Source organism: Sorghum bicolor, chromosome 6, assembly GCF_000003195.3.
Source record: "Sorghum bicolor cultivar BTx623 chromosome 6, Sorghum_bicolor_NCBIv3, whole genome shotgun sequence".
NCBI lineage: Eukaryota > Viridiplantae > Streptophyta > Magnoliopsida > Poales > Poaceae > Sorghum > Sorghum bicolor.
In genome coordinates, this window is record NC_012875.2 from 10,972,711 (window position 1) to 11,044,799 (window position 72,089).

Sequence of the window (72,089 nt, forward strand, 5' to 3'; positions counted from 1 at the left end):
TTTGAGTTATCATTCGCATCACTAACATGATTGAGCTTATCAATTCTCTCATACAGTTTTACCCCGATATTTTTCTATTTTATCTTATGCAGGGTAATGTATGAATAGAAGACATCTTCAAAGAAATTTTGTTGACAATCCCGAAGCGTTATTCAGAAAAACAAGAGCCAAGCACAAGAAGAGATCATCAACACTACAGCAAGAAGCTTCATCCAATCAAGAAGATCACCGAAACTTGTCTTTTGAGTTCGAAGCCATGGCGAACAAATCGATCCATGAGTTCTCAGCTCCCACTACAGACAACATCCGCACTGGACCTGCTGCAGAGATCGATCGCAACTTTGAGCTCAAGCCTGGATTATCAACATGGTGCAATCCAACCAGTTCTGTGGGAAGGCACACGAAGATGCTAGTTGTCACACCCATATTTTATGAACAAAATAGGATGCATAAAAGACTCATATGTGCCCCAGGAATAGTCGCACACATAAGTAGACAAATCTCAAATGTACCATTGCAGTGTTTATTACATAGCGAAACATAATAAATCACATAGTCTCATACAAAGATGATAGCATAAAGTAAACAACGCTCTCGACGAAAGCTCCACACAGGGACAGCATTGAATGGTTGACTCCAAACCTAGTACTCATAATGGTAGTCCTCAATCCAATCATCATCATTAGCATAACCTGGGGTGTTGGGAAATTGCAAGAGTGAGCACATATCGTACTCAACAAGTATAACCAAGGGTTCATGAGGCTCAAAAAGCTGACACTGGTTTGACTGCATTTAGCTTTTAATAGTTGATAGCATGTTTAATCATTGGATAGCAAATATCAAGGTAGCATAATAAATCCCATAACCACATGATCAATGTATACAAGAATTAAGAATAACACATATAAACAACAAAATAAAGCATCAGTTATTATCATTATTCACGTTCATCAGTGTCCATCTATTCCGTCAGTTTTCCGGGCCGCCCGTATCCGTGGGCACGGCTAGTATACCAGATTTAACACTCTGCAGAGGTTGTACATCTTTACCCATGAGTCGTGATTTACCCTTTCGCCCGAGGTTGCAAGTCTCTTAACCCCCTTCCTAGGAAGGTCGGCAGGGATCACTATGAAGCCTTTCAAAGGTTTCGTCTAACAAGTTAGGGCCATTAGATTCACTCGGCAGGCAGATATAGAGCCCCCCTTCCATGGCACATAACCCGCAGCCTATACACATAGACAGAGGCCACACTATACCCAACGTGTCTAGCCATTCTTACGCCATTTAAGGTAACCGCTAACAAGCTAGAAAAAGGTCCTCATACTGAGCTAAAACCAGAGCCATGTAGCCCTCATGGTTGTACGAAATGTCCCAGCTTTTGCCAAGGGATAAGTCCTTATGGAGGGTCAAGATCAATCTAGCAAAAGCCAGAGTTCTTTCCACCCTTTATGTTCAAGTTGCTAGAAAGCTTATTTTATTGTTTATTGCATATCCAAATATTCATGTTACAAGATCATGGATTATAATCAAGCACTAGCAAGAACTACCCAAATGCATATCCAAATAGGTAACAAGGAATTTAGGATAACAATCATCTATGATTTTGCTAAGGTCATCAAGGTGGACACATGCATATGATAAATATTGTATTAATTGTGTATAGGTAACAAGGATGATCCCCAGTTATACTTGCCTTGATCAAAGCTCTCCTGAGCCTGCTGGTCTTCAAAGGCTTGATCTTGATCGCCAACGTATCACTCACCGTCTATAATCCGATCATCAATCAACAACACGCAATCCAATGTAGACAATCATACATAAAGCAAACAAGCTATAATTAGAACAATACACCAAACAGTGGTAAAACAAATATAAAAGTTTATAAAGATATTCTACGCAGCGCCACGATCACACAAACGTAAAGATCACGAAAATCGGAATTAAAACGGAGAAGTTATGAATTTTCTAAGATTTTATATCGAAAAGAAATTAATTAATTAGGGTCACGAAATTAAAAGGTTTCAAACTGGTGAATTAAGTTTTCTAACATGTAAAGCTCATTACTACGAATCCAACGCAATTTGAATGGACCAAAACGGAGTTAAGATGAGCATTTTATGACCAAAACCATTTTAGTGGCAAACCTGTAAATAACCGAAAGCGTACTCTACTTAAACCGAGGGGAAATACGCTTTTGAAAAGAGAAAACGTACTCTGTGAAACCCGTTTTTGGACTGCGGGTTTAAACCTGAAAAGAGCAGGGGCTCTTTAGCGAAATTCACCCCGAAGGGGTAAGTTCTATTTGCGGCCGTTGATTTTCAATCCGACGATGGAGATTGATCCTGGACGCTGGGCGGTGGCCGACGGCGACCTCCGACGGCGGTGCGCCATGGCCGGGGCTCTGAGCTCGCCGGCATTCGCGTAGAGAGCGACTCCGAACACCCAACTCCGAAAGAAAAACGCCAGGAGGATGGGAAGCTCACCGCGGTCTCGACTAGGGGCTCTGCTCGGGCCGAGATCTAGCAGAGGGGCGTGTCCACGCGCGGCGGCGAAAAGGGCTCCCGGCGAGATCCAGAACTCGCGAAACAAGGCACGGGGACTCGGTTTTGGCGACCTAGATGCGAAAACATGACGAGGGAGCCATGCTAGAAGCTTTATAGTGGTCGGTTTGCGCGCTTGGCAAGGAAATCGCGGGATCCGCGGATCCGATTCGGCGAGGAAACGTTTCCTGCTCGAGCACGGCAGGGAGGAAGGAGGAGGGCTGACTAGTGGGGCCAGTGTGGCAGAGAGAGAAGGGGTGGGGCCTGCTCGCCAGCCAGAGAAAGAGAAGGGGAAGGGAGGGGAGGCGCGCGCCTGGGCCGCGGGGTGCTGGGCCTCGGCCAGGGAGCTGGGGAAGAGTGGGGCTGGGCCGCGCGAAAAGAACTGGGCCGGTTGGGGTTCTTCCCCCTTTTCTTTTTTTTTCAAAAGCATTTTCACAAATTGAATTTTGTGCACAAATTATTTCTAACAAAAAGAAATCAAGCAACACATAAAATATGCTCCAGCATGAATGCACCATCAAGGTTACTAAACCTATGATAAATTTTATTTTCCTAAAAATTATTTATTCTCTAAATTAAATGCCCACAAAAATACTTAATAAAATCAAATTAATCCCTATTAATTCAAAAGAAATTTTTGGGTGTTACAAACTCTACCCCCCTTAAAATAATCTCGTCCTCGAGATTAAAAGGTGCTTACTCAAACAAATAGGAGTATGACTTCCTCAGATCATCCTCTCTTTCCCAAGTTGCCTCTGCTTCTGAATACCGATTCCACTGCACCTTGCACATCCTAATGACCCGACTTCTGGTGACTCTCTCAGCTGTCTCCAATATTCTGACCGGATACTCTTCATAAGTGAGATCACCTTTAACCGAAAGCTCTTCCAATGGTATTTGCTCCTCGGGTACACGCAAACACTTCCTAAGTTGTGACACATGGAACACATCATGCACACCAGATAAACTTTCAGGCAACTCCAACTGATAAGCTACTTCTCCACACCTTCGCAAAACTTTAAACGGGCCAACATACCTTGGAGCTAGCTTTCCTTTCATATTAAACCTCTTCACACTCCGCATAGGTGACACTTTCAGATAAACATAATCAACTTCCTCGAAAGCTAGTTCTCTCCTACGTGTATCTGCATAACTTTTCTGACGAGACTGAGCAACTCTCAGATTATCTCGGATAGTCCGCACCTGTTGTTCTGCATGTCTAAGCACATCTGTACCAAACACCTGAGTCTCTCCTGTCTGATTCCAAAACAAAGGTGTTCTACACTTACGACCATATAATGCTTCAAACGGTGCCATTTTAAGACTTTGCTGATAACTGTTGTCGTAGGAAAACTCTGCATATGGCAAACTCTTATCCCAACTGGTTCCATACTGCAATGCACAAGCTCTCAACATATCCTCTAGTATCTGATTGATCCGCTCAGTCTGCCCATCTGTCTGTGGATGATATGCTGTACTAAAATTCAACTTTGTTCCCAAGGAATCATGTACTGCCTTCCAAAAAGTAGAGGTAAACTGAGTGCCTCTATCAGATACAATCTTCTTAGGCACTCCATGCAAACAAACTATCCGCTCCATATACAACTCTGCTAGTCGAGCTCCTGAATCAGTGGTTTTGACTGGCAAGAAGTGAGCGACTTTAGTCAATCGATCCACTATTACCCATATTGAATCATATCCTCTCTGTGTACGAGGTAAACCCACTATGAAATCCATGCCTACTTCTTCCCACTTCCATTCAGGAATCTTCATTGGTTGCAACAGTCCAGCTGGCCTCTGGTGTTCAGCCTTCACTCGCTGACAAGTATCACACAAAGCCACATACTCAGCTACATCTCTCTTTAATCCATACCACCAATACTTCTGTTTAAGATCTAGATACATCTTTGTACTACCAGGGTGAATGGAATATGCTGACTCATGAGCCTCTCTCAGAATCATATCACGAATAGCCTTCACTTCAGGAACACATATCCTTTTTCCAAACCATAGTACACCATTGTCATCTATTCTGAATCCTGGTGCTTTGCCTAGTACCACATTGTGGGCTATCTCCTTCAGTTTGTCATCTTCCAACTGTCCTTTCAATATCTCTTCCTCTAGAGTAGGAGTGACCTCAATCTCCATAGCATTTACTACGATTCCCAAGTTCAAATATGCAAATTCAGCACACAACTCTTCAGATTCAGGTGTCGCCCGAAGCTCATTAGCATGTTTCTTTCTGCTAAGTGCATCGGCTACGACGTTCGCCTTCCCAGGATGATAATGCACTTCCAAATCATAATCCTTTATCAGTTCCAACCATCTTCGTTGCCTCAAGTTCAAGTCGGTCTGGGTGAAGATATACTTCAAACTCTTATGATCAGTATATATGTCACTTTTATGCCCAATCAAATAGTGTCTCCAAATCTTGAGTGCATGAACCACAGCTGCTAACTCCAAATCATGAGTAGGATAATTCAGTTCATGTTTCCTCAACTGTCTGGATGCATAAGCAACAACTCTACCTTCTTGCATAAGAACACAACCCAAACCCAGACGAGAAGCATCACAATAGATAGAGAAACTCTTACTCAGATCTGGCAATACCAACACAGGTGCAGTAGTCAATCTCTTCTTAAACTCCTCAAAACTAGCTTGACACTTATCAGACCATACAAACTTAGCATTCTTCTCCAATAGAGCAGTCATAGGCTTTGCAAGTTTTGAGAACCCTTCAATGAATCTACGATAGTAACCAGCTAAACCAAGAAAACTGCGAATTTCACTTACATCTGTAGGTGGTTTCCAATTCAGCACATCTTTCACCTTACTAGGATCCACTGCAATACCACCATTAGAGACAACATGACCAAGAAAAGACACTTCCTCCAACCAAAACTCACATTTACTACGCTTAGCATACAGCTTATGTTCTCTAAGTTTCTGTAAGACCAATCTCAAATGCTCAGCATGTTCTTCCTTGGTTTTAGAGAATACCAGAATATCATCAATAAAGACCACCACAAACTTATCAAGATACTCCATAAATACTTTATTCATCATGTACATAAAGTAAGCTGGTGCATTGGTCAAACCAAAAGACATAACTGTATACTCATACAACCCATACCTTGTTGTGAAGGCTGTCTTTGGTATATCTGAATTCCGAATCTTCAATTGATGATAACCAGAACGCAAATCAATCTTAGAGAACACACAAGCACCTCTTAGCTGATCAAATAAGTCATCAATCCTAGGCAATGGATACTTATTCTTGATAGTAACCTCATTGAGTGATCGATAATCAACACACATCCTCTGACTACCATCTTTCTTATCAACAAAGATAACTGGAGCACCCCATGGTGAAGAACTAGGACGAATGAACCCTTTATCTTGCAATTCCTTTATTTGTTTCTTAAGTTCTTCTAGCTCATTAACCCCCATTCTATATGGTCTTTTAGCGATAGGTGCAGTACCAGGTAGTAATTCAATTATAAACTCGATGTCACGGTCAGGTGGCATACCCGGCAACTCATCTGGAAATACATCTGGGAATTCATTCACAACGCGATCCTGAGGATTAGCATCATCATCCAACTGGTTCACTATGGCTGTCTTTTGTTTCTGCACTTCGACCTTGAGTCGGTCTCCAGTTGGTGTTGTTAGTTCCATTACCTTGCCTTCACACTTAATCTTTGCATCTTGTTGCATCATCCAATCTGTACCCAAAGTAAGATCAACTCCAGCTGTCCTCAGCACTATGGGGCTCACTTTAAAGTCTACCCCCCTTAGAGTCAAATTAGTTGGAAAGCAACAATGTGTAGCTGGTATAGTTCCTTCTGGTGAATTTACAGTTATAGCGCTTTTCATGACACGAGCAGGTATATTATGTGTCTTAATGAAAACTTGTGAAATGAATGTATGCGAAGCTCCAGAATCAAAAAGAATGGTAGCGGGAGTGGAATGGACATCAAATATACCAATCATAACTTTAGATTCCCCCATAGCTGTCCCTGCAGACACATGATTCACTCTTCCAGTGTTGGGTGTTCGGCTGTTCTCCTGGTTGCTATTTTGCCCTTGGGAGTTCTGTGGGTTGAAGTTCTCTGGACAATCATAAGACATATGTCCCTCTTTTCCACAGCGGAAACACCTGTTAGGAGTCTGGGGAGCACTGTTCTTCCTAGGGGTGGCATTAGGATTCCTTGATCGAGGTGTCTGTCGACCATCCTGCTGCTGATGAGAGTTACGCTGCTGAAAATGAAAGCGTGGATTCCCACTCTGCTGTTGATTCTGGTATTGCTGCGGATACTGATCATGGTTCCACTGATAACTCTGATGGAAACCTTGTTGAGAGCCCAAGCACAGGCGGTTATTACTACCCGAACTTTGTCTTTGCATTCTCCTCTTCCGATCCTGACTCTTGCGCATATCATCCAGCACAGTGGCACGGTTCACTAGAGCTTGGAAAGTAGGGTAAGTGTTTCCAGCCAACTGCAATCTGAGATCATAGTAAAGGCCTTTCATAAATAGACGCTGCTTATCAACATCTTCCTTGACCTCATTCGGAGCATAGCGAGCTAGCTGCTGAAAGGCATCATGATACTCTGCAACGGTCATAGAGCCCATTCTGAGTGATCTAAACTCCTCTTGCTTTATCTCTATCATCCCTTCATTTATGTGACGTGCCTTAAAATCTCTACAGAATTCTTGCCAAGTGACGGCGGGAGCATTATCAGGACGAGTAGCTTGGTATGATTCCCACCAAGTTTGAGCTGCTCCCTGCAGCTGTCCAGAAGCATATAACACCTTCTCCAGATCATTACACTGAGCTATGTTTAACTGTCTTTCCACAGCACGCAACCAATCATATGCTTCCATAGGGTCAGCAGAATGAGTGAACACTGGAGGTCGTCCTTTCATAAACTCACCGCGTTTATCCCTCACATAGACAGGTGGTGGTGGAGCTGCAGGCTGGTGCTGAAGATGTTGTAGGAATGCATGCATCATCTCATTCTGTGTATGCATAAGTTCCTCCACTGAGATTGGGGCATTAGCACCCCTACCACGGCCTCTACCTCTGCCTCTACCTCTTGCTGCCATCTGCATTCCAAGGTACAAAAACATATCTTAGTAACGTCCCACATGACAATTACAAGAGTTAACGGAATCTGGAATTTTCTGGGTAACATCCAACATCAGCAGTTCAGAAGATCTGTCATATCTCGAGTTCCAGAAACAAAAGGATACATTCTACACACCGTTGGAAAGATAAAGAAATTATCTACAACTTTTATTTGGACCATATTGACAGATTCCATCGTTAAATTAATCAAAACTGGGCATAACCAAAACTGTTCCAGAATGCCAGACTGCACAGAAACCTCAACTTTGAACGACCATAACTCCCAGATAATAACAGATAATAAGGTCATTCTTGCGGCATTAGAAAGATATGAAGGTCTACTTGTTCCCAGAAAAATTTGATGAACATTGCACGAACAGATTTTGAGATGTACCAGATTTATTGCAGACTGCTCCAGAAAACAGCAAAGGACGGAAACAGAATCTTACCCAAATCCAACTATTTAATTCATTAATCCTTATATCTTAGGCCTATAAACTAAATGAAATTGTAGAGAAAGTCCACAAGATCATTACAATCATTACAAAGATCCAAATCAAGCATAAGCATAATAACAAACCAAACCAAGCATCAAAGGTTCACACTTCAAGCATTGACTCAACATGCGGTACTAACGTTCTCTTCCTATTAAGGGTAAAGATCCTATAGCTCCTATTTCAATGACGTTAGAAGGTGGTAAGAAAAGTTCTAAAAGCATATTGAAAGCAAGGAGTGGTGATGAGAACAAGCCTTTTAAAATAAGCAAGAAGGTGAAGATGAATAGGATATAGTGTGGAAGAAAATATCAAGGTTTATAGAGCAAGGATTTTATAGCAATTTCAAAACCTTAAGACGGCAAATTTCTAACTAGGCTTGCGTCCGACAGTCAACAAAGCTCTGATACCAATTTGTCACACCCATATTTTATGAACAAAATAGGATGCATAAAAGACTCATATGTGCCCCAGGAATAGTCGCACACATAAGTAGACAAATCTCAAATGTACCATTGCAGTGTTTATTACATAGCGAAACATAATAAATCACATAGTCTCATACAAAGATGATAGCATAAAGTAAACAACGCTCTCGACGGAAGCTCCACATAGGGACAGCATTGACTGGTTGACTCCAAACCTAGTACTCATAATGGTAGTCCTCAATCCAATCATCATCATTAGCATAACCTGGGGTGTTGGGAAATTGCAAGAGTGAGCACATATCGTACTCAACAAGTATAACCAAGGGTTCATGAGGCTCAAAAAGCTGACACTGGTTTGACTGCATTTAGCTTTTAATAGTTGATAGCATGTTTAATCATTGGATAGCAAATATCAAGGTAGCATAATAAATCCCATAACCACATGATCAATGTATACAAGAATTAAGAATAACACATATAAACAACAAAATAAAGCATCAGTTATTATCATTATTCACGTTCATCAGTGTCCATCTATTTCGTCAGTTTTCCGGGCCGCCCGTATCCGTGGGCACGGCTAGTATACCAGATTTAACACTCTGCAGAGGTTGTACATCTTTACCCATGAGTCGTGATTTACCCTTTCGCCCGAGGTTGCAAGTCTCTTAACCCCCTTCCTAGGAAGGTCGGCAGGGATCACTATGAAGCCTTTCAAAGGTTTCGTCTAACAAGTTAGGGCCATTAGATTCACTCGGCAGGCAGATATAGAGCCCCCCTTCCATGGCACATAACCCGCAGCCTATACACATGGACAGAGGCCACACTATACCCAACGTGTCTAGCCATTCTTACGCCATTTAAGGTAACCGCTAACAAGCTAGAAAAAGGTCCTCATACTGAGCTAAAACCAGAGCCATGTAGCCCTCATGGTTGTACGAATTGTCCCAGCTTTTGCCAAGGGATAAGTCCTTATGGAGGGTCAAGATCAATCTAGCAAAAGCCAGAGTTCTTTCCACCCTTTATGTTCAAGTTGCTAGAAAGCTTATTTTATTGTTTATTGCATATCCAAATATTCATGTTACAAGATCATGGATTATAATCAAGCACTAGCAAGAACTACCCAAATGCATATCCAAATAGGTAACAAGGAATTCAGGATAACAATCATCTATGATTTTGCTAAGGTCATCAAGGTGGACACATGCATATGATAAATATTGTATTAATTGTGTATAGGTAACAAGGATGATCCCCAGTTATACTTGCCTTGATCAAAGCTCTCCTGAGCCTGCTGGTCTTCAAAGGCTTGATCTTGATCGCCAACGTATCACTCACCGTCTATAATCCGATCATCAATCAACAACACGCAATCCAATGTAGACAATCATACATAAAGCAAACAAGCTATAATTAGAACAATACACCAAACAGTGGTAAAACAAATATAAAAGTTTATAAAGATATTCTACGCAGCGCCACGATCACACAAACGTAAAGATCACAAAAATCGGAATTAAAACGGAGAAGTTATGAATTTTCTAAGATTTTATATCAAAAAGAAATTAATTAATTAGGGTCACGAAATTAAAAGGTTTCAAACTGGTGAATTAAGTTTTCTAACATGTAAAGCTCATTACTACGAATCCAACGCAATTTGAATGGACCAAAACGGAGTTAAGATGAGCATTTTATGACCAAAACCATTTTAGTGGCAAACCTGTAAATAACCGAAAGCGTACTCTACTTAAACCGAGGGGAAATACGCTTTTGAAAAGAGAAAACGTACTCTGTGAAACCCGTTTTTGGACTGCGGGTTTAAACCTGAAAAGAGCAGGGGCTCTTTAGCGAAATTCACCCCGAAGGGGTAAGTTCTATTTGCGGCCGTTGATTTTCAATCCGACGATGGAGATTGATCCTGGACGCTGGGCGGTGGCCGACGGCGACCTCCGACGGCGGCGCGCCATGGCCGGGGCTCTGAGCTCGCCGGCGTTCGCGTAGAGAGCGACTCCGAACACCCAACTCCGAAAGAAAAATGCCAGGAGGATGGGAAGCTCACCGCGGTCTCGACTAGGGGCTCTGCTCGGGCCGAGATCTAGCAGAGGGGCGTGTCCACGCGCGGCGGCGAAAAGGGCTCCTGGCGAGATCCAGAACTCGCGAAACAAGGCACGGGGACTCGGTTTTGGCGACCTAGATGCGAAAACATGACGAGGGAGCGATGCTAGAAGCTTTATAGTGGTCGGTTTGCGCGCTTGGCAAGGAAATCGCGGGATCCGCGGATCCGATTCGGCGAGGAAACGTTTCCTGCTCGAGCACGGCAGGGAGGAAGGAGGAGGGCTGACTAGTGGGGCCAGTGTGGCAGAGAGAGAAGGGGTGGGGCCTGCTGGCCAGCCAGAGAAAGAGAAGGGAAAGGGAGGGGAGGCGCGCGCCTGGGCCGCGGGGTGCTGAGCCTCGGCCAAGGAGCTGGGGAAGAGTGGGGCTGGGCCGCGCGAAAAGAACTGGGCCGGTTGGGGTTCTTCCCCCTTTTTTTTTTCAAAAGCATTTTCACAAATTGAATTTTGTGCACAAATTATTTCTAACCAAAAGAAATCAAGCAACACATAAAATATGCTCCAGCATGAATGCACCATCAAGGTTACTAAACCTATGATAAATTTTATTTTCCTAAAAATTATTTATTCTCTAAATTAAATGCCCACAAAAATACTTAATAAAATCAAATTAATCCCTATTAATTCAAAAGAAATTTTTGGGTGTTACACTAGTGCTCATGTCCAACACTTTCTGGAGATTTGCAGCACATTTACCATATCAGGAGTCCCCAGAGATGCTATACTACTTCGCCACTTTCCATTCTCACTGTTAGGAAGAGCGAAGCAGTGGTTCTACGCTACAAAGGAGAAGAATACTACGTGGGCACTCTGCTCCACGAACTTTCTAGCTAAGTTCTTTCCCATGGGCAAGGGCAAGACCAATGCTCTCCGTGGGAAGATTACAAGTTTTCAGCAACAACATGATGAATCTGTTCCAGAAGCATGGGAGCGCTTCCAAGACTACATCCTAGAATGTCCCCATCATGGAATGGAGAGCTGGCTACTGATGTAGACGTTTTATCATGGGCTCAGCAACAGTGCCCGAGAGACCATGGATGCTGCAGCTGGAGGAGCATTCCTATCACTCACCATATCACAAGCCATAGCTCTTGTGGAGAAGATGGCGTCCAACCAAGGCTGGTGTTGGGTATTTTAAACGCAAACAGAAAAATCCGCAAGCGCACGGATACCGATGTAGCCTTCACCCGGGAGTATTCCAGAGTATCGATTTTCCACAGAGAACGTGAGTGTACTAATTAAGAATCAAGATCGCCCAAGGATAACTATATAATTGTTTTTGGTGGGAAGAGAGGAAGTTTCCTGAGAGTTCTCTAGTTGATCTAAGAATCAAGAATTACTTCAAGATTATCTATATCGGGACATCAGAGCACTAACCACAGAAAGAGATGAGAAGGGGGCTAGGAAGGTCTGACTACGGTCCTACAAACACCGATCCGAACGTGGTGGAATACGTCGACCGTTAGGGCTGTCACTACCCTAAGGCTACCACAACAATCCGCAGGATTGGGTGCAATTCCAGGTAATCGCAAGACTAAACACCACGTCTAATCTATTAATTACTACTCTAGCGTTATATAGACTAGAGCACTTGATGCAAGCGGGAATCCAATAAATAACTTGAATGTAAATAAAAGTAACTAGAGAACTCAGGAGTTATGAATTGAAGAACCTGGAGAACGATGAAGAACGAACCAGATGCTGCAAAAGTATAATGTTGAGGAAGATCCGACAGATCCGGCTCCTCCTCCGCTCTCCTCTTCTCTCTCCCTATTTTCTAGATTACAACTAGAACTAACTAGAACTAGAACTAGAGGAACTAGAACTAGAACTAGATGAACTAGAACTAGATCTAGATGAACTAGAGGTAGAACTAGAAGAACTAGAGGGATCCTCTCTACTTGGATGAAGAATTGAAACCCTAACTTTGATTCTGTAGAAGAGGTATGATCTCCAGGGGCCAGGGGGTCTGGTTTTATAGTCCCTTCAAGTGAATCTGGGCCGTCGGATCAAACCGACATTGATCGTGTGGTTTTCCTTGAAGTATTAGGTCGGTGGAGCATGATCCCCGAACTTCACCCTGATTGGTCCAGGGGGGAGGGCGGGCGCCCTCAGGACTAGGGCGGGCGCCCTGTCCCAGAGGCCTCTCGGCTTCCGCTTCGGTCCCGTGGCTTCTGGAGTCTTCTAGATGATAGAAATTTGCGCGGCACATTAATATCTCTATGTAAACCCGACGTGTGGGCCTTTCCTCCATATTTCCTGATAACCCCCTGCAGAAATAGACAAACACCAAAACTCGTGGAATTCTGTCAGATAAAACCCTAAGTCTAGGTGTTGGTTGCATTTGGATCCTTTTCTATGATTAATTGATGGTTAAATATGTGTATTAAGGACCGTCAACAAGCTCCCCCAAGCTTAACCTTTGCTCGTCCCTGAGCAAAGATGAACTCAAGAGTTTCTGCAGTGGTTTGATAACTTAAAGATACACATGCGTTTAAACAAGATCTCATCTCTGGTTAGAGTAAACTGTTAAGACTTAAACTTACTCATTTTACCTTCCACCATGGGACTTGTAACCGTCACTTCTGTCTTGAGCAGTTAAAAGATAGAACGGTCTAGTCAAGCGCCATGTCTCTTGTTCTTCGATTAACTATAGCTCTGAAGTTTTTGCAGATTTTCAAATAAAACTCAGAGATTCCTTGTATGACTCTCTCTAGTCTCTCTTTTGTGGTATTTCTGGATCCTTACCAAGACAGTGATAATATATGCCTTCTCTCAAAGTATGTGGTATTTGTGGTATGAGGCATAGTGACATTGCCTTCTCTCTCACCCTACTCTAATAAGGTTTTGATATCTGGAGCTCATAGGTGGGAGACAGCTAATACATACTTACAAGACATTTATTGCATAGTCAAACCATGGATCCAGAAGAACAAGTCAATAAGTCAAATCAAGATGTGCATGTGTGGCGAATGAATGGTGTATGGTGATGATGGTGATAATGGTGAAAGTCTAATTCTACTTATGCTCTTTTGAGGGGATACATACCTTTCTTGCTCTTTTGAAACTTTTTGAGGAGAATGAGATGCTCTATATTTTCTTTTTTTCCTCTCAGGTGGGTATCTTGTACCCCTAATTCTACTGTCGGACACATGTCCATTTTTACCTCTCGTCTCACTTTTTCTTTTCTTTCGAGGTTCCGGGCACTTGCCCCTTTTTATGTCCTCGTATCTCTCTTTTTTTTTCTCTTTTTTTTCTCTCTTTTTTTTCTCTTTTTTTTATTAGAGCACTCACCTCATGAGATAATATAGCAAGTGGTAGTAACAATATAACTTGAGCATTTATTTCACAAGGGAAAACAGAAATGTTTTTGGCTATTCTCTCCCTGATTAGGAGTAGAATATTTTTTAGGTGGTTCTGGAGATGGAAATGGATGGATATATGTGGATGCGTACTTCCGGAGTAGAAGCAGCATGTATGAGTGAACGTGCAAGTGAATCTTGATTTTAATCACATGACAAGCTCCTAAGGGTCTACACAGCTTGACCACACTCAATGCTCATAAGTAGTAAAGTAAATGTGTGGTTCATAGTCTAGCAAGCATGTATATATGGCTGTGGTAGGAATTTAAACTCTCATCATACAGGAACTCATCATGCAACATTTTAAAGATTTTCAAAGATAAAATTCTCCAGAATTCTAGCATCTCTAGGAACAGATAAACAGCAGCTCAACCTTCCCATATCGTATCCGTTAACGACTTAGACTTTAGATCAAGTACTCTCCCCACAAGTTCAGGTTTAGAGCAAATCTTAATTAATAACAGTCATGCCTAAACTTAAGAGAGATTTCAATTTTTAGAACTAGTCATGGCAGAGCAACTATTCATCATTTCCATGTGAAAGCTTATCATGAGGGTTCATAGCAAACTTTATTTATTTATTTATTTATCAAACTAAGCAAAGATATATATATGCTCAAAATCTTTATTTGGGTTTTTATGATTATGCATCTTTTTATTATTTGAGTAAAATATAAACGTGAGTAGAACACTTAGCTGGATAAATGGGGGTGCTCTCCCCCAAGCTGGATTTTGACGTAATTTCTTCTGATGTAGCTAGCAGGTGGCAGAGGTGTATTTGAATGTCGGCAGCACTCTGATGGCGATTAGGATGTCCTCCGTCTGCTAGTCTTCTTTGATCCTTGAATTCTGTGGAGCTCAAATAGACAACAAAGCTTTGTGGAACTGGTTAAGTGTTAGCATAAATATCTAGCCTTTATCATGTTGAGCCTCCTCAATAAATGTTACACTCTTTTTAGTAGGATCACAATCTTATTTTTATATTTTCATTTTTATAGGACAAGAATATATTTATTTTATTTTTATGCCACCACAGTGAATGTACTTATGGATTTTATGCCATGAGCATACTCACATGGGGCTTACTTAACATTTTTATTTTCTTTTCAAGATGATATGAACCTGATTAACTAAGCAAACTATTTTAAAATAATTGAAAGGAAAAAGATAACTACCAAGTTTACCTCTTGGCAAGGCGTTCGGTGTTTTTAAGTCCTCCAAACGGGATACTCCGTTTTCTCAGTCGTTCTGGGATTCGCTGGATGACGTAGTCGGTGGTTCCGGCGGCGCCTGCTCTTCATGTATAACTATCTTCTCTCTACACACCTGACTCGGTGCTACGGTCTCCTCAGGACAGTTCTGATCAAGCTGTATGTCTTCAGACCTTACTACTTCTCCTTCGTAGTCTGCTCATCCGTCCTTGATGATTTGCCTCCTCTGGTTGCGGTTGCGTCTTCTTCTTCTTGTCCTGATCTGCTTAGAGTCTTCAACTATATAGTTAGGGTCAGTAAAATAGCGGCGTACCTTCTCAGAGGGGAAGTTCATGTGGACTTCTCTGGTTCCAATGTAGATGATTGCTTTAACGGTGTTGAGGAACGGTCTTCCAAGGATGACGGGTGGATTGTACTCGTCTTCTCCCATGACAATAACCTTCAAATCATCTGGAGCTGAATGTATTTTGGTTGTAGGGGCATGGTTCTAAACAGGAGCTGATAGGTGACTGTGGCCATTGACATCAGATCCGGTGTCGTAGAGTGTCTTCTGAAAACAATATCCGTTGATTGTGCACTCGATGGTTGGAACACCAGGGTCGTCCTTCTTGAACAAGAAAGGCGACTTGAGTTGACGATCTTGACCTCCTTGAACTGCAGTGACCATCTTAGCTAACTCAGTCCACATTTGCTTGTTTCTGTTCCTCCTGTTGGTCCTCTTCCTTGTTTTATGTCGGGATTGCTTTGAGATTTGTGTAGTCTAATTCTTGAAGGTAAACGTCTCCTTCCTCCCCTTGATGTAGAAACTGATCTTGGCAGCACTAGCGTAGATGACAGCTCCCGAGGTGTTCAGGAATGGCCTCCCTAGGATGATGGGTGCCCTCTCATCAGTACCAGTCTCTATCACCACGAAGTCTGCTGGGGCGTACAAGGTACCAACTCGAACGTAGAGGTTCTTCAATATTCCCCTGAGCATAATGTTGACGCTGAAGCCAAAGTCGCAGAGTGCTTCTGGGGAGTCCACCATGCCGATGGAGATCGGGATGACGGGGCGTCCTAGATCGCCTCTCTTGACCGGCAGAAGGTCAGTAATTACTTCCACAACGGGGTTACTCCAGTAGTTACGTCCTCAAGCATCTCAGGGCAGTGATTGCCTGAGTGTCCAGTATCTCCAGTGTGTTTGTGCTCGTAGATCTAGGTTCTTGACTTGGTGGAGTCTGGGAGTTGTAAAAGTCCTTCATATTTTGCTCGAAGTGTACCTGCTCATAGAGACAAGGCAGAGATCAAGTGCATGGGCTCTGTTGGTGGAAAACACCAACAGAACCAAAAGTGTATTTGTTCTTCTCTAACCTCAAGCATAGTGAGCAAGACAAAGTTGATGGATAATAAAATCATGAGTGTAGTATTTAACATTTGTCAGATTAGATTGCTCAACCTTATGGAAAGATAATCTATCTATATATATGTTTTGTTTATATCTTCCAAAGATTGAGTGTGCAACATTTTAGCTAATATGATTAGGAGTGTGGAATCACAAAGGTGGAAGGACTAAACATATTGAATCGACTGGGTTGGTTAATCTAGATTTGTAAATCATACATGTTTGTCTCTTTTATTTATGTGAACGCCAGAACCAAGGAGAAGCTTATAAAAGTGATAGTCAAGTACCTTAAGATGTTACCTTACTTGAAGAGTGATGGTACGGTATCTCCTTGTGGAAGCTTTCCTTTCTTAGCGGTTGTGCATCGTGTTTGTAGCACCCTCCATGGATCATCTCTTGTGAGCTATGCCTTCCTTGTGTAAATTATTAAACTTCATGTGCCTCTCTCTTTGTCAAAAATGTGAGTGTATCTCAGGACTTCCCAGGTCGATAGTGAAAGTTTTCCTGCAGGGGTTAGTCCAACAAAATATCCCATATCTACTATAGCATACTATCGGCTCAAAAATCAACCTAGACACCATGTCTAATTTGATTCAGGAGGGCTTTTTTAACCTAAGCACCATGCTTAATTTAAAACCCCTTGGAAGTAAGATCATGATTCCTAAACTAAGCACCAAGCTCAATTAAGAGATAAATGAAACTACTCCAAACCTAGACATATACTAAAGCAAATAAAGGTAGCATGAGAGCATTTATAGAGATCTAATCAAGTGGAGATGAAGTAGTGTGATTAGTATTTAACAAATTGAGCATGTCTCAATGGTAGGGTCAACCAATATAGCAACATGGCAAAGGATGTTTTTATGTAAAGTACTCCCCTAAGCTTGAATTTTGCAAAATTCAAGTTTGGATGAATTTAATTCAATGTTGTATGATGATTGGTTGTACATACCTTGTGCTTGTCATTCATCCGATCTTCTTGCTCCAATCCTAGAAAGGTTAGTGACAAGAATACCCGAAGGAATATTTTTACAATTATCCTTATATGCTCAACACACAAGGTAATGTTGCAAATAATTAAAAGCTCATGTTATGATCTAATCAGTGCTTGTTTCAGGACACTAAGCTTGTCCTTGGGAAACCATCAATTTATGTCAGTGAAGTGGTTTCCCCTCCAACGCTGACCTATATCAAGATCAACTCAACGAGATCTGCAAAATTTATTATAGACATATGCATCGACAACCGCCCTTTTAAAGTTTTTATAAATAGAAAGGATGAGGGGGTTGGAGATCTCGAATGTGGTGATGTTGGAAAAACCAATGGATTGTGAAGATGTTGCATATGAGCATGGAGTAAATGAAGTGGCTATGAAATAAATTCCATGCTCATTAATGCTTAGAGTGAAATCCATGTGGTATGGTGAAAATGATATGGTGAGTGTGGTAAAAAAGGAAAATAAAAAGGATACACGGATGACTTGGTTCGAAACTAGCACAGCTACCGTTCCCCGGCAACGGCGCCAGAAAGCTTGTTGGGTATTTTAAACGCAAACAGAAAAATCCGCAAGCGCACGGATACCGATGTAGCCTTCACCCGGGAGTATTCCAGAGTATCGATTTTCCACAGAGAACGTGAGTGTACTAATTAAGAATCAAGATCGCCCAAGGATAACTATATAATTGTTTTTGGTGGGAAGAGAGGAAGTTTCCTGAGAGTTCTCTAGTTGATCTAAGAATCAAGAATTACTTCAAGATTATCTATAACGGGACATCAGAGCACTAACCACAGAAAGAGATGAGAAGGGGGCTAGGAAGGTCTGACTACGGTCCTACAAACACCACGTCTAATCTATTAATTACTACTCTAGCGTTATATAGACTAGAGCACTTGATGCAAGCGGGAATCCAATAAATAACTTGAATGTAAATAAAAGTAACTAGAGAACTCAGGAGTTATGAATTGAAGAACCTGGAGAACGATGAAGAACGAACCAGATGCTGCAAAAGTATAATGTTGAGGAAGATCCGACAGATCCGGCTCCTCCTCCGCTCTCCTCTTCTCTCTCCCTATTTTCTAGATTACAACTAGAACTAACTAGAACTAGAACTAGAGGAACTAGAACTAGAACTAGATGAACTAGAACTAGATCTAGATGAACTAGAGGTTGAACTAGAAGAACTAGAGGGATCCTCTCTACTTGGATGAAGAATTGAAACCCTAACTTTGATTCTGTAGAAGAGGTATGATCTCCAGGGGCCAGGGGGTCTGGTTTTATAGTCCCTTCAAGAGAATCTGGGCCGTCGGATCAAACCGACATTGATCGTGTGGTTTTCCTTGAAGTATTAGGTCGGTGGAGCATGATACCCGAACTTCACCCTGATTGGTCTAGGGGGGAGGGCGGGCGCCCTCAGGACTAGGGCGGGCGCCCTGTCCCTGAGGCCTCTCGGCTTCCGCTTCGGTCCCGTAGCTTCTGGAGTCTTCTAGATGATAGAAAATTGCGCGGCACGTTAATATCTCTATGTAAACCCGACGTGTGGGCCTTTCCTCCATATTTCCTGATAACCCCCTGCAGAAATAGACAAACACCAAAACTCGTGGAATTCTGTCAGATAAAACCCTAAGTCTAGGTGTTGGTTGCATTTGGATCCTTTTCTATGATTAATTGATGGTTAAATATGTGTATTAAGGACCGTCAACAGCTGGAATGAAGAGAAGGCCTAGACACGCAAGAAAGGTGGAGGTATGCATCAGCTCAAGGAGGTAGACATGCTGTCTGCAAAGCTAGACCTGCTCATGAAGAAGCTCGATGATAGAGCTAGAGATAAGAAAGATGTTATGCACATCTACGACTCTCACATGACTTGTGAGGAGTGTGGAGATACTGGACACTCAAGCAATCATTGCCCTGAGATGCTTGAGGATGTGAACTACATCAACAACAATAACAACAACAACTACTACAATCGTCCTCAACAAATCAAGGTTGGAATCAACAGAGGCCTAACTACTCAGGTAATTATCAAGGTAATAATTCTTACAATAATACTAATAATTTTCCACCTCTAAGAGAGTTAGTGTCTAATCAAGGAAAGCTAATGGATAACCTATCTAAGAAATTGGCATCTAATGATAAAATGCTAGAAAATATAAACAATAGAATGGATAATTTCTCTACTGCCATGAAGAATCAAATTAGCTTTAATAAAATGATTGAATCTCAGTTAAATCAAATAGCTGCTGCTGTTCCTGCTACTAACCCCGGTATACCATCACAACCGGAAGGATTAGAATCTGCAAATCTTGTAGACATGTTTGAAGCAGGTAACTACTGGAGTAACCCCGTTACTGAAGTTACTACTGACCTTCTGCCGGTCAAGAGAGGCGATCCAGGACGCCCTGTCATCCCGATCTCCATCGGCATGGTGGACTTCCTAGAAGCACTCTGTGACTTTGGCTTTAGCGTCAACATTATGCCCAGGGTACTCTATGAAAAATTCTTTACATATCCTTTATCAGAAACAACCATGTGTTTGCAGTTTGCAGATCAGACGATAAGTTTTCCAAAAGGAATATTGAAGAACCTTTGTGTCCGAGTTGGTACCTTATACGCCCCAGCAGACTTCGTAGTGATAGAGACCGGTAATGATGAGAGGGCACCCATCATCTTAGGGAGGCCATTCTTGAACACCTCGGGAGCTGTCATCTACGCTAGTGCTGCCAAGATCAGTTTCTACATCAAAGGGAAGAAGGAGATGTTTTCCTTCAAGAGCAAGACTACACAAATCCCAGAGCAATCTCGACATGAACCGAGGAAGAGAACCAACAGGAGGAACAGGAACAAGCAAGTGTGGACCGAGTCAGCTAAGATGGTCACTGCAGTTCATGGAGGTCAAGATCATCGACTTAAGTCACCGTTTCTGACCAAGAAGGACGACCCAGGAATGCCAAGCATCTACTGCTCCATCAATGGGTACAACTTCTATAAGACGACTTGCGACAACGGATCAGACGTCAACATAATGGCCGCAGTCACCTATCGGCTTTTGTTCGGAACCATGCCCTTAAAACCAATATACATTCAGCTCCAGATGGCAGATCAGACATTTTGAGAGGATGAAGGTATAGTAACGGATGTCCCTGTCAAAATAGACGATCATTTTGTCCATACAGACTTTCAGGTTATTGACATGGGAGAAGACGAATACGATCCACCCATCAACCTTGGAAGACCGTTCCTCAGCACCATTAAAGCAATCATCTACATTGGAACTGGAGAAGTCCATATGCACTTCCCGTCAGAGAAGGTACGCCGCTATTTTACTAACCCTAACTATATCATTGAAGACTCTAAGCAGGTCAGAAAATGACGCAACCGCAACCAGAGGAGGCAGATCATCAAGGACGGATGGGCAGACTACGAAGGAGAAGTGATAAGGTCAGAAGACATACAGTTTAAACAGAATTATCCAGAGGAGAACGTAGCACCGAGTCAGGTGTGGAAAGTGAAGATAACTATACACGAAGAAGAGGCGCCGCCGGAAGCACCGACTCCGCCATCCAACGAATCCTAGGACAACTAGAAAACGGAGTGTCCCGTTCGGAGGACTTAAAAACACTGAACGCCTTGCCAAGAGGTAAACTTGGTAGTTATCCTTTCCCTTTTTAATTATTTTAAACAGTTTGCGTAGTTAATCATGTTCATACTATCCTAAAAAGAAAATAAAAATGATAAAAAAATAGTAAGCCCCATGTAAGTATACGAGTGGCATGAAACCCATAAGTACATTCACTGTGGTGGCATAAAAATAAAATAAATATTTCTTTTCTACTCTATAAAATGAAAAATATAAAAATAGAGAGTAATATTTATTGAGGAAGCTCGACATGATAAAGGCTAGATATTTATGCTAACACTTAATCAGTTCCACAAAGCTGTGTTGTCTATTTGAGCTCCACAGAATTTAAGAATTGAGAAGACTAGCAGACGGAGGACATTCTAATGGCTGTCAAGATACTGCCGACTTTCAAATACACCTCTGCCACCTGCTAGCTACATCAAAAGAAATTACGTCAAAATTCAGCTTGGGGGAGAGCACCCCCATTTATCTCGCTATGTATTTCTATCTTTATACTTACACTTATATAAATATACATAACTATGGAAAACCAAATAAAGATTTTATGCTTATATATATATATATCTTTTGCTTAGTGTGTTTAATAAATAAATAAAGTGGCTATGCTAAACTGAATCTTCATAATAAAACTCTAGCATGGATATGATGAATAGTTGCTCTGCCTAATTTTTAAAAATTTGAAGTTCTCAATCAAGTTTAGACATAACTGTTATAATTTAAAGCTTGCTCTAAATATGAACTTGTGGGAAGAAAACTTGATCTGAAGTCTAAGTTGTTAACGGATATGATATGGGAAGGTTGAGCTGCTGTTTATCTGTTCCTAGAGATGCTAGAATTATGGAGAATTTTATCTTTGAAAATCTTTAAAATATTGCATGATGAGTTCCTGTATAATGAAAGTTTAAATTCCTACCACAGCCAAATATATATACATGCTTGCTAGACTTTGAGCCACACATTTACTTTTACTAATTATGAGCATTGAGTGTGGTCAAGCTGTGTAGACCCTTAGTAGCTTGTCATGCGGTTAAAATCAAGATTCACTTACACGTTCACTCACACATGCTGCTTCTACTCCGGAAGTACGCATCCACATATATCCATTCATTTCCATCTCCAGAACCACCCAAAAATATTCTACTCCTAATCCGGAAGAGAATAGCCAAAAATATTTCTATTTTTCCCCTGTGAAACAAATGCTCAATTTATCTTGGTTACTACCACTTGCTATATTATTTTAGGAGATGGGTGCTCTAAAAAAAGAGCTACGAGGAAATAAAAAGGGGCAAGTGCCCGGAACCTCGAAAGAAAAGAAAAAGTAAGACGAGAGGTAAAAATGGACAAGTGTCCGACAGTAGAATTAGGGGTACAAGATACCCACCTCAGAGGAAAGAAAAAGGAAAATATAGAGCATCTCATTGTCATCACAAAGTTTCAAAGAGCAAGGAAGGTTTGTATCCCCTCAAAGAGCAAAAGTAGAATTAGACTTTCACCATTGTTATCACCATCATCACCATATACCATTCGCCACACATGCACATCTTGATTTGGCTTATTGATTTGTTTCTTTGGATCCATGGTTTGACTATACAATAAATATCTTGTGAGTATGTATATTTTATCTCCCACCTATGAGCTCCAGATATTAAAGCCTTATTAGAGTAGGATGAGAGAGAAGGCAATGTCATTATACCACAAATACTACATACTTTGAGAGAGAAGGCATATACCATCAATGCCTTGGTAAGGATCCAGAAATACCACAAAAGAGAGATCTAAGAGAGTCATACAAGGAATCTCTGAGTTTTATTTAAAAATCTGCAAAAACTCCAGAGCTATAGCTGATCAAGAATAAGAAACATGGCACTTGATTAGACCGTTCTATCTTTTAACTACTCAAGATAGAAGTGACAGTTACAAGTCCCATGGTGAAAGGTAAAGTAAGTAAGTTTTAAGTCGTGACAGTTTACTCTAACTCAGAGATGAGATCTTATTTAAAAGCATGTGTACCGTCAATTTTCAAAGGCATTACAACAACTTCTGATCCATCGCTGAGATTATCCTTGCTCAGGGACGAGCAAGAGGTAAGCTTGGGGGAGTTTGTTGACGGTGCTTAAGTATCAAATTTAATTATCAAATAAACAAAGAAAAGGATCCAAGTGAAATCAACATCCAGACTTAGGGTTTTATCTGACAGAATTCCATGAGTTTTGGTGTTTGTCTATTTCTGTAGGGGGTTATCACGAAATACGGAAGAAAGGCCACATGTCAGGATTACATAGAGATATCAACGTGCCGCGCAATTATCTTACATCTAGAAGACTCCAGAAGCCACGAGAACGAAGCGGAGGCAGAACGGGGCCTAGCCCAGGGCGCCCGCCCTAGGACCAGGGCGCCCGCCCCCCTTTAGAGTTCAATCAGGACTCTCTTTCAGGATTACGCTCCACCGACCTAAAGGATCAAGGATAACCGTTCAATCAATGTCGGTTTGATCCGACGGCCCATATTCACTTGGAAGGACTATAAAACCAGACCCCTGGCCCTTGGAGGAGGGCACCTCTCAACCCTAATTCATTATTCATCAAGGGAGAAGAAGCCTCTGATCAAGCCTAGAGCCACCACATCAATTAGACATCTAGATTAGCATAGCTACATAGGATTAGAACTAGAAGGAGTCAATCTTCGATTGGTTTCTGGATCTGTCAAGAGGATTCTTAGTAATTCTCTATTGTTCTTCAATTGTTCATCTTTGTTCTTCGATATTATGAATATGACTTTGTTCTACTTCAATATATTGATTATGCCTTTGCTCTAGTTAGATTGGATTTATATACATGTTTAGGATCGTATAGCATTTATCCATCGAATCTATGGGTAAATGATAGATATTGTGTAGGCATGGTGCTTATACCGTATTTATCTGCGATTGTACCCTATATGCCAGATCGTGGGGTAGTTCGTGGTAGTGACAGCTCCATTGATTCCTATATAGTCTCCCTCTCGTGTATTGGGCTGGCAGAGCAACACTATTATAGGGGAGTGATTACGATGTTTCTCATATTCCTTGCTAATATCACTATGCATGGGCGTAGTCTTGTCTCGCAATGATTGCTAAGTATAATTGCACTAACTATGATATGCTAGACTGTATAGTTAAGAATAACTTAGGAAATATTCTAGTAGTTCGTTCTAATACCATGCTAATGACTTGCTAGAATATCTAATTGAGGTGCTTATCATATTTATATGTGGCTAAGTTATGCTAATCAGATTAATTATCTTTGTCACTATTCATTACTTTATATATCCTTTATGTGACACTCATCCGTGCATGAAAGAGTTAGATAAATGTTCTCAATTATACATACAATGATAGATACTCAATCTTATATTCCATTCTATAATCAACATTGATGATTGCTAATCCCTTCCCAGTGGTAAAAATATAAATGACAATACCTGGAATACTTTCCGGTTAAAATGCTACATCGGTATTAATCTGTGCGCTTGCAGATCCCATTTGTTATTTATTTAGATGAGCAATTGCATATTTCAATACCGCGTTATGTCATGCTGGGGATGACAACTTGGCTTAAGTGGCATGAGGGATAGGTTTGGCATTTTTGGCGCCGGTATCAGAATTAGAAAACTAAGTCTACTTTTGGTATTTACGTTAAGAATGCCCAATAATCAGCAGGAGCAAATGGATCAAGACAGGTATAGCATTTGGGTTTTCTTTCTGTGACCATGATCTTGGGACTTTATTAATGTTAAAGCAACGAATGATAAAAATGACTTTTTAGCAACTTGAAGATTTATCTGTACATGATCACCCAGGATTGAAGTGCAACCATGAGGGCTATAATGGCTCTAGCTTTAGTCAAGTATGAGTAACTTTTCTAGCTCGTTAGTAGTTACCTATGTGACGCAAATGGGGGATAGTAGACCGTGGATCCCTACGTTGTAGAATCACACGGACTGACTAATGAAACCAAGCGGCCCTAACTTGTTAGACGAACCTTTGAGAGACTTCATAGTGATCCCTGTCGACCTCCCTAGAAAGGGGGTTAAGAGATTAGCTACCTCGGGTGAAAGGGTAAATCATGACTCATGGGTAAAGATGTACGACCTCTGCAGAGTGTTTATTAAACTGGTATTCTAGTCGTGCTCATAGTCATGAGCGGCCTTGGGGACATATACATTAAAGGTGATGATTCTCATTGTGTTAAGATACTCATTGTTTATTGTTTAATGCTCTACATTATTTATGTCACATTGATCATGAGATTGTGGGATCTATATAATCATATTGCTATACTTGTGGAGTTTGACATGGACTCACTCTTGCTATTTCCCCCATACTGATCAACCAGTCAGTTTGGATCATGTAGAGTGAAGTTAATGCCCAAACTTTGGAGTTATCTTCCATTATATGCTGTCTAAGGTCATCTCTGATTGATTATGTATGTTATATTATTTGTGCATTATCTTTTGATATTACACCTTATTTGTAACTATATGTGAGATTTGACCTCTAAGACTCACATATGGTGTACATCTGGTTTTGTCCTCAAAATCAGGTATTACATTGCGTCTTTAATTTATTTCTACATTAGAAAAGAAAATAAAAATATGTTTTGCATTGCATCTATAAAATTACTAAGCCCCATGTATTTAATATGTGATGCAATAGCTCATGTACTTATCTACTGTAGAGGCACAAAAATAAGTTTTAGCATATTTATTTTCCTATCTGCATACCATAAATATGAAAAGCATAAAAATATATTGATCCTGCTAAAAGATAAATGGGTATAAGAAAGTTCTAGTCTCCCAAAGCTTAGAGGTTTATCACAACGCTTAATCAATTCCACAAGCTTTGTTGTCTATTTGAGGTTCACAGGCTTTAAAGGATCAAGAAGAACTAACATGCAGAACGATGTCCTATCCCCTAAGTACTGTCCACACCAGACAAGTGTTGTTTTTTACAGTAAATGCCCATGACACTCCAAGAGGATCAATATGCCTTCACTGCCTATCAGCAACCCCAGCAGACCATGTCAACATCCAGCTTGGGGGAGAGCACCGCCCATATACCAAGCTAAGTATCTCTCACTCCATATATTCCTAGTGCATTATGACAAGATAAAAAGATGAATAATCTTAGAAACCCAATAATATTTTATCTTTCATAATTAGTTTTTGCTAGCTAAGGAGAGCTCTTAATTGATTATGTTAAAATAAACCTCTAGAATAAACACTTATATGGAGATGATGAATAGTTGCGATGCTGTAGTTCCTTGCAAGTACCTAGTTTTCAACCTTGCACTCTCTTGAGTTTTGGACACAATTGTTTAGACTTAAGATTTTGCTCTGAGCCTAGAACTTATGGGTAGGAAATGCTTGATCTAAGTCTAGGTAGTTGAAAGATATGATATGGGGAGGTTTTGAGATGCTATCTGTCTTGCTCCTAGAGATGCTAGAGTTCTGGAGAATTTTATTTTAAAAATCTTAAATTGCTACATGATGAGTTCCTTTATGACACGAGTTAAAATTCCTACCATAGCCAAATACTCATGCTTACTAGAATAGGAAAACCTTCCACTTATATTTCAACATATAAGCATTGAGGGTAGTTAAGCTGTGTAGACCCTAAGGAACTAATCATGTAGTTGAAGTCAATATTATGTGCTCTCCATCCATTGATCCTAACTACTTCTATCCCCAGAAGTATGCAACCACTTGCTTCCTCCATATTCACTATGTGCTACTTCTGTTCCTCGAAGTACCACCCACATATACGCACTACACTCTGTGTTGTTTCTATCCTAGAGACACACACCTATGTTGCTCCTACCATGGGAGTATGCATTCATTCACTCATTCATATTCCACATCCACTTAGAAAATGTTCTACTCCTACACTGGGAGAAGACACCCAAAGATATTCATTATGTCTTTTTCTACTAAAGCACAAGTTATTTCAGTTGATACTCTCTACTATTATCAGTGCATTAAAAGGGTTCGCTGATTTTTTTTAAAAAAAAGAGAAAAGAAAAGAAATGAAAGAGGAAAAAAGTCCTAAAAGAAAAGAAAGACAGCCAAGTCCTTATTAGGGAGGTATGTTATCCCCAAGGAGCAAATGTAGGATTAGATATTCACCATCAATCATCACCCCCCATTTTTTATCATTCTTATCATTCACTTCATTCACTACACTCACAAGCACATATGATTTGATTGTATAATTAGTTTCTCTAGATTCATGGTTTAACTATGCAATACATGCAAGTAGGTTTGAATTGTCTTTTCCACCTATGAGCTCCACATAAGCCAATTAGAAGTAGAGTGAGAGAGAGAAGGCAGTTATGTCTTAGTGATATAAATACCATATTCTAAGAGAAGGCATATTCACTTGCCTTGGAGAGGATCCAAAAATACCACATTTAAGAGACTAGAAAGGGTCATACAAGGAATCTCTAAGTTTTATTTGAAAATCTTACAAAACTCTTGAATAATAGTTGATCAAAGAGTGAGTAATATAGCGCTTGACTTAACCGTTCTGTCTTTCAACTTCTCAAGACCTAAGTGATAGCTATAAGTCCCATGGTGAAAGGTAATATGAGTGAGTCTTGAGTTAGAATAGTTCACTCTAATCCAGAGAAGTGTCCTTGTTTGCATGCATGTGTACCTGTGAGGTGTGGAAGTATCATAGCAACTCTTGATCCATTATTGAGTCTATCTTTGCTCAGGGACGAGCAAAAGGTAAGCTTGAGGGAGTTTGCTAACGGTAGATAAGTACTCTTTTTAACCATCAACATAGCATGAGAAAGGACTAAAATCATAATACTCTAGCTATAGGGGTTATCACTAACAGAATTCCATAAGTTCTGGTGATTGTCTATTTCTGTAGGGTGTCAGCTAAAAATAACCAAAGATGGTCCACATGTTAGGTTTACATAGAGAGAATACCAAGAACGTCAACTTTTCTATAATCTAGAAGGTTCCAGGAGGCTCCAGATCAAACGGGAAGCAAATTGGGTCCAGTAGCCGGGCAGCCGCCCGGAGGGCTTGCGTGCCCGCCCGGATATGTGCACCAATCACAGCCAACCTCACAGATCCTGCCTCCACTGGCTTTGAGGAGTAATCTAGAGCACATGTTTAAGTCAGTTTGATCCAAGGGCTGTGGTGCTTCCTAAGGGGCTATAAATACAAGCCTGACCCACCCACAGGGCATCTCCTTCATCTCCTTCATCTTCTTCATTAGCTACATCCAGAGCAAAAACTAGGGTTTGATCAAGTAGAGAAGTAGAGGTCCCTCTACATCTTCTAGTTCTAGTTCTAGTTGTCTAGTTGTATCTAGATTAGAGAGAGAGAGAAGAGGAGAGAGCCAAGGAGAAGCTGGATCTGTCGGATCTTCCTCAACATTGTATATTTGCAGCAGATAGTTCGTCTTTGGTTAATCTCCAGGTACTTTAGTTCTGTAATTCATAAGTTCTTATTTAATCTTCATATTTACTTTTAAGTTATTTATTGATTCTCGCTCGCATCGAGTGCTCTAGTTCTTAGCGGTGCTAGAGTAGTAATTAATAGGTTCAGCGTGGTGCTTAGTCTTGAAATACCTAGAATTGCACCCAATCTAGCGTATTGTTGTGGTAGTCCTAGGATTGTGATAGTCCTGATGGCTGACGTATTCCACCACGTTCGGATTGGTGTTGTAGGACCGTAGTCAGAGCTTCCTAGCCCCTATCTCATCTCTTTCTGTGGTTAGTGTTCTAATGTCTCGAAATAAATAACCTTAGAGTAAATTCTGATTCCTAGATCAACCTATAGAACGCTTAAGAAAATTCTTCTCTACCCTACAAAATTATAAATATAGTTATCCTAGGGCGATCTAAAGCTCAACTAGTATACTTTGTGTTCCCCATGGAAAATCGATACCTTGGAATACTCCTGGGTGAAAGTGTTGACGGTCCTTAAGTATCAAATATAATCAACAAATAAATAGAGAAAAGGACCTAAATGCAACCGACACCCAGACTTAGGGTTTTATCTGATAGAATTCCACGAGTTTTGGTGCTTGTCTATTTCTACAGGGGGTTATCAGGAAATATGGAGGAAAGGCCCACACGTCAGGTTTACATAGAGATAATTACGTGCCGCGCAATTTTCCCTAACCTAGAAGAGTCCAGAAGCCACGGGAACGAGCGGGAGGCCGAGCGGGCCCGGGGACAGGGCGCCCGCCCTCCCCCCTTGGGCGCCCGCCCTGGCTCAGCAGCCAATCAGGTTGAGTCTCATGGATCATGCTCCACCGACCTATGGGATTAAGGAAAACCGTGTGATTAAGGTTGGTTTGATCCTGGAGAGGAGGACCTCTAAAACCCTAATTCATTCATTCATCTCAAGAGAAGAAGTCTCTGATCAAGCCCTAGAGCCACCACATCAACTAGATCTCTAGTTTAGCATAGCTACATAGGATTAGAACTAGAAGGAGTCAATCTTCGATTGGTTTCCAGATCTACCAAGAGGATTCTTGGTAATTCCTCTATTGTTCTTCATTTGTTCATCATTGTTCTTCAATATTATGAATATGACTTTGTTCTACTTCAATATATTGATTATGACTTTGCTCTACTTGTTTATATTTGCAATTATATCGTTCTTAGTTTATCATAGTTATATGCTTGGCTTAGTTAGATTGGAATTATATACATGTTTAGGATCGTATAACGTTTATCCATGTGTAAAGTGGGTAAATGATAAGTATTGTGTAGGCGTTCTTAGTTTATCATAGTCCCCCTCCCGTGTATAGGGCAGGCAGAGCAACATTATTACAGGGGAGTGATTGCTATGTTTCTCATCTTCCTTGATAATATCACTATGCATGGGTGTAGTCGTGTCTCGCAATGATTGCCAAGTATAATTGCACTAACAATGATATGCTAGACTTTATAGTTATGAATAACTTAGGAAATATTCTTGTAGTTCATCCTAATTTCATGCTAATGACTTGCTAGAATATCTGTTGAGGTGCTTATCATTATTATATGTGGCTAGTTATGCTGATCTATAACACCCCGAAATTTCTATTTTGGGTTGTTATTAGAAAATACTAAATAAAATGAATGGTTTTAATATACGAATAAAATTTGCCAACAATAGTTTAGATTTTTATATATTTTTATCAAAGAAATGTGGTGCTTTTCAAATGTTTTGTATTTAATTAGACGAGCTTTAGTTGATGTGATGCTTGCTTGTTGCTTGAGTTTTGTGTTTTTGAGTGTGCTAGGTTTCATAAATGCGTTTAGACACCGTTCGGTCCTTCCCGAGAATTTTCCAAAACTTTTTCAGAACTTTTCCCATTTTCCTAGAACAAAATCTATTTTTTATATGCTCTAAAATTCATTTTCATGGACACCAAAAACTTTATTTGGATTGATCAACTCTCAATATATCTCTAAAAGTTTTCTTTAATTTTTAGAATTTTGGAAATATTTTTCAGGGCTTTAAAATGATTTCAGCTTTTTCTGAAATTATTTTTGAACTAAAAATAAATTTCTAAAAATCTCGTAATTAATAATTTTTGAAATTTTTCCAAACCCTAGACCTATATATATGCCGGCGTAGCCCTCGGCGCGCTGATTACAGAAGTACGATCGCTTTCTCGAGCCGCCATTCGTAGCACCGTAGATCCATCGCCGAAGTTTTAGATCTCATTCCCGGCGAACTTTTCCGGCGAACGTTCGGCGAGCGTTTCCGGCCATCTCCGGCATCTCCTACGAAAACCGACACCGCTGCGAGGTTCGTCTCGTCATCCTCTACACCGGCACGCTATCCTTTTCTCGAATCCGTGCTCGTTCATTGTTTCCCTAACTTTATTTCTTGTTTTCCGGCGAGAACATCCATGAACGCAGTCTTCTTCGTTTCCGGCCACCGCGTTCCTGTGTGGCGTCACCGGTGACCCTGCACCCCGCGTCGCAGTCCCGCGCCACCCCAGCCCGTGCCCCTTGGTCTGCTACTGCAAGCAGGGCAGCAGGCGGCCATTCAGATGCCGTGCAGGTGCTCCCTGCCGCCGCTGCCTTGGTGCAGCCAAGCAGGCCCTGCCCCAGCCCCGCACATGGGTCACCACGGCCACGCGTCGCTGCACCGGTATCCCGTCGAGGCCCCTCCCTGCCTCTGCTGCGCAGCAGCACCACGTCCACGTTTCTGGAGATGCAGACTCAAGGTAGAAGAAGATCATATTTACGATTTTGCCATTAAACGAAAATAGAAATACTTTATTCATTTTAACTCCCATTCGAGTCGTTCCAGTTACGTTAGATTCGTGTCATTGCGCTCTACGCAGTAGTATAAAAGCTTATTATATAACTTATTTGTAAATTTATTGATTTAAATATAATTAATATTTATCGAATAGCTTTTAAATTAGGAACAATCTAGGGTTGTAATTCGGTTCTTGTTGCGTTGTGACTATGTCGGTGTAATCTATATATTATCAATGTTGTTTTCATTGTCTCGTATTTAGGAGTATAAGTAATCTGATTAATGTTTTGAATGCATTTCTATTTAATTAAGATAAAAACAATATAGGATTACATTTCGGTTTCTTTATAATCAAATGTGAACTTAAATACTTGTTAATTATAATTTGATTATTTAAACGTGAAGCACATAAATAATTTAGTAATACTTATCTAAGTCTTTTTGAACTTAAAGTAAATTACATTTATAATTTTGATCTTTATAAATAAATAAATAAATAAATGCTCACATTATTAATATTAACTATAATGTTTCTTTATTAATTATACCTTGATTAGTTTAAACCTGACATATAATCACTTGATTAGTTGTTTTCATATAATCCATATTTTAAAACTATAAATGCTTAATTGGCTTTAGTGGTATATAATTATTTATAATAATTATGACTAAAGTTTAACTCCAGCTTTTATAATTCTTTATAATTTGGTCAATTCAACTTTGAGATATTTGTTTAAAAAGTCTATCACCTTCTTTTATTAAATAAAAATACGACCAGCGTATAGTCGTCTTCTCCGTTACACTTCGAACCTAGAAAGTCGTGTCCGATTAACTATAGCTCCGTTCTCAATCGTTCTTGCGCTGTCTCGATCGTAGCAATAAGCCGTGTCGTTTAGTGCGCTCTTTCTAAGCTTTTCTTTTGATTGTTGTTTGTTCTTAGTCATGATTGTTTGTTTGTCTGTTCGTGTTGCTTGGTTGCTACGAGTAGAAGCGTGGTTCATCAACCATGAAGATCAGGAGCTGAGGACCGACAGTCGAAGCAGAAGTTGGAGATCAGAAGAAAGAAGCCAAAGAATTCTGAGCAGATATACACTAGGAATAAAGGCAAGTGCAGACACCGATTGATCATTTTGAATCTACTCATTAATGTCATTTACTTTACATGCATGTGTCTAATGAATGCAAACCCTAAGGACATGACTAGCTTTACTTACCATTCCTTGTTCATCTGGGGTTATGTATATGGGTAGTCTAGGCTATACTAAGTTTGCTTAGCTGCTCTACTCATCTTATACACATGTCTAAACAAGTAATACTCTCTACTTAACTTGATGCTTAAACTGTGCTGAACTTTTGGTCACTGCGGTGATGGCGATGTTGGATGCTTACGAGCATCGTGATGATGGTGGTGACAGGGGGAGCGGGTACTGTTGGTGGTCCGGTTTACCGGGCGTACCCGTCTCTGCTCTCCGTAAGGACTTAGTCAGGGAGCGGCCCCCTAGGACATACAGTGCAGCTCCAAGCTATATGGCTCTGGCTTGACTAATTAGCAGGACCTCCACTAGTAGGGTGTTACTTTCCGGGTAGGCGTGAGGAAGTAACTTGGGTAATGAATATTAAGTTGTCGGTTGATCGGTACGCTATGGCTATGGGTATCGACTGCCGAGCGCCCCGGCAAAAACTTGCGAGTGGCATCCTATTAGTTGGACCTTGTGAAAGGTCTCGTAGTGAGACCCTGCCTGCTCACCTTGGCAGTGTTTTGGGGAGTCATGACCCCGGGCAAATGGGAATCACGACTTGGAGTGAACGTGCACACCTCTATAGAGTGTAAAACTGATATATCAGCCGTGCTCACGGTCACGAGCGGCCCAGACCCTCACTTGATGAGCAAATTGGATTCACTGGATACTTGGAGATGGAACTTGGCGAGGTTGCTACCTCGTGTTTTGGCGGAATGGCTATTCCGTGTTGGCAGGATTGCTATCCTGTGTTAATAATTAGGGTTAATCCCTGGACTACTATAATTATTAGGATAGTCATTTAAAAGATGCTAATTACTACTTACACTAATTAAGGGTTGGGTTTATGCTACTCATAATTAGTAGTAGGTTGTTCTAATAATAGTCATAATTAAAAGTGATCAACTAAAATGCTACCGCAGTCAAACCAAGTCAGCTTTACCTTGTTTTAAGCCTTGCATGTCATTACTTTCCGTCTGTGCTTGCTGAGTTCGACATGAGCTCACCCTTGCTATTACCCCCACACCCAGAGTGTAGTAAAGTGCTAATCAGAAGAAGGATAGAGACGCTATGGAGTTTTCTAGAAGCTTATCAGAAGTGTTTGGCGTACGGAGCCCCCAGTCAACCGTCCCTGAGAAGAATGGAGCCTAAGAAGTTTAGCTACTGTTTCCGTGTACTCTGATGTTTGTAAGAGTTATTATAAATATGTTTTCCGCTATATATAACATTGTTTCTGATATTTCTATTCTTTTGTTGTATGTGTGGACTTCCTGGACACACATATGACGACTCTGGTCTTATTTTAAAAGCCAAGGTGTGACATGATCAGATTAATTATCTTTGTCACCATTCATACTTTATCTATATTTTATGTGACATTTATCCTTGTATGAAAGAGATAGATAAATGCTCTCTATTACACATGCAATGATAGATACTCAATTCCATATTTCATTCCATAATCAACATTGATGATTAGCAATCCCTTCCCAGTGGTAAAAATATAAATAACGATACCTGGAATACTTCCCGGTTAAAATGCTACATCGGTATTAATCTGTGCGCTTGCAAATCTCATTTATTATTCATTCAGAAGAGCAATTGCATATTTCAATACCGCGTCTCTCATGTCATGCTGGGGATGACAACTTGGCTTAAATGGCATGAGGGATAGGTTTGGCATTTTTGGCGCCGTTATCAGAATTAGAAAACTAAGTCTACTTTTGGTAATGACATTAAGAATGCCCAACAAGCATTTTTGGCGCCGTTGCCGGGGAAGGTTGATTACTAATAAGGAATGAATACAAAATTTTGAGTCATCATTCGCATCACTAATATGATTGAGATTATCAATTCTCTCATACAGCTTTATCCCTGTATTCTTCTATTTTGATTATTTTATGCAGTGTAATGTATGAATAGAAGACATCTTCTAGGAAATTTTGTTGACAACCCTGAAGCGTTATTCAGAAAAACTAAAGCCAAGCTCAGATCGTCAACACTTCAGCGCAAAGGTTCGTCCAAACCAGAAGACCGCCGAAGTTTGATTCGGAACTTGTCGACCGAGTTCGAAGCCATGGCGAACAAGTCGATCCACGAGTTGTCAGCTCCCACTACAGACAACATCCGCACTGGACCTGCTGTGGAGATCGACTGCAACTTTGAGCTCAAGCCTGGGCTCATCAACATGGTGCAAGCCAACCAGTTCTGTGGAAAGACACACGAAGATGCTAGTGCTCATCTCCAACACTTCCTGGAGATTTGCAGCACATTCACCATGTCAGAAGTCCCTAGAGATGCTATACTACTTCGCCTCTTCCCATTCTCACTGTTGGAGAGAGCGAAGCAGTGGTTCTACGCTACAAAGGAGAAGAATACTACATGGGCACTCTGCTCCACGAACTTTCTGGCTAAGTTCTTTCCCATGGGCAAGACCAATGCTCTCCGTGGGAAAATTATAAGTTTTCGTCAACAACATGATGAATCTGTTCCAGAAGCATGGGAACGCTTCCAAGACTACATCCTAGAATGTCCCCATCATGGAATAGAGAGCTGGCTGCTGATGTAGACGTTTTATCATGGGCTCAGCAATAGTGCCCGTGAGACCATAGATGCTGCAGCTGGAGGAGCATTCCTATCACTCACCATACCACAAGCCACAGCTCTTGTGGAGAAGATGGCGTCCAACCAAGGTTGGAATGAAGAAAGGACCCAGACACACAAGAGAGGTGGAGGTATGCACCAGCTCAAGGAGGTAGACATGTTGTCTGCCAAGCTAGACCTGCTCATGAAGAAGCTCGATGATAGAGCTGGAGATAAGAAAGAAGTCATGCACGTCTACGACTCTCACATGACTTGTGAGGAGTGTGGAGGTACTGGACACTTAGGCAATCACTGTCCTGAGATGCTTGAGGACGTGAACTACATCAACAACAACAACTACTACTACTACAACCGTCCTCAGCAAAATCAAGGTTGGAATCAACAGAGGCCTAACTACTCAGGTAACTATCAAAGTAACAATTCTTGCAATAATAATAATAATTTTTGACCTCTGAGAGAGTTAGTGTCTAATCAAGGAAAGCTAATGGATAACCTATCTAAGAAATTGGCATCTAATGATAAAATGTTAGAAAATATAAATAATAGAATGGATAATTTCTCTACTGCCATCAAGAATCAAATTAGCTTTAACAAAATGATTGAATCTCAGTTAAATCAAATAGTTGTTGCTGTTTCTGCTACTAACACCGGTATACCATCACAACCGGAAGGATTAGAATCTACAAATCTTGTAGACATGTTTGATGCAGGTAACTACTGGAGTAACCCCGTTGTGGAAGTAACTACTGACCTTCTGCCGGTCAAGAGAGGCGATGTAGGATGCCCCGTCATCCCGATCTCCATCGGCATGGTGGACTTCCCAGAAGCACTCTGCGACTTTGGCTCTAGCGTCAACATTATGCCCAGGGTACTCTACGAAAAATTCTTTACATGTCCTTTATTAGAAACAACCATGTATTTGTAGCTTGCAGATCGGATACTAAGTTTCCCAAGGAGAATATTGAAGAACCTCTGCGTTCGAGTTGGTGCCTTGTACGCCCCAGCAGACTTCGTGGTGATAGAGACCGGTACTGATGAGATGGCACCCATGATACTAGGGAGGCAATTCCTGAACACCTCGAGAGCTGTCATCTACGCTAGTGCTGCCAAGATCAGTTTCTACATCAAGGGGAGGAAGGAGACGTTTTACCTTTACGAACAAGACTGCACAAATCCCAGAGCAATCCTGACATGAACCAAGGAAGACGACCAACAGGAGGAACAGGAACAAGCAAGTGTGGACCAAGTCATCTAAGATGGTCACTGCAGTTCATGGAGGTCAAGATCGTCGACTCAAGTCACCGTTCCTGACCAAGAAGGACGACCCAGGTATGCCAAGCATCTAGTGCTCCATTAATGGATACAACTTCCAGAAGACGCTTTGCGACACCGGGTCGGACGTCAACATAATGGTCGCAGTCACCTATCATCTCCTGTTCGGAACCATGCCCCTAAAACCGACATACATTCAGCTCCAGATGGCAGATCAGACATTCTGAAAGGTTGAAGGTATAGTAACTGATGTCCCTGTCAAAATAGACGATCATTTTGTCCATACAGATTTTCAGGTTATTGACATGGGAGAAGACGAGTACGATCCACCCATCATCCTTGGGAGACCGTTCCTCAGCACCGTTAAAGCAATCATCTACATTGAAACCGGAGAAGTCAACATACACTTCCCCTCTGAGAAGGTACGCCGCTATTTTACTGACCCTAACTATATATAGTTGAAGACTCTAAGCAGGTCAGGACAAGAAGAAGACGACACAACCACAACGAGAGGAGGCAAATCATCAAAGACAGATGGGCAGACTACGAAGGAGAAGTGGTAAGGTCTGAAGACATACAACTTGAACAGAACTGTCTTGAGGAGACCGTAGCACCAAGTCAGGTGTGGAGAGAGAAGATAGTTATACACGAAGAGGAGGCGCTGCCGGAACCACCGACTACGCCATCCAGCGAATCCCAGGACGACTGAGAAAACAGAGAGTCCCGTTCGGAGGACATAAAAACACCGAACGCCCTGCCAAGAGGTAAACTTGGTAGTTATCCTTTTCCTTTCAATTATTTAAAATAGTTTGCTTAGTTAATCAGGTTCATATCATCTTGAAAAGAAAAAAATAATAAAAATGTTAAAACCAGTAAGCCCCATGTGAGTATACAAGTGGCATAAAACCCATAAGTACATTCACTGTGGTGGCATAAAAAAATAATAAAATAAAATATTCTTCTGCTCTATAAAAATATAAAAATAAAATTGTGATCCTACCAAAGAAAGTAGCATTTATTAAAGAGGCTCAACATGAGAAAGGCTAGATATTTATGCTAACACCTAATCAGTTCCACAAAGCTTTATTGTCTATTTGAGCTCCACAGAATTCAAGGATCAAGAAGACTAGCAGACGGAGGACATTCTAATAGCTGTCAGGGTGCTACCAACATTCAAATACACCTCCACCACCTGCTAGCTGCATCAGAAGAAATTACGTCAAAATCCAGCTTGGGGGAGAGCACCCCCATTTATCCAGCTAAGTATTTCTATCAACATTTATACTTATACTATATTAAAATAAAAAATATATATATATACATAACCATGAAAAACCAAATAAAGATTTTTTGCTTATATATATATATATATCTTTTGCTTAGTTTGCTTAATAAATAAATAAAGTGGCTATGCTAAACTAAATCTTAATAAAACTCTAGCATGAATATGATGAATAGTTGCTCTGCCTAATTTTCAAATTTGAAGTTCTCTCTCTAGTTTAGACATAACTGTTATAATTTAAAGCTTGCTCTAAAAACCTGAACTTGTGGGAAGAGAACTTGATCTGAAGTCTAAGTTGTTAACGTATATGATATGGGAAGGTTGAGCTGCTGTTTATCTATTCCTAGAGATGCTAGAAATCTGGAGAATTTTATCTTTGAAAATATTTAAAATATCACATGATGAGTTCCTGTATGATGAGAGTTTAAATTCCTACCATAGCCATACATACATGCTTGCTAGACTTTGAGCCACACATTTTACTTTTTACTGCTTAGGAGCATTGAGTGTGGTCAAGCTGTGTAGACCCTTAGGAGCTTGTCATACGGTTAAAATCAAGATTCACTTGCACGTTCACTCACACATGTTGCTTCTACTCCAGAAGTACGCATCCACATATATCCACTCATTTCCATCTCCAGAGCCACCCAAAAGTATTCTACTCCTAATCCGGGAGAGAATAGCAAAAAACATTCTCCTATTTTTGTTTTTCCCTATGAAATAAATGCTCGATTATCTTGGTTACTACCACTTGCTATATTATTTCAGGAGATGAGTGCTGTAAAAGAGAGAGAGAGAGAAAGGATATGAGGAAATAAAAGGGGCAAGTGCCCAGAACCTCGAAAGAAAAGAAAAAAGTGAGACGAGAGGTAAAAATGGGCAAGTGTCCGACAGTAGAATTAGGGGTACAAGATACCCACCTGAGAGGAAAGAAAAAGAAAATGTAGAGCATCTCATTCTCCTCAAAAAGTTTCAAAAGAGAAAGAACGGTATATATCCCCTCAAAAGAGCAAAAAGTAGAATTAGACTTTCACCATTGTTATCACCATCATCACCATACACCATTCATTCGCCACACATGCACATCTTGATTTGACTTATTGACTTGTTCCTCTGGATCCATGGTTTGACTACGCAATAAATGTCTTGTAAGTATGTATACTCTATCTCCCACCTATGAGCTCCAGATATCAAAAGCCTTATTAAAGTAGGGTGAGAGAGAAGGCAAGGTCACTATGCTTCATACCACAAATACTACATACTTTGAGAGAAGACATATACCCTCACTGCCTTGGTAAGGATTCAGAAATACCACAAAAGAGAGATCTGAGAGAGTCATACAAGGAATCTCTGAGTTTTATTTGAAAATCTGCAAAAACTACAGAGCTATAGCTGATCAAGAATAAAAGACATGGCGTTTGACTAGACCGTTCAATCTTTTAACTGCTCAAGACAGAAGTGACGGTTACAAGTCCCATGGTGAAAGGTAAAATGAGTAAGTTTTAAGTCTTGACGGTTTACTCTAACTCAGAGATGAGACCTTATTTGAAAGCCTGTGTACCGTCAAAACTCAAAGGCATTACAGCAACTTCTGATCCATCACTGAGATTGTCCTTGCTCAGGGACGAGCAAGAGGTAAGCTTGGGGGAGTTTGTTGATGGTCCTTAAGTATCAAATATAATCAACAAATAAATAGAGAAAAGAACCCAAATGCAACCGACACCCAGACTTAGGGTTTTATCTGACAGAATTCCACGAGTTTTGGTGTTTGTCTATTTCTGCAGGGGGTTATTAGGAAATATGGAGGAAAGGCCCACACATCAGGTTTACATAGAGATAATTACGTGCCGCGCAATTTTCCCTAACCTAGAAGAGTCCAGAAGCCACGGGAATGAGCGGGAGGCTGAGCGGGCCCGGGGACAGGGCGCCCGCCCTCCCCCCTTGGGCCCCCGCCCTGGCTCAGTAGCCATTCAGGCTGAGTCTCATGGATCATGCTCCACCGACCTAAGGGATTAAGGAAAACCGTGTGATTAAGGTTGGTTTGATCCGACGGCCCACATTCATTTGGAAGAGCTATATAAGCAGGCCCCCTGGACCCTGGAGAGGAGGACCTCTAAAACCCTAATTCATTCATTCATCTCGGGAGAAGAAGTCTCTGATCAAGCCCTAGAGCCACCACATCAACTAGATCTCTAGTTTAGCATAGCTACATAGGATTAGAACTAGAAGGAGTCAATCTTCGATTGGTTTCCAGATCTATCAAGAGGATTCTTGGTAATTCCTCTATTGTTCTTCATTTGTTCATCATTGTTCTTCAATATTATGAATATGACTTTTTTCTACTTCAATATATTATTTATGACTTTGCTCTACTTGTTTATATTTGCAATTATATCGTTCTTAGTTTATCATAGTTATATGCTTGGCTTAGTTAGATTGGAATTATATACAGGATCGTATAGCGCTTATCCATGTGTACAGTGGGTAAATGATAAGTATTGTGTAGGCGTGGTGCCTATACCGTATTTATCTGCGATTGTACCCTATATGCCGGATCGCGGGATAGTTCGTGGTGGTGACAGCTCCATTGATTCTTATATAGTCACCCTCCCGTGTATAGGGCAGGTAGAGCAACATTATTATAGGGGAGTGATTGCTATGTTTCTCATCTTCCTTGATAATATCACTATGCATGGGTGTAGTCGTGTCTCACAATGATTGCCAAGTATAATTGCACTAACTATGATATGCTAGACTTTATAGTTAAGAATAATTTAGGAAATATTCTTGTAGTTCATCCTAATTCCATGCTAATGACTTGCTAGAATATCTGTTGAGGTGCTTATTATTATTATATATGGCTAGTTATGCTGACCAGATTAATTATCTTTGTCACCATTCATACTTTATCTATATTTTATGTGACATTTATCTCTGTACGAAAGAGATAGATAAATGCTCACTATTACACATGCAATGATAGATATACTCAATTCCATATTTCATTCCATAATCAACATTGATGATTAGCAATCCCTTTCCAGTGGTAAAAATATAAATAACGATACCTGGAATACTTCCCGCTTAAAATGCTATATCGGTATTAATCTTTGCGCTTGCAGATCTCATTTATTATTCATTCAGAAGAGCAATTGCATATTTCAATACCGCGTCTCTCATGTCATGCTGGGGATGACAACTTGGCTTAGTTGGCATGAGGGATAGGTTTGGTATTTTTGGCACCGTTATCAGAATTAGAAAACTAAGTCTACTTTTGGTAATAACGTTAAGAATGCCCAACAGAAAGCTACATCGGTATCCGTGTGCTTGCGGATTTTTTTGTGAGCGTTTAAAATACCCAACACTGGGGATGACAACCTAGCCACTGAGGATTGGGTCTTACTCTATTCTCAGTAGTGATGCTACGATACGCCAACAACCAACCACGACAAAAAAATCTCAAAGACTCTAGAAGCTTCATAGAAGACAACACACCGCGACCCAACCTGCCAAGGCATCGGGTATAGGCCAACTAGCCTATAGGGATGCCCTTTCAGTGTCTCCTTGCTACATCAGTTCTCCACCACTATTAAGAGTACATCTATGCCATTGTTCAAGGTTAGTTTGATTCAAGAGTCTAGATTTGATGTTGCCATGGATTAATGGGCCCATAGGGTGCCTAGTGCCCCCTATAAATACCTCCCCATACCTCCTCCAATAGAGCATCCTAAAACCCTAATTCATATCCTCATTATTAGGATCAAAGCCAGCAATCAAGAGAATATTAGTCATCTGTGGGGGTATAAACCCCTATACCCTCATGGGTTGACATAGGCCGCACCATTAGAGATAGCTCGACCCACAAGATGAAGACGTGCGGCGCACGACGCTGGTCGGCGTGCACCGCAAGGCTACATGATATTGTACCAAATAGGATAGTTTACTTGTAACTCTGTCCCTTCACGATATATAAGGAGGGGCAGGGGTCCCCTAAAGGACAGATCAACAACAACTCAACACAATTCAATACATTCTAGATCAATACAATCAGACGAAGGACGTAGGTATTACACCCTCAGGGTGGCCGAACCTGGATAAAAACCCTTGTTTGTGTATTACGTCACCATCAAGTTCGTAGCTTGCGCACCTGTCTACCGATAAACTACTACCATGGGTATACCCCAAGGTAGACTGCCGACTAGCTTTCGTCGATAGTGGCGCGCCAGGTAGGGGGTGTGCGTACAACTTCCTAGACGAACAAGATGGCCATCATCCCCGACTTCGCGGCCATGGTGGGCGGCTTCACGTTCATCGTCGGCCTCAACAGCTTCACCGCTATGACCACAGAGGAGACGTAGATCCGATATGCGCCAATCACTTCTTCATCGACGTCGGCCACGGCTCCAACCACGCTGGCTACAACTCCGACTACTCCAGCAATGTCTCCGACCATGCCACGTCACCCGCTTTCCTGCTACAAAGGGAGGCAGATCAACGACACCGACCTGCTCAGGCTATCGACCAAGTTGTTTGGCCTACTTGCTCTGACCACTAGCCGCAATAATAATCGCCGTGAAGAACGGCGCTACGACAACCGCGACCACTGTCATGACAACAAGTCAAAAAGCTCGAGGGCTAGATATTTTGTCACCACCGACCAGACTTTCATCAAAGATAAGTATATTTCTAATATTTTATTTATTTTTAGCATAATATTTTTTACTATCCTTCAAAAATTACTCTTTGAATAGCCGACTAGTTTTTTCTCCTACACAACCAGAGCCGGCACTGTCTCCGACTCCTCCCTACACGTGCATGAGATCCGCCCTCTGCGTTCCGGGTGGTCGGCAGTAGCTCTCTGCGAGGTTGGCAATCCTACGCGTGCCTAGGTTCTGCACCTCATGCTGATTGTTGGCTAGACCAGAGCTGGTACAAGCTCTAGGATGAATTAACTACTCGTGCTAATTTTATAATAAAAAATTTAAAACTTATCTCAGTGCTGATTTTTTTATCTAGAGTTTATTTATACATCATGTACTACCTATTCTCTATATTTATTTTTCAGGAGTTTGGTCCAGTCAACAAGCTACGCTCGGGGACTCGTCGACAATTTCCTACGCTGTGCTCGGGGACTGCTCCAACCACCGAGCATGTTTACGTTCCCAACCAACGCTCGTGGACTTGTCGACTAGTCTCTACGCTGTGCTCGAAGACTGTGACGACCACCGAGCATGTTTACATTCTCAACCACGCTCGGGGACTTGTCCACCAGTCCCTACGCCGTGCTCGGGGACTGTGCCGACCACCGAGCACATTTACGTTCCCAACCATGCTCGGGGACTGGTCAACCAGTCTCTATGCCATGCTTGGGGACTGTGCTGACCACCGAGCAAGATTACATTTCCAACTGTGCTCGGGGACTCATCAATCACTCCCTGCGCTGTGCTCGGGACTTGCTTGAGGATTGCTTTTCTCAGTTATATATGAATTGTACTGGATAATTTTAATTTTTTAGACCTTGCTACAAGGCTCATACTTCGCCTTCCAGCAAGCTCAGGGGCTACATCAGTTTCACGAATTAGGATCTAGTCTTTGTAAATAGAAGTAGTGAGATAGAGAGTGAGGCAAGAGTTTGGAGGAAGTATCAGCCTATTGGTGCTCTCTCACTATGGTTTGTACCTTGGTGGAATCAAGTTCTACTTGAGCTTGCTTTACAGATTTCTCTAGTAACCAACTTCTAATTCAAGTAAGTATAATGGTTATATTATTCATCAGGTTTGTGAATCTTTTTGAGTGCTTCAATCCTTATAGCTCTTGGGTTAAAGTGATATTCATAGTGTAAGCATGGTGCTAAGACCTCGGTTACTCATAGATGCACAATGCATTCCGGATTGGTGGTATATATATAGCAAGAGTGATAGTCTCGTTGAGTCCTTTGTAGTCCACCTTACGTCTATAGGCCCAGTAGAACACAGTTGTGGCAAAATGCATCCTATGTTGGTGTCTTTCCCTAGTAATGTTCTCAATTAAGCAATAGAAGGCACAACTTACCCAAGTTAGAATTAGAGAACCTTAGTGATCCCCTCTATGCTCCTCTTTATCTTAAGCCTTGTTGGTACTCCTAGTTAAGCTAGACTTAGTTAAAACTTGCACATGTTTCCCTGAGTTCGATATTTTGAATACTTTCGAGTGAAGTGCTATATTGTTATGCGTATGCTTGCAGATTAATCTGTGTGGGTCATAAATATACCAACACTTACGTTAAATCATGAAAAATAAATAAAAAATGAAAAATTATTTAGGTAAATGTTTTTTGGGTGTTACAGCTAGAAAACCTTGCTACCCGTGCAAGGTTTGCACTGCTTCTGTTGCTGGGCTATTGTAGACCAAGTGAAAAGAGAAAGAAAAAGTTTTCTTTTTTCGTAGCTTTAAAACTTGAACAAATTCCGAAGATATTTGAATGCGCTTCACACAGTCTAGTCAAACAAATCAGCCAAAATTCAATACTACATCATTTATGCAACAATAAATTTTCTAAACCTCGTATTAAATTATAATCTCATGAAATTATTATTTCACTTATGTTATGTCATGGGAAAATAAAGAAAAAATATTTTAGGAAAATGTTTTTTGGTGTTCTCTGCAGAAAATTTAGGTACCTCTACAAGTGTATTTCTAGTTGATTTGATTAGTGCAATCCGATGGAGGTCTCTATAAAAGCGGCTGGGAATTTAGCCACCTTTGTACAAAAGATAGATGTATATACAAATCATTTTTATTGTAGTGGCTCCAATTAAGATATATGTTTTCTGAATTTAATACAATTTTTATACAACAACAATATCATAGATAATTAATATCTGCCATAAGAGTGTCATTTAACATATTTTATATTTGTGTTAGATAGTTCTCACAAAATGATACCTACAAAACACTATCTTTGACCAAGTTGATACCTACAAAATACCAATATTTATGACAACTAATAAGTGTGACTATATTTATCATAAAATATATTACTATAGTATATCTATTTAGTGTCTTAAATGTTGATACTTTTCTCTATATATGAGCTTTGTAGGGATAGTTTGACTTACAAAATTAAAATAACTTTTTTTGGTACGAGTGAGTAAAGGACATCTTGGGCGTTAGAGAGTAGCTGATTAATGAGATCTGGTCACAAGATTTGATGTTGAATGAGTATTGCAGTAGTAAGTAATACCATACATCTAGATTGCACTACCAAACTACATAATAATTGTTGGACATCCAAATAAAATTTCATGGAGTCCTGCTACTTTGCAGGCGCAAGAGATGTACTCTCATTATTGTGCGTGTATTATGCTGCATACAACACCAAGTCTACAAGATATCCCTTTACCTGAATCATTTAATGATTACTTTGGTATGTGGAATTTCGTAAAAAGGACCTTAGTTGTCTTTGTATTTGCATCATATGAACCCTTATTCGGAGACAGCAGAGAGCTGCATAGAAATTTCCAAGTCCTTTTTTTGAGAAACACATAGGAATTTGTAAGTGCGCTTTTCCTTAACCCTAAATGTATATTTTCCATTTCTCACATGAACTGAGTTGGGCCTAGTGGTACATACATATAGACGTATAGTATGTAACATTTGTATCAAAACGGCTGGTATGCTTTGTTTATCATCGTCTTTGATCGTCCCACATTACTACTATAGTGAAGCATACACTGTCTCTGGTTTTAAATATGTGATATTTAGGGTAGACTTCAAAAAGATAATTATCTTGTAGTAGGCAATATATATTTCAGGACACAAAAAGGGGGAGTAATATTACGCTTCGCAGGTAGCTTCATTTATATGTCCGGCTCATATATATAAATAGGCTTAGCGATAACTTTATTTTGTTTTTTATATTATGTTTATAGTACAGATCAAGATAGTTTGAAATTTTGAATTGTCATTTCAGACGCCAGCATAACCATGACAAAATCACTGCCCTGCGTCTATCAATAATCCAACCTATAAGACAATTGGGATCAGATTGTCTTGCGATCGGCATGCATCATGTCTCCCTAGTCTTTTTTTTGAACAAAATCATGTCTCTAGTCTTGACCCTCTAATGAATATATCACACTTTAAAAAGTTTTGAGCCCTATTTAAAACTCACAGGTGTTTTATTCGTATCTAATGTCATAGTGTGCAAAGCAAGCACCAGTGCAGATGTAAATCATATGGAGATTTTGTTACGAACCATCTAACCGTCCTGTTCATTTTGCTAAAATTTGGTTTATACTAAAGCTTATGTTGAAATGCTGTGAAATAATAATATTGTTTGTTCACTAAAAAACAATGTTCGTTCCCTGAAATGTAATTGACTCTAGACATTAAAGATTTGTACCATATCCGAATGTTCAAAGTTGAATTTCTGACTTGGATATCTATATCTAAAATATATCCAACATATCTGACATTCTCCTTGTACCACTTTAGATCTGAGATAAAATAATTATCTATATTCATATTCGTATATATCCTTACATATTTGGTTCATTTACAATACGAACACCAGTGGAACATTTTGGGTTATTGTAAAGCTTGGATACAAAATTTGGGCTTCTGTAGAAAATTCCAGTACGTGATGCCTCTCTATGAATAGGAATAATAACAATAGTTGACCCATCTATACTTGTATAATGATTATTAAGACTATGTCAGTTACAAGTCGGCAGTAATAAATGAAACATATAGAATGGAAGACATTATACCTTGTTTCTCTATTTATAGGCACTGGTCGCTTCAGGTGTTTCCCACACAATTGGACCATAAACAGCAGAACATATGGGCACTCAAGTAATAGGGGAACGAACGAGTGGTGACCTTAGTGTCATAGTTGTGGATGAAAATCTATGCCATGCCAACACTACAAGTTGCATGCTTGCCAACCTCCAATTTCAAGGTAAATATCTAAAATAATTCTGTGCAGTTGTCGGGAGCAAGAACGTTATGATAGACTTTTTTCATCCATTATTTATTTATGGATATATAGGTTTCTAAAATTTGTTTATTCTAGATATATAATTGTTAGCCTCTAGAAGCTTAACAATAAAAGGCTATTTCTTAGTGTCAAAAATGGTTCCTAAACATTTGTCTTGTTTGTTTCAGTGGTTGTATATGTGAGTCCTGTTGATGCACTCAAGTTTCTTAAGGATCATGAAAGAGATACTGATTTTGCATTAGTGGAAGTGAACATGAAAGAGATGCATGGTTTTCAGTTCCTTGACAGATCCAGGGAGTTGCACAAAAACCTTCAAGTGATCAGTAAGTAGGCCAGTTTCTTTATGAAATACTCTCTTCATTTTTTTACTTGTCATATTAGTTTGTTCTAAATCAAATGTTTCCATCTTTGATCATTGATTTAAAAAGGTATATAGGTTAAGAGCATAAAATTCATGATTTTAGATCACTATGAGAAATACTTCCATAATAGTTCACAGGTTATGAAGGTTTTTTTTTGAAATTGATGACAAAACATGAAAAAGCTGGACTTTAATAAAACTAACATGTAAAAAAGGAACAAGAACATTTCATAAGGATGCATGCAAAAGTTTATTTATTTTGATATGAATAGTGGTTGATGGAAAATAAAATTTCTAAAATTTTTAATAAACTAATTAACTTCCGTTTGTTTGGACCAGTGATGTCAGCTGATACGACATGGCCCATGATGAAGAGAAGCGTCGAGCTTGGTGCACGTTTTTTGATCAAAAAGCCTCTTGATGCAAATACGATAGATAACCTATGGCAACATCTTGACCTAAAATTTCAACGGACCGACAAGATTAAGGACTTATTCCCAGGTTGGAGCTACTATGGCGCGTGTTTTTTTTATTTTGAAAGATGTTGTGCACATCATTTAATAATTTTAGTTAAGGGTATGTTAATTCACTAGAACTATCCTGAAGTAAATTGTATAATCATGTGTGTCGTAAATGGTTTGTTCTTTGTGTCCTGGAAAATAATCAAAGTAAAATATAGTTACAATAGTATCAGGGAGTACATCAACATCAATTACCATTTGAATCAAATGATTTTGTAAAGTTACCATTCTGAAGTATTGTAGTCCAAAAATATGCATATTAATCGCTATCTTGAATGTGAATACATATAGGTATTGAAGGAAAAATGGGGAATGCATTTGGGGAAGGTACCAAACACAAGGCGAGTCACCTGATGTGGACTCCATTTCTGCAGAGGAAGTTTTTGCAAGCTGTTGAATTACTTGGGGAAGGTAAAATGTCTCTATTTTTATTATGCCTTACAATTCCTCGATATCAGATACATAGTTGGTTACATATGTGAGTCAATTTTATATTAGCCGCAACTCCAAAGAAGATACAATTTCTCATGAATGTAAACTCCGTTGGTCGCAAACAAATTTCTGCTCATCTTCAGGTACATGCATATTATTCTTATTTAGATTATTCACAAGTCACATAAACTAAAACATTTTTTAAAAAAACTTATTAATTGTATGAATTTTAATTTTGCCAGAAACACCGAAAGAAGATTGAGAAGCAACTACATAATTCGAATGGAAACAAGTCCAGCAATGGCGCCCCAAATTCACAACCTTTAAGGATTTGTGGAATAGGCCATAACACATTCCAATACATTCCGGACATCCAACCAGAACATAAATCTGTGAGCTAATTATTAATGCAAATGGTAATTACAATACTATGTATCTTTGAAGCTGACAAGTCTGATCATCGTTGCTTGCCTGCATGCAGGATGAAGTTGTGTCCTTGGAATATAAAGAAATCATTGAGGAAACACAAAGCAACATGTTATATGAAGCAATGCGGAGAGCCTTGCAGCTTGGGACTATTTTCGAGGAATCACAGTTGCCCATTGTTCCTTCTGGTAAAGATACAAGAAAAGTTAATGTAGACATGATGAGGGATGGTAATTATCGAGATGCTGGGACATATGCATTTGGTGATAAAAATGAAGTATCTGAAACTCAAAATGCAGATGATAACGCGAAGGTCATGAGCAAGGATGATTCTCACAAGATGGATTCTTGTGGTGATGAGCTGCGACCAGTTGTTACGCTTGTGACCTATTCGGACTCAGAAGATGGTGAAACGCTATAGGTACTTGTAAACTGTTATCAGAAATGATGCCAGCATGGATGGATGTTCATGAATACATAGTTTTTGTATCTTCTTAATTTTTGAAGGAACATATTATAATAAATATTGAAGAATATCAGGAGTGTAACCCAAGCGAGGGATGGGAAAATTTGATCACCAAAAACTTCTCTAACCTTAGGATCTAACATTCTGCCATACTTTTTTGATTGGGTATAACTTGGAAGCACACAACCTACACACTCTACACTCACACCATACACACGAGTGTGTTCATACCCTGCTTTTTCTGGAAAAACTCAAGAAAATATAGACATGCATCTATGTACCCTCGTTTTTGTGGAAAAAATCTAGAAAATAGGTGTGACACTAGTGGGTTTGAACCATGGTGGGTAGCATCCTACTGGACCATCCTACCACTAGATCATAGACCCATTCTCTAACATTATTCCATACTTAAACATAAACAATGAAACTAGCAACATGTGCATTTATAATTTATCTAGTGTCTTTACTTACTCACCATCAAAGTTCTCTACAATATATATCTAATTCTACCAACTAGACCAACCTACTTGAGGAAACATATAGAGAAATGAGCAGTAGCATAAATGTGGCAGGTAAGCTCTAGTGATGAAAAGCAAAATTCCAACATTAGATGATTTATCTTGTGAAGTCCATGTTAGATCTCTACCAATGTACACTCCTCTAGTCACATTGTTGGGTGACAAAGGTACCCAACCAAAATACGTGCACTAAGATCCTTAGGTTTACCACTTTCCACCTCATTCTCTCAGTCAACAAGTCCTTCCATTTTTGTTTAAGACCACTTATATTAAATCTGTTTGCTTTGAAGAGTATAAAGTCAACTATGCTTTTGGTTGTGACAAATTTCAAAACTCCAAGATGCTAAGATGTGAAAGTAAGAAGATGACTTTGTTTCAAGAACTGTTCCACTTTTCAGCAAACCAAGGAAAAAATGTTAGCCAATACCACATATCCCACTTGCATAAAAAATGAATTGGAATAACTTCCATGTATAGCCATATATCTTGAAATGTTATGCTCATGATTACTTTTATCTCAAAGCTTTGCTCGAGGACGAGCAAAGAAGTGTGGGGGTACTTGTTGGCGGTCCTTGACTCACACTTTTAACCACCAACTTTTACTCCAAACAAACACCAAACTTAGAATTAGGGCTCACAACTAAAGATTTCCCTTAGTTTTGGTATTTCATCACTTACAAGAGGACAACTCTAGAAACCATCATAAATGGGCTCAAAATCATGCATAAATACATAACCTAAGAAGAGCCCAAGAGAACGCCCACTACTCAATAGAAGTGGACACATGGTGGCCCATCCTAGTGTAATACCCGATTTTAAGGATAAAACCAGATATGCACCATATGTGAGTCTTAGAAGTCAAATCTCACATATAGCTACAAATAAGGGGTAATATCAAAATACAATGCATAAATAGATAACGTACTTAGTATAAAAGAGATAACCTTTGATAGCAATCAGCGGTTAGACAACTCCAAACTTCGGGTATTAACTCCACTCTACAGGATCCAACTGACTGGTTGATCACAAGCCTAAACTTCTCCTGAGGTTTGGGGGAAATAGCAAGAGTGATTCCATGTCGAAATCCACAAGTATAGCAACTAGATTGTATAGCTCCCACAATCTCATGATCAATGTGACATAAATAATGTAGAGCATTAAATAATAAATAATGAGCATATTTAACACACAAGAATCATCATCGTCGATGCAAGAATCCCCAAGGCCGCTCTTGACCGTGAGCACGGCTAGTATACCAGTTTTAACACTCTGCAGAGGTTGTACATCTTTACCCATGAGTCATGATTTACCCTTTCGCCCGAGGTGATCAGCCTCTTAACCCACTTCCAAGGAAGGTCGGCAGGGATCACTATGAAGCCTTTCAAAAGTTCGTCTAACATCCTAGGGCCGCAAGGTTTCCTTTGCGCGTAGATATAGAGCCCCCCTTTCGATGGCACAATGACGCGCAGCCTATACACATACAGACAGAGGCCACACTATACCCAAAACGGTTCAGCCCCTCTGCCCTTTCGGGTAACCTCTAACAAGCTAGAAAAGGGCTTCATACTGAGCTAAAGCCAGAGCCATTATAGCCCTCATGGTTGCACTGTTGTCCCAGTTATCACTTACAGATAAATCATCAAGTGGTAAAAAGTCATCTTTACCATTTATTACTTAACATTAATCTAGTCACAGGATCATGGTCACAGAAATAAAATCCAAATGCTATACTTGCCTTAATCCAATTGCTCTTGTTTATCCTTTTGGTTCTGTTGGTCTTACTGGTTGTCCAAGGGACTGATCTTGATCACTGAAGCACTCTTGATCACCACAGATTATTCACCGTCTAAACTCGATCATCGATCATACAACAAACGGAGATAACATACACGAAGCAAACAAGGATACAATTAGAACAGTACACCAATCATATAAAAACAGTATGAAAAGTTTATAAAATGATTCTACGCATCGCTCCGATCTCACAGACGTAAAGATCACGAAAATCGGAATTAAAACGTAGAAGATATGAATTTTCCAAGATTTTGTATAGAAAAGAAATTAATTAATTAAAGTCACGAAATTAAAAAGTTTCAAACTGGTAAATTAAGTTTACTAACATGTAGAGCTCATGAAAACGAACCTAACGCAATTTGAATGGGTCAAAATAGAGTTAAAGTGAAGAAAATATGACCTAAACAAGCAAGGTGGCCAAGGCACGAAAAAAAACATCAGCATTGCCGTCATACCTCCTCTCGAACAGCTTCTCCACTTCCGTCGTTGCCAGGCACAGGGACATGAACCAGCATGGTCTTTCGGGATCATGCAGCATTCCAGATGTTGCAAAATACACGTATCCCTCCTTAGTGCCAAAACAGAAAGCTTGTTTTGACAATATGGCGTTTCGAGATGATGAAAAAAAAAATCTAATTTACTACCTAGGGATTCTCAAACTAGGAGCTTCCCTTGCAGTAGTTTTAGTGTGCTTTGCCTAAGGGGTTGGTACATATATATATATAGGGAGAGAAACTCCCCACCTCCACGTCAACTAGCGATATGATACTAATTGATTTGCAACCTTCATCTTTACTAATAGGCCTAATTAATTATTAAAACTCATTAGTAAATAATGACATAGATATTTAGGACTTATTAGGAAGTATTGCACACGGGCTTTGGTGGAAAATGAGTTGTTTTATTATTTTCGAAATTAATAAAATTTTATGAATAAAATAATTTTAGAAAAGTCTAGAATTGTTATTTAAGTCACGAAAAATACTCCGAAAGCTTCGAAAATTCACAAAAAATTCTCAGAGATATTATAGAACATGAGAAACCGAATAAAGTTTTTGGAGCTCATGATAAGATTGTTTGGAGCATCTAAAAATTAGATAATGCTCACAGAAAAGGCTAGAAAAAATCTCGAGAAGTTTATAGAGATTGCATGATGGACCAAGAACTAAAAGAAGTGATTTGGATAACAAAGAAAATATTTTTAGGAAGCTCCTAATAAAAACTTGAGGTTAGAAGCAAGGAAATTTTGTTGTAGATAAAGATAAAGACGTATCGATCAAGGAAGACCGTTCTACTAAACACAATTTAAAGATTTTGCTCACTCAACACACAAAGGAGCAACAAGCAAACATTACATCAAATCGAATGCACCAGCGTGTATGCACAAGAATGTTGCTAAACCTTATGATAAATTTTAAATTAGTGAAGAATATTAATTTTCCTATATTTTCATGTGCACAAAAATACAAAACTAAATCAATTTTCATCCATTTTGAAAGGAGCAAATTAGGGTGTTACAATTCTACCCCCCTTAAGATGAATCTCGTCCTCGAGATTCGGAAGACAGCGATCAAAGAGATATAGATTTTGAATCTTGTTCACTTCCTTGAGTAGTTATATCTTCATAGCAATGGTTCCACTCTCTTACTCCAAGTAGCCTCTTCAAGTATTCCTAAAATATTGATGAGACACCTAGTGTAGTAGGTAAGATCCTTCTTTAAACTAATTTCTCCTATGTTTTTTAGACGCTACACATCATATAGTCTTTTAAATTCATTGTACCGAGTCTCTTGATCCAAGGTTAGTTTCATCACTAAGTTCCAATTATCGGTACCTTTATCACAGTTAAGTTGCTTCACTCTCACACTGTACATACAACTCTGTAGACTTTGGTGTCATCTGATCCTCATACACAACTCTTAATCCATGAGTATTAGTAATGACATAAACCTCCATTGGTATTAGCACACTCCAAATAGAATGATATCTTGAAACAAACCAACATACCAAGCACTTGATGTCCTTGTAGATGTTCGAGTTATTAACCACTTCTTCTCCCTGTAGTTCTTTAATTGGGCTACCCCCTTAAGAAAAGTCAACTAGGGGATCAAGAAAGGTAGCTTGCATACTTTCCAGACAAGTTAACATTGAGAACTTCTGACATCCCAAAGAACTTATGTGTAGTGGAGCAAACAGGTATCCTGAAATTTCCTCGCGATATGAAAAATACCAGCATAGTAAAACAGGTATAACTCTTATTCTGTTAATCCAATAGAGCTGCAGATTGTATCGTTAGAAAACTTATGAAATTCCCTACAACTTTCATGTAGAAGTCCTCCTTAGGTTCTGTCTTTAAGCATAGGTAAAATAACCAAACATAATATCATTCCTGATAATGTCTCAGCAAAGGTGTAGTAACTTCCAGAAATTATATCTCGAGCTACTTAACTCATCTGGAGATGATCCTTACATTTTTGAAAAGCTTAGGAAATCCTCTACAACTTTTGTATACCATGTTTTCCCAGATTCTCTCTTTAACTTGGCCGAAAATAGAGAATACCAAAACTGTCCAGACTTTGATACAGAACAGAAACATCCAATTGTAAATATCATATCTCAGGTTCTACTTAGCCAAATAAGTTCCAGCTTATATCGTTGTAAAGCTTAGCAAGTCGTCTATAACGTTTCTATAGAACACTTTTCCAAATTCTATAGTTATATTTGTCTCAAACAGCAAGTTCACGAAACTGGTCCAGATTCTGGACAGCACATATGTATCATCTTGTGATTTTTGTAACTTCTAAACCATAATAGCTATGAGGGTGATTCTTGCGGGCAGGGAAAGAACTTGTAGTATATTTGTTCCCAGAATAAACTTTGCACGATCAGAACTTGAGATACACCAGAATCATTGCAGACTGCTCCAGAAAACAGCAAAGGACGGAAACAAGATATAACCAAACCCAACTACTTATTTCATTACTCCTTATGCCTTAGACCTATAAACTAATGAAATTGTGTAGAAATTCCACAAGATCATTGCAATCATTACAAAGATCCAAATCAAACATAAGCATAATAATAAACCAACTAAGCATTAAAGGTTCACATTTCACTCAACTTACGATGCTATCGTTCTCTTCATCTGAAGGGTTGAGATCCTAAAACTTATATTTCAAAGACGCAAGAAGGTGGTAAGAAAAGGTTCTAATAGCATACCAAATCAAGGAGTGAAGGTGAGAACAAGTACTTTTAAGATAAGCAACAAGGTAGAGACAAATAGCAAGGATAGAGATATAGTATGGATGAAAATACAAAGGTTTATAGAGCAAGGATTTTATGACAATTCCAAAACCTTAAGACGACAAATTTCTAATTAGGCTTGCGTCCTACAGTCAGCATTGCTTTGATACCACTTTGTAATACCCGATTTTAAGGATAAAACCAGATATGCACCATATGTGAGTCTTAGAAGTCAAATCTCACATATAGCTACAAATAAGGGGTAATATCAAAATACAATGCATAAATAGATAACGTACTTAGTATAAAAGAGATAACCTTTGATAGCAAACAGCTGTTAGACAACTCCAAACTTCGGGTATTAACTCCACTCTATAGGATCCAACTGACTGGTTGATCACAAGCCTAAACTTCTCCTGAGGTTTGGGGGAAATAGCAAGAGTGAGTCCATGTCGAACTCCACAAGTATAGCAACTAGATTGTATAGCTCCCACAATCTCATGATCAATGTGACATAAATAATATAGAGCATTAAATAATAAATAATGAGCATATTTAACACACAAGAATCATCATCGTCGATGCAAGAATCCCCAAGGCCGCTCTTGACCGTGAGCACGGCTAGTATACCAGTTTTAACACTCTGCAGAGGTTGTACATCTTTACCCATGAGTCATGATTTACCCTTTCGCCCGAGGTGATCAGCCTCTTAACCCACTTCCAAGGAAGGTCGGAAGGGATCACTATGAAGCCTTTCAAAAGTCCGTCTAACATGCTAGGGCCGCAAGGTTTCCTTTGCGCGCAGATATAGAGCCCCCCTTCCGATGGCACAATGACGCGCAGCCTATACACATACAGACAGAGGCCACACTATAGCCAAAACGGTTCAGCCCCTCTGCCCTTTCGGGTAACCTCTAACAAGCTAGAAAAGGGCTTCATACTGAGCTAAAGCCAGAGCCATTATAGCCCTCATGGTTGCACTGTTGTCCCAGTTATCACTTACAGATAAATCATCAAGTGGTAAAAAGTCATCTTTACCATTTATTACTTAACATTAATCTAGTCACAGGATCATGGTCACAGAAATAAAATCCAAATGCTATACTTGCCTTAATCCAATTGCTCTTGCTTATCCTTTTGGTTCTGTTGGTCTTACTGGTTGTCCAAGGCTCTGATCTTGATCACTGAAGCACTCTTGATCACCACAGATTATTCACCGTCTAAACTCGATCATCGATCACACAACAAACGGAGATAACATACACGAAGCAAACAAGGCTATAATTAGAACAGTACACCAATCATATAAAAAACAGTACACCAATCATATAAAACAGTATGAAAAGTTTATAAAATGATTCTACGCATCGTTCCGATCTCACAGACGTAAAGATCACGAAAATCGCAATTAAAACGTAGAAGATATGAATTTTTCAAGATTTTGTATAGAAAAGAAATTAACTATTTAAAGTCACGAAATTAAAAAGTTTCAACCTGGTGAATTAAGTTTACTAACATGTAGAGCTCATAAAAACGAACCTAACGCAATTTGAATGGGTCAAAATAGAGTTAAAGCGAAGAAAATATGACCTAAACAAAGTGGCCAAGGCACGAAAAAAACATCAGCATCGCCGTCATACCTCCTCTCGAACAGCTTCTCCACTTCCGTCGTTGCCAGGCACAGGGACATGAACCAGCATGGTCTTTCGGGATCATGCAGCATTCCAGATGTTGCAAAATACACGTATCCCTCCTTAGTGCCAAAACAGAAAGCTTGTTTTGACAATATGGCGTTTCGAGATGACGAAAAAAATCTAATTTACTACCTAGGGATTCTCAAACTAGGAGGTTCCCTTGTAGTAGTTTTGGTGTGCTTTGCCTAAGGAGCTGGTACATATATATATAGGGAGAGAAACTCCCCACCTCCACATCAACTAGCGATATGGTAATAATTGATTTGCAACCTTCATCTTTACTAATAGGCCTAATTAATTATTAAAGCTCATTATAAAAAATGACATAGATATTTAGGACTTATTAGGAAGTATTGCACACGGGCTTTGGTGGAAAATGAGTTGTTTATTATTTTCGAAATTAATAAAATTTTATGAATAAAATAATTTTAGAAAAGTCTAGAATTGTTATTTAAGCCACGAAAAATACTCCGAAAAGCTTCGAGAATTCACAAAAAATTCTCAGAGATATTATAGAACATGAGAAACCGAATAAAGTGTTTGGAGCTCATGATAAGATTGTTTGGAGCATCTAAAAATTAGATCATGCTCACAGAAAAGGCTAGAAAAATTCTCGAGAAGTTTATAGAGATTGCTTGATGGACCAAGAACTAAAAGAAGTGATTTGGATAATAAAGAAAATATTTTTAGGAAGCTCCTAATAAAAACTTGAGGTTAGAAGCAAGGAAATTTTGTTATAGATAAAGATAAAGACGTATCGATCAAGGAAGACCGTTCTACTAAACACAATTTAAAGATTTTGCTCACTCAACACACAAAGGAGCAACAAGCAAACATTACATCAAATCGAATGCACCAGCGTGTATGCACAAGAATGTTGCTAAACCTTATGATAAATTTTAAATTAGTGAAAAATATTAATTTTCCTATATTTTCATGTGCACAAAAATACAAAACTAAATCAATTTTCATCCATTTTGAAAGGAGCAAATTTTAGGGTGTTACACCTAGTGGGTGGCTTATATGACAAACAAGAATACGCAATCACACAAAGTACATTTCTGTCATACACAAAGCTAGAGGGAAAATCCCACTCACATATACAACTTTGGCCCAAGGCACCTCTGTCACAGAACCATCCAAATTATAAGAGCACAAGTACAAAAACAATCATTGAAGTGATCAATTTATCATACATGAGGGATTTCAAACCAACCAACATACAAGCCAAGATCGTTGTGATTCAACATAACAAGTCACATGTTACATATATTTTGCAAGTATTTCGAATACATCGGAGTTCAAAAAGGTTATTATAACTCAAGTTCTCAAATAGTGGAACCAAAGTAATTTGAAACCAATATCACTTTTATTATAAATAAATGCCAGTACCATGGTCAATTCCAGCGAAAGCATCATATTAGAGGTAACTAAGAAGGATGATGCCCATGATCTTACTCCTCCACTACAGTAGGAGTAATCCAAATCTTGCAGTAGCTATGATACATCACTACCTGCAACAAGTGGGAATAAACCCTGAGTATGAGAATGTATTCAGCTAGACTTACCCATCATAAACTAGAATACAATAACACCAAGGAGTATGCAAGGCTGATATATAAGTGGAGTTGCTGGACAACATTTTGCATAAAAAGCTTAAGTACAGATAAGTAAACCTCTCCTGTTTAGCATCAAATTATTAATCATTAACCTGTCAACTAGATTAGCACCCGTACTATAGCAATCACTTTATTAAAATCAATCAATAGTAACCATATCAGGTTTATCAAGGCCATGTTCATCATCATCATCATTCCGATCCATCATGTTATTTAGTGAGATCTACGTTGCCGTTGCTCTACCAAGTTCTCACTATCTAGGAGAGGTGGTGATTCAAATCGATTCCTATCCAGCTGGAGGGTTATTCCTAACACTCACCCATGTTTCCCCCATCGGAGAGCAAGTAGGTCACCTTTGGTACAACTTAGGAATCATGGTCCCGATTAGCGCCGCACTCCCAGGGTTGCCAGGACAATCACAACTTTTGAATCACCTACCCTTGGTCTCACGCCAATGCCCCCCACACAGCACACTTCCTCCTGTAGTGCACACTTTATACTTGCCAGTCTGTGGCTTGAGTTGTACTACTCGGCTTCGTGGTCAGAATGACTTATCGGCCAACTAAGTATCATGCATGCATTCAACATGACAAAAGGATGTACAGTGAATTGATCCTTAAATGACATAGGCGGGGATAGATCCATGTTGATTGTAGATAACTCCTAATTTTAACCACCAACTACACATGAAAATGGATCTATATGCAAACACCTAGTAGATATAAGGTTATCACTAATAGAATTCCATGAGTTTTAGTGAATATCTATTTCTATAGGGTGTTATCTAAAAATAACCAAAGGTGGTCCACATGTCAGGTTTACATAGAGAGAATACCATAAACTTCAACTCAAGAACAATCCAGAAGGTTCGAGGAGGCTCCAGACCAAACAGGAAGCTGATCAAGCTCGGTAGCCGGGCGGCCGCCCAAAGGGTAGGGGTGCCTGCTCAAGGATCTCCACCAATCATGTTCAACTTTGCGGGTTCTACCTCCATTGACTTGGAGTAATCTTGACCATATGTTTAGGTCTATTAGATCCGAGGGCTATGGTGCCTCCTAGGGGCTATAAATATGACCCTGACCCTCCTGGAGAGTTGCTAATTCAGAAACCCTAATTCATATTTTCTAGAAAGAATTAGCTAGAGAGGGGTCCCTAGAATGGATCTGCCTCTTTAGGGTTTTAGCAACAAGAGAGATTGAGAGAGTATTAGGTGGAGACAGAAGTGGAGGAAGCCCAGCTATCGTTGAGTTCTTTCTTGTATCTGTGGGATCAAGTCTCCTACCCCAAGGCTTGGTTCTAGAATCATTCGACAATTTGACTTCTAATACTAGTAAGTCTATTGTTCTTATTGTTCTTTGGTTTATAGGTTTACTTTATTCGCTTTGCACAAGGAATAGAGTAATCATTCATAGCGTAAGGGTTGTGCTTGGGCTAGGAATACTCGTAGATACTCCCTATCTAGCCAGATTTGTGGTAGCATCATGGGAAGTGGCAATCCCCTTGGTGTCTCTGTAATCCATATCCTATCAGGAGGTAAGGTAGGATTTATGGAGCTAGGGTTGAGCACTCTATGAGGTGTCTCTTTTTCCTAGGTACTCCCCTTAGAATATCTACATAGCTTATCATAGGTTAGAGGAACCCTAACAAAGGATTTCTCTCTATATCGCTCATATCTTGCTGTCTTGTCTTCCAAGCCTAGGGGTTAAGTATAGATTTAGGTTAGTCAGATGCACTCTTTCTCCAAGTGGTAAAGATATAAATAACGATACTTTGGAGTATCTCTTGGGTGAAGTGCTCATAGATATCTGTGTGCTTGCCGATCTTTGTGTGCGTAACTAATATCAACAATGCACACCCAAGACCTACATGCCTTGTTGCTTCACTATCATCATCCCGCCCAGTCTCCTTTCATATTATTAACACATGGTTCTTTTCCATGATAGCAAATATAGCCAACCATGATCCAGAATCCACCTATATCTCGCAGATGATTGTTGACACTTCTAACATCACATAAGCTAAGTTGTCATCCCTAGCATGGCGCCAGAAGTGTGGTATAAAACTTTCCACTAATAAAATAAATATAGGATCTGTAAGCGTACAGATTAAATACCATTGTAGCACTTCACTGGGAAGTATTCTAGGTATCATTATTTATATTTAGCTCAAGGGAAAGAACTAAGGACTTAAACAATGAGATCAACTTGCAAAACATGGCTACTTATGAGTGATTGGGTTGCATAGTCACATACTTGGCAGGAGGGTAAACCTTAGATATATGATATATAAATTATAGAAGCCCAGGGAATATAGAGACTAGATTTAGACTACTCAGCTTTATATTAGGCAGACGTCTGATTAGTTCAAGAGATACAAAATCCTATGTAGTTCTAATTTATGAAGTCATTCATCTACTATAATGCTACTGTTGGGTATTTTAAACGCAAACAGAAAAATTCGCAAGCACACGGATACCGATGTAGCCTTCACCCGGGAGTATTCCACAGTATCGATTTTCCACAGGGAACGTGAGTGTACTAATTAAGAATCAAGATCGCCCAAGGATAACTATATAATTATTTTTGGTGGGAAGAGAGGAAGTTTCCTGAGAGTTCTCTAGTGATCTAAGAATCAAGAATTACTTCAAGATTATCTATTTCAGGACACCAGAACATTAACCACAGAAAGAGATGAGAAGGGGGCTAGGAAGCTCTGACTACGGTCCTACAAACACCGATCCGAACGAGGTGGAATACGTCGACCGTTAGGGCTGTCACTACCCTAAGGCTACCACAACAATCCGCAGGATTGGGTGCAATTCCAGGTAATTGCAAGACTAAACACCACGTCTAATCTATTAATTACTACTCTAGCGTTATAAAGACTAGAGCACTTGATGCAAGCGGGAATCCAATAAATAACTTGAATGTAAATAAAAGTAATTAGAGAACTCTGGAATTATGAATTGAAGAACCTGGAGAATGATGAAGAATGAACCAGATGCTGCAAAAGTACAATGTTGAGGAAGATCCACAGATCTGGCTCCTCCTCCTCCGCTCTCCTCTTCTCTCTTCCTATTTTCTAGATTACAACTAGAACTAACTAGAACTAGAACTAGAGGAACTAGAACTAGAACTAGATGAACTAGAACTAGAACTAGATGAACTAGAGGTAGAACTAGAAGAACTAGAGGGATCCTCTCTACTTGGATGAAGAATTGAAACCCTAGCTTTGATTCTGTAGAAGAGGTATGATCTCCAGGGGCCAGGGGGTCTGGTTTTATAGTCCCTTCAAGTGAATCTGGGCCGTTGGATCAAACCGACATTGATTGAACGGTTATCCTTGATCCTTTAGGTCGGTGGAGCATAATCCGCGAAACGTGTCCTGATTGGGCACTATAGCTTGGCGGGCGCCCAGGAGAGTAGGGCGGGCGCCTTGCCTCCGAGCCCGATAGCCTTCCCGTTCGTTCCCGTGGCTTCTGGAGTCTTCTAGATGATAGAAAATTGCGCGGTATGTTAATATCTCTATGTAAACCCGACGTGTGGGCCTTTCTTCCGTATTTCCTGATAACCCCCTGCAGAAATAGACAAACACCAAAACTCGTGGAATTCTGTGAGATAAAACCCTAAGTCTAGGTGTTGGTTCCATTTAGATCCTTTTCCATGATTAGTTGATGGTTAAATGTGAACATTAAGGACCGTCAACAAGCTCCCCCAAGCTTAACCTTTGCTCGTCCCTGAGCAAAGATGAACTCAAGAGTTTCTGCAGTGGTTTCATGCCTTAAAGATACACATGCGTTCAAACAAGATCTCATCTCTAGGTTAGGGTTTAACTGTTAAGATTTTAAACTTACTCATTTTACCTTCCACCATGGGGCTTGTAACCGTTACTTGTGTCTTGAGCAGTTAAAAGATAGAACGGTCTAGTCAAGCGCCATGTCTCATGTTCTTCGATTAACTATAGCTCTGGAGTTTTTGCAGATTTTCAAATAAAACTCAGAGATTCCTTGTATGACTCTCTCTAGTCTCTGTTTTGTGGTATTTCTGGATCCTTACCAAGGCAGTAATGGTGTATGCCTTCTCTCAAAGTATGTGGTATTTGTGGGATAAGGCATAGTGGCATTGCCTTTTCTCTCACCCTACTCTAATAAGGTTTTGATATCTGGAGCTCATAGGTGGGAGACAGCTAATACATACTTATAAGACATTTATTGCATAGTCAAACCATGGATCCAGAAGAACAAGTCAATAAGTCAAATCAAGATGTGCATGTGTGGCGAATTAATGGTGATAATGGTGAAAGTAATGGTGAAAGTCTAATTCTACTTTTGCTCTTTTGAGGGGGTACATACCTTTCTTGCTCTTTTGAAACTTTTGAGGAGAATGAGATGCTCTATATTTTCTTTTCCTTTTCTCTCAGGTGGGTATCTCGTACCCCTAATTTTACTGTTAGACACTTGTCCATTTTTACCTCTCGTCTCACTTTTTCTTTTCTTTCGAGGTTCCGGGCACTTGCCCCTTTTTATTTCCTCGTATCTTTTTTTTCTTTTTTTAGAGCACTCATCTCTTGAAATAATGTAGCAAGTGGTAGTAACCAAGATAACTTGAGCATTTGTTTCACAGGGGAAAACAGAAATATTTTTGGCTATTCTCTCCCAGATTAGGAGTAGAATATTTTCGGGTGGTTCTGGAGATGGAAATGAGTGGATGTATGTGGATGCGTACTTCCAGAGTAGAAGCAGCATGTATGAGTGAACGTGCAAGTGAATCTTGATTTAACCACATGACAAGCTCCTAAGGGTCTACACAGCTTGACCACACTCAATGCTCATAAGCAGTAAAAAGTAAATGTGTGGCTCAAAGTCTAGCAAACATGTATATATGGCTGTGGTAGGAATTTAAACTCTCATCATACAGGAACTCATCATGCAACATTTTAAAGATTTTCAAAGATAAAATTCTCCAGAATTCTAGCATCTCTAGGAACAGATAAACAACAGCTCAACCTTCCCATATCATATCCGTTAACAACTTAGACTTCCGATCAAGTACTCTTCCCACAACTTCAGGTTTAGAGCAAATTTTAATTAATAACAATCATGCCTAAACTTGAGAGAGATTTCAATTTTGAGAACTAGTCATGGCAGAGCAACTATTCATCATTTCCATGTGAGAGCTTATCATGAGGGTTCATAGCAAACTTTATTTATTTATTTATTTAGCAAACTAAGCAAATATATATATAAGCACAAAATCTTTATTTGGGTTTTTATGATTATGCATCTTTTTATTATTTGAGTAAAATATAAACGCGAGTAAAACACTTAGCTGGATAAATGGGGGTGCTCTCCCCCAAGCTGGATTTTGACGTAATTTCTTCTGATATAGCCAGCAGGTGGCGGAGGTGTATTTGAATGTCGGCAGCACCCTGACAGCGACTAGGATGTCCTCCGTCTGCTAGTCTTCTTTGATCCTTGAATTCTGTGGAGCTCAAATAGACAACAAAGCTTTGTGGAACTGGTTAAGTGTTAGCATAAATATCTAGCCTTTATCATGTTGAGCCTCCTCAGTTAATGTTACTTTCTTTAGTAGGATCATAAATCTATTTTTATATTTTCATTTTTACAGAGCAGAAAAATATTTATTTTATTTTTATGCCACCACAGTGAATGTACTTATAGGTTTTATGCCATGAGCATACTCACATGGGGCTTACTATTTTTAACATTTTTATTTTCTTTTCAAGATGATATGAACCTGATTAACTAAGCAAACTATTTTAAAATAATTGAAAGGAAAAAGATAACTACCAAGTTTACCTCTTGGCAAGGCGTTCAGTGTTTTTAAGTCCTCCGAACTGGACTCTCCGTTTTCTCAGTCGTCCTGGGATTCGTTGAATGGCGTAGTCGGTGGTTCCGGCGACGCTTCTTCTTTGTGTATAACTATCTTCTCTCTACACACCTGACTCGGTGCTACGGTCTCCTCAGGATAGTTCTGTTCAAGTTGTATGTCTTCAGACCTTACAACTTCTCCTTCGTAGTCTGCCCATCTGTCCTTGATGATTTGCCTCCTCTGGTTGCAGTTGCGTCGTCTTCTTCTTGTTCTGACCTGCTTAGAGTCTTCAACTATATAGTTAGGGTCACTGAAATAGCAGCGTACCTTCTCAGAGGGGAAATGCATGTGGACTTCTCCGGTTTCAATGTAGATGATTGCTTTAGCGGTGCTGAGAAACGATCTCCAAAGGATGATGGGTGGATCGTACTCGTCTTCTCCCGTGTTAATAACCTGAAAGTCTCTCGGAATGTCTGATCTGCCATCTGGAGCTGAATGTATGTCGGTTTTAGGGGCATGGTTCCGAACAGGAGATGATAAGTGACTGCGGCCATTATGTTGACGTCAGATCCGGTATCGTAGAGTGTCTTCTGAAAAGAATATCCGTTGATTGTGCGCTCGATGCTTGGAACACCAGGGTCGTCCTTCTTGATCAAGAAAGGCGACTTGAGTCGACGATCTTGACCTCCTTGAGCTGCAGTGATCATCTTAGCTGACTGAGTCCACATTTGCTTGTTCCTATTCCCCCTGTTGATCCTCTTCCTTGGTTCATGTCGGGATTGCTTTGAGATTTGTGTAGTCTTGTTCTTGAAGGAAAATGTCTCCTTCCTCCCCTTGATGTAGCAATTGATCTTGGCAGCACTAGCGTAGATGACAGCTCCCGAGGTGTTAAGGAATGGCCTCCCATGGGCATAATGTTGACGCTGGAGCCAAAGTCGCAGAGTGCTTCTAGGAAGTCCACCATGCCGATGGAGATCGGGATGACGGGGCGTCCTGGGTTGTCTCTCTTGACCGGCAGAAGGTCAGTAATTACTTCCACAACAGGGTTACTCTAGTAGTTACGTCCTCAAGCATCTCAGGGCAGTGATTGCCTGAGTGTCCAGTATCTCCAGTGTGTTTGTGCTCCTAGATCTAGGTTCTTCACTTGGTGGAGTCTGGGAGTTGTAAAAGTCCCTCATATCTTGCTCGAAGTGTACCTGCTCATAGAGACAGGGTAGAGATCAAGTGCATGGGCCCTGTTGGTGGAAAACACCAACAGAACAAAAAATGTATTTATTCTTTTTTTCTCTAAACTTAAGCATAGTGAGCAAGATGAAGTTAATGGATAATTAAGATCATGAGTGCAGCATTTATAACATTTGTCAGATCAAATTGCTCAACCTAATGGAAAGATAACCTATCTATACTTATGTGTTTTCTCTTTTTTTATATATATCTTCCAAAGACTGAGTATGCAACACTTTAGCACATATGATTAGGAGTGTGGGATCACAAAGGTGGAAGGACTAAACATATTGAATCGATTGGGTTGGTTAATCTAGAGTTGTAAATCATACATGTTTGTCTCTTTTATTCATGTGAATGCCAGAACCAAGGAGAAGCTTTATAGAAGTGATAGTCAAGTACCTTACGATGTTACCTTACTTGAAGAGTGATGGTAGAGTATCACCTTGTGAAAGCTTTCCTTTCTTATCGGTTGTGCATCGTGTTTGTGGCACACTCCATGGATCATCACTTGTGAGCTATGCCTTCCTTGTGTAAATTGTTAAACTTCATGTGCCTCTCTCTTTGTCTCTAATGTGAGTTTATCTCAGGACTTCCTAGGTCGATATTGAAAGTTTTCTTGCAAGGGTTAGTCCAACAAAATATCCAATATCTACTATAGCATACTATCGGTTCAAAAAATCAACCTAGACACCATGTCTAATTTGATTTAGGAGGGCACTTTAACCTAAGCTTCATGCTTAATTTAAACTCCCTTGGAAGCAAGATCATCAGCCCTAAACTAAGCACCATGCTTAATTAAGAGATAGATGAAACTACTCCAAACCTAGACATATACTAAAGTAAATAAAGGTAGCATGAGAGCATTTATAGAGATCTACTCAAGTGGGGATGAAGTAGTGTGATTAGTATTTAATAAAATTGAGCATGTCTTAAAGGTAGGGACAACCAACATAGCAACATGGCAAAGGATGTTTTTATGTAAAGTACTCCCCCAAGCTTGAATTTTGCAAAATTCAAGTTTGGATGAATTTAATTCAATGTTGTATGATGATTGGTTGGACATATCTTGTGCTTGTCATTCATCCGATCTTCTTGGTCCAATCCTAGAAAGGTTAGTGACAAGAATACCCGAAGGAATTTTTTTACAATTATCCTTATATGCTCAACACACAAGGTAATGTTGCAAATAATTAAAAGCTCATGTTACAATCTGATTAGTGCTTGTTTTAGGACACTAAGCTTATCCTTGGGAAACCATCAATTTATATTGGCGAAGTGGTTTCCCCTCCAACGCTGACCTATATCAAGATCAACTCAACGAGATCTGCAAAATTTCTTATAGACATATGCATCGACAATCGCCCTTTTAAAGTTTTTATAAATAGAAAGGATGAGGGGGTTGGAGATCTCGAATGTGGTGATGTTGGAGAGACCAATGGATTGTGAAAATGTTGCATATGAGCATGGAGTAAATGAAGTGGCTATGAAATAAATTCCATGCTCATTAATGCTTAGAGTGAAATCCATGTGGTATGGTGAAAATGGTAAGGTGAGTGTGGTAAAAAAGGAAAAGAAAAAAGATACACGGACGACTTGGTTTGAAACTAGCACAGCTACCGTTCCCCGGCAACGGTGCCAGAAAGCTTGTTGGGTATTTTAAACGCAAACAGAAAAATCCGCAAGCGCACGGATACCAATGTAGCCTTCACCCGGGAGTATTCCAGAGTATCGATTTTCCACAGGGAACGTGAGTGTACTAATTAAGAATCAAGATCGCCCAAGGATAACTATATAATTATTTTTGGTGGGAAGAGAGGAAGTTTTCTGAGAGTTCTCTAGTGATCTAAGAATCAAGAATTAATTCAAGATTATCTATTTCGGGACATCAGAACACTAACCACAGAAAGAGATGAGAAGGGGGCTAGGAAGCTGCGACTACGGTCCTACAAACACCGATCCGAACGAGGTGGAATACGTCGACCGTTAGGGCTGTCACTACCCTAAGGCTACCACAACAATCCGTAGGATTGGTTGCAATTCCAGGTAATTGCAAGACTAAACACCACGTCTAATCTATTAATTACTACTCTAGCGTTATAAAGACTAGAGCACTTGATGCAAGCGGGAATCCAATAAATAACTTGAATGTAAATAAAAGTAATTAGAGAACTCAGGAATTATGAATTAAAGAACCTGGAGAACGATGAAGAACGAACCAGATGCTGCAAAAGTACAATGTTGAGAAAGATCCACAGATCTGGCTCCTCCTCCTCCGGTCTCCTCTTCTCTCTTCCTATTTTCTAGATTACAACTAGAACTAGAACTAGAACTAGATGAACTAGAACTAGAACTAGATGAACTAGAGGTAGAACTAGAAGAACTAGAGGGATCCTCTCTACTTGGATGAAGAATTGAAACCCTAGCTTTGATTCTGTAGAAGAGGTATGATCTCCAGGGGCCAGTGGGTCTGGTTTTATAGTCCCTTCAAGTGAATCTGGGCCGTTGGATCAAACCGACATTGATTGAACGGTTATCCTTGATCCTTTAGGTCGGTGGAGCATAATCCGCGAAACGTGTCCTGATTAGGCACTGTAGCTGGGCGGGCGCCCAGGAGAGTAGGGCGGGCGCCCTGCCTCCGAGCCCGATTGCCTTCCTGTTCGTTCCCGTGGCTTCTGGAGTCTTCTAGATGATAGAAAATTGCGCGGCACGTTAATATCTCTATGTAAACCCGACGTGTGGGCCTTTCTTCCGTATTTCCTGATAACCCCCAGCAGAAATAGACAAACACCAAAACTCGTGGAATTCTGTCAGATAAAACCCTAAGTCTAGGTGTTGGTTCCATTTAGATCCTTTTCCATGATTAGTTGGTCGTTAAATATGAACATTAAGGACCGTCAACAGCTACACTATCATATATAGCATAAAAGACTCTTCATTTATGTATAAGGAACATTGCTATAAAAAACCGAGACAGAGCTGGACTTCCTACGCAACTATGGTTCTACGTATCCTAACAATAGGGGATGGAATACAAAGGACTCAATGGAACTATCACTTCCGCGATCTATCATGCTACCCAGCCAATAGGGTGTAATTGCAAATAAACGACATCTAAGCACCATGCTTATATGACATCTACCACTTAACTCTCCCACGAAGAAAGCTAAGCACTTTGCAAACATATACATAAACTCATTATCAATCATAACCATATCAAATGTAAAACTAGAATAAACTAGGAACATAATAAATAGAAACATAATGATATTAGAATAAAGTGAAAAGAGAGATTAAAGATAATACCATTCTCTGATGATGAAGATGTGGAAATTCTGAGCACAGGCGCTCGACTATTCCTCTATCTAATCTAATCTATGTAGAAGATGAAGATTAGGAGTAGATAATCTATCTCTAATCCCTAGCTCTAATGGCCCCCTCTAATTCTCATATGAGAATAAAATATAATTATAATTTTCTCTCTCAAATCTGAGCTCTCCTCTAGGGGTAGGCTTGTATTTATAGCCCCCTAAGAAGCACCACAGCCCTTAGATCAAACTGACTTAAACGTGCGCTTAAGATTGATCCTCAAAGTCGGTGGAGGCAGGATCCGCGAGACTGCACCTGATTGGTCTAGGTCTCCGGGCAGCCGCCCCACCCTACCCTAGGTGCCCGCCTCTGCCATGTGGCAAGTGGGTCCTAGGTTTCAGGACACGCCTTCCTGTGTCTTCTAGAGTATTCTAGAGTTGATATTCGGGTCTTCTCTCTATGTAAATTCAACATGTGGACCTTCTTTTTGATGGATTATGAGGATGCTACGCTAGCTAGGAAACAAAATTTTTCACCTCGTAAACAAGGATCAACTGCAAGTTATAGATCACGGAATTACCACTAGATGCGCAGATGCAGCGGAAGCGACTCGGTGTAGTTGTGCGTGTAGTAGCAGTGCCGTGTAGTTGTGTGGTCGTCCACCACACCAATCCCACTCCCGCGGTTTGTCCTTGTGCTCTAGATGCAGCACCTCCGAGGTATCCCACACGTGCAGGGAAGAAGCATTGCGCCTCCGGACTACTAGGTCCGCGAGGAGCAAAAGGCACAAGCGTGGGTGAGCGGCGGTGGCTGCCTAATGGCGTAGGATTAACCCTGGCCACGCCCCCTCCCTCTCTTATATAGGCGTCCTCCAATCAGCCCCTAATCGGGGGCACAATTAGAAACCCTAATCCTTGTCTAATTCAGGTCCAACCCGAATTAGGTTTCTAGCCCCTTAAGCGTGCGATCCTATGGGTTCACATACATATAGACATGGGCTGAGTACTCCTACTCGCCCAATATATGACAGCGGCCTCTAGCAAGGCATGACAACTCCTATACATACGCAAAGATCATATCAGACAAACCACTACATACATATACATGTTATTCCCTTGCCACACGATATTTGGTTCAACTCGTGGGTTAACACTTAACCCAAGCACGGCCATGCATTTGTTGATCCAATCACTTGAGTGATCCAGTGATATCTCTCTCACTTAGAGAGGGGCAAGTTCCATCTTGATCATCTATGTCTCATAGCATGTTCCTCGACAAACCTGAAGACCACCTTTATAACTACCGTGTAACGGAGTAGCGTTTAATAGTCCCTAAGTAGGTCATTTCACATCTTGAGAACATATGACAATCTCAGGTCTAAGGACAAAACGTACATGATGTATAAAGAGATAATAAGAACATCTCATGTTGGGTCAGTCCAGCCCCATGTCATACATGTGTCCACATTATTAGTTTCACATCTCTATGTCTATGACTTGTGAAACAAAGTCATCAACTAATACATGTGCTAATCTAATGTTCATGTGTATCCTCACACAAACTCTGATCAGGGACAACTTTAAAATAACCATACAAGTAAAAGAGTTTCACAAACAATTCACATAATTATTAATCAATACAAGTTTGCCTATAATGGATATTCACTGAACATATAATATATGTCATGGATACAATCGTAATATCATCATCTCTATGATTACCTCTAGGGCATATTCCCAACAGTCTTCCACTTGCACTAGAGTTAATCTCTAAGATATCTAATACCCATAGACCTCAAGTGTGCCTCATGCTTAGGCTGTGGAAGAGCCTTTGTCAAAGGATCTGCAATATTCAATTGTTAGAGGATAGATAAATTGTTGTTTTCTATAATTGTTAGAGTTTATTTTATATACGAGTTCTATTTGATTTGGAATTAGAATCCTAGTCATATCTAGTTGTAACTCTTTAGGATAGAGTATAAATATAGGCCTAGTAGTGATAGAAGAGGACAATCCAATCAATCATACACAAAGTTTTTACATCTATTCTCGCATCTACTTTTGAAGACTTCGTCAACTCACATATTTTTTTTTTACTTACGAGTTCTGAAGTACTCAAAGAATTCTCAAGTTCCATGTGAATACCTCTTGGCTGTGGCATTCGGGCGCATCGCTGTTGTCGGGACCAAAGTATTCGAGTTATCACCTTTGTCAATTGCAAGGTCAAATCGGCTAGCACGCCTTAACGTTAAAATCGGGTAATAGCCCTTTGTGTTTGCAGATCTACTTTTGCACCAACAAATCTTTTGGCACGCCCGGTGGGACCAATCTATCATCAAGATCAAGATGTCTACTACTGAGTTCGACACAGACAACATCATTGCTGTAACCGAGGCTGATCTCTGGGATGAGCAGAAGCAGGCTATGCCAAGAGCTATGGAAGAATACAAGCAGCTCTGCTTGAAATCCTTCAGTGTCAACAGGAGCGGTGAAGTAATCCAGAAGCAAGACCTGCCGATGCCTCGTCAGATCACTTTTCAAGCCAATCCTAGTAAATTGCAAGATATGGTTGACAATGCTATTAATCGTGCTTTGATCAATCAATCCAGTGTGCTGTCTAATACTATTTTCAACGCTGTGGCTAGAACATTCAAAGAAGGACAGGCACCACCATTATACATGGGCCCGGCCTATCATCAGCTAGGGTTGTCATCGGTTACGGCTCCATCAGCTCCTCCGGCTGTTGTGGGTATAGAAGCTACTTCTCCACCAAGCACACTAGGGATGACTAATGGGCAATCTACACCGATGAGAACTAATCTAGCAACATCAGAGGGGCGGGTTCATCGGCATCGGCTATGTCAGGATCTGTATTCTAGAATTGCCAAGTTCCTCCCAATTGGTGGGGATATGGTATGCCCCCAGAATTCTTTGCAAATAGTTCTGGAACATCTCAGGTGGTTGACTTGGCAGGGAAAGCTCCTATGACATCGGCACCTCCAGTTTCGCTGATGACTCAAAATCCTCAGTATTCAACTACTACTACTGCAAGGCCTATTACAGGGAACTTTTAGATGCCAACATTCCAGATACCTAATGCATCGGCAGATCCACTGCTGACGCACTAGGGGTTTATGACTCAGACAGGGTATGTCAACCTAATGATGACACCCAATTATCAGCCATCGGCAGGGCCCGCGCTGATGAATGCCAACAATGGGTGGACAGGGCAGTTTGTGTTTCCACAAACGATACAACATAATCATCAGGCTGTAGGATTCCAGCAGGGACAGATGCAGGATGGTTTTTAGAATCAAGGACCAGCCAATCAGCCGATGAATCTTGCTCAGCAGATTGGTGGCCAACAGCCTATGGCCAATGCCATGTTCCCTAGAGATCGTGCACCTTAGAGGCATGTGGAGGCTTATCAGCAGGTGCCGGAACATCAACCCCCAAATCGGCAGGATGCCAATGCCTATTGGGCCGATAAGATAGCTGAAGTAATGAGAGAACAGTTTTGGATAAAGCCCAAGGTCAATACTTATTCTTATCGGACACCGTACCCCCTGCATATGTTTTAATCCCACTGCCAAATCGGTACAAAGTACCGGATTTCACCAAATTCTCTGGACAAGATGACACGTCAACTATGGAACATGTCAATCGGTTCATCATCCAGTTCGGAGAAGCGGCTAACATAGATGAGCTAAGGGTTCGCT